Source organism: Papaver somniferum, chromosome 10 (genome assembly GCF_003573695.1).
Source record: "Papaver somniferum cultivar HN1 chromosome 10, ASM357369v1, whole genome shotgun sequence".
Classification (NCBI taxonomy): Eukaryota; Viridiplantae; Streptophyta; class Magnoliopsida; order Ranunculales; family Papaveraceae; genus Papaver; species Papaver somniferum.
This window is the reverse complement of record NC_039367.1, coordinates 11,027,654-11,098,594: the sequence shown is the minus strand read 5'-3', so window position 1 is coordinate 11,098,594 and position 70,941 is coordinate 11,027,654. Positions and strand designations below refer to the sequence as shown.

Below are 70,941 nucleotides of genomic sequence, written 5' to 3'. Positions count from 1 at the left end.
CCTTGACTCTGGCCCTTAGACCAAGAGAAATTAGGATGGTTTCTCCAACCAGGGTTGTAGGTTTCTGAGTATGGGTCAAACTTCTGACGGTTCTCAAACCTAGCATTGTTATAGACAGCATGGGCTTGCTCTTCACTAACCTGACCTTCCCAAAATGAATTATCGGGCTCTATTCCACAACTAGAGACTTGAGAGGCTCTATTAGGTTCAACAAGGGACCTATTTTTAGACTGGCCCATTTCCAAAGCTTCTAACCTCCTAGATAAAGCAGCAAACTTAACATCTGAACCAAAACTTGTATCTACCACATTGGTGCTGCTTCTATTGACTAAGAGTCTTTTAGGGGGTTCAATACAAGATTCCCACTGTTGGGATTTTTCAGCGATAGCTCCTAAGAAGGTAAAAGCATCATCAGCATTTTTACTAGTGAACTCACCAGCGCACATAGACTCAACCATGGCTTTGGTCGAATAGTCTAAACCATCATAAATAATTTGTATGAGTTTCATATTATCAAATCCATGGTGAGGACACTGTGATAGGAGATCATTGAATCGCTCTAAAAACCTATAAAGAGACTCTCCCTCTTGTTGCACACTAGCACTATTTTTCTGCCTAACAGCTGCAGTTTTATGCTTAGGGTAGAATTTCATATAGAAAGCAGCAATAAGTTCCTGCCATGTTTCAATGGATTCAGATGGTAGGTTGTTCAGCCAGGTCTTGGCTTTATCTCTCAAGGAAAAAGGAAACATTTTAAGTTTCAAGACTTCATCAGTAAGGTCTTTTATTCTAATTGTCCCACAAATTTCCTCAAAGTCCCTAATATGAAAATAAGGGTTCTCATCATCCTTTCCTAAGAATATAGGGATCATCTGAAGAATACTAGGTTTTATCTCGAAATTAGCCGTAGTGGCTGGCAATTTAATGCATGAAGCTCGGTTGGTCCTAGTTGGGAACATGTAATCTTTCAAAGTTGCCATCGCTGGCACAACAGAAGTACTAGGGGTACTTTCCTCACGAAGAGACAGATTCTCAAAACTGAAGTTTCCAAAAACAGGGCTCTCCAAAGAAGAGTCTTCGAGCTCCCTGCTTAAATCAGAAGAACTACTAGGTTTTTCGCTAATCAATCGACCTAGAGTATCTCTTTTCCAATCCCTATTAACAAAATCGGGCATACATTAAAAAGTATTCAAAAAGAAATAAAAATCCTAACAATAAGGTTCTAGCAATCACACAGCAGGCTGACTCGACTTTACCACAGCAAACCTAAAGATTTCTAGCAAACAACAAGCATGATGGCTCCACTTAGATTGTTTCTAGACCAGCTTCTAATCCTTCGAAAGGGAATTCGTTACAATTTAAGCAAACCCCTCTGGAATCAATCCGAGTTAAAGCAAGTTGAATCGAGGCGAGGGAAGCTCAGAGGAGCTTTGATACCCAAAACCTCACCGATCCAATGCGGCGCAGTCACGCATTCAACTCGCAGAAACCGTCAAGAACTTCGAGATGTGCTTAAAAGAGTAACCAATATTTTTCGAATGATTGTCCTGTTAAGCTCGATACCCTATAGGTCTCTTTCTAGTCCAAATTTTAGGCTTAGGTTCGCGTTAGGTTTCGTTTTCCTAAGGCGGGCAAGAAGGGAGCGGTGATGAAATCCGAACCCTTATCTTATATGGTCCAGTCCTTGCCCTTTACTAGGAATTTAAAAACAGTCCATATTCAAGTCCTCAGCATATATTCACCTTAAGGAGTCCAGTAACCCGCTTGCAGGAGATTCGCGGGTGTTTAGAATTTTACCTCCCGTACCAGACGGGCGAAGAACCGCTGAAGTCGACTCGGGCCACGACTCCTATGCCGTGTGCGAACCCGAGGGGCCGAGACGATATCGTAATCGTCGTCCTTCCCTGCACACAGTTTATATTTAAGGATACCCTTCCGTAGGGTTTAAAAATAAAAATAAAAATGTCCAAAAATTAATGTCCAAAGTCCATAAAAAAAAAATACAAAAGAAAAGAAAGTCTGGAAAAAAAAATTACAAAAATAAAAATGTCTCTCTTTTTTTTTCTCTCTTTTTATCAAAAAATAAAAAAAAAATTCTTCTTCTTTCGTTCCTAAAGCTTTGCTTTTCGCTCCCAAACTTTAAGTAAATCACCACAAGCTTTGGCAAAATTGTCTTTCGCTCCAATCTTCAAAAATCTGCAAGGAAACAAGAAAAACCCAAAAAACGTAAAGAAGAACAAAAATAATAAAAAAAAATCTAAAAAAAATGCTAACTAAACACAGGTCCGCGTCGGCGGCGCCAAAAATTTGATGGTTTTCAAATAGTGATTGTAGTAGCGGTAAAAACTGGGTCTTTTCAGACTTGTGAAGAAAACAATTTTTATAGATTTAAATTAAACAGACAACTAAATAAAATAATTCAAAGTTTTGGAGAAAAATACCAAGACTAGGATTCCACCATTGACCAAATAAATAGTAAACTCTAAATAATATTCATGCAATTTTATCTTTAAAAATAATTCTAATATTTGCCTCAAGTATATTCTTGAAGTAATAGTTGTAATCAAAGAGTATAAAACATCAAAAGTATTTAAAACCCAGCATGCTTCATCAAATTAATTCACAACTATTCAATAAGAACTAATATTTCAATTCAATCCCATGCAAATAATCAAATAATAATATTGCAAATAAATAATAAAATTAGAATTATACCAATTAATGTGGAACAATGGCTTCCTCCGTCGCCTTGGATAATGGGTTTAGCTCTTCATGGTAAAAACACACACAAAATAATCACTCATGGCTGAATAGGTGTTTTTATTGAAGAAATAAGATGAAACAGAAATTCGCAACGCTGTAGAAGTGTTACAGCGTCGCTGTTACAAAACAGATGATGATGTTTATATACGATAATAATGATATGCTGTAGAGAAACGACAGTTTGATTTCGCTGAAAGCACTGTGGAAAAACGACTGACTCTGCGAGTCCGTTCTTCCTTCTTCGTCTTCCTCCTCGAGCAGCAGCAGCAGCAGGTATGATTTCTGTTCTTCGTCTCGGCTCTGAACTCTCTCCTAATTCTCTCCTAAGGGTTTCTAACCCTTCTATGACAAAAACCCAAATATATATAGCCTTCAGATTCCCTAGAAACTCGATCAAATTCGAGAATAAATCTCTTATTCTTCACGTGCAGTTTTAACAATAATTCCATCTGTCGATCTTTGTATGCGTCTGTTAGCTACTCTATTGCTCCCAAAATCTTCTCTGACTTGAACTCAACTGTTTTGAAGTATATCCCACGCAAGAATCTCTCCCAAATCTTTCAAACCAATTCAAAACCCTAAACAGGGACCGTGTGCACTGTCTTGACTTTGTGTGGATTTTCTGACTTATCCAGCCCAATTAGATGGGTCTAATCGCTTCTAACAGGTCCCTTATGTCTTTTAGAGTCCGTGGGTACCAAATTTGCCCATTGAATCGCCTGCTAGGTCGCTCAAATCCTTGATCCAAAACTGTTGACGCTGCTGCCTTTTTTCCCGCCAAAATCCAGTTTTGAAACTTTGAAGATGACCTCCCCCTATCCAGTTCCGGTCTCCCTTTAGCAGATGCCTGGAAATGGGTCACCCCTTATTAATTAGGTTACCCCTTATCCAAAATGAGAGTCCGTATAGTAATTTTCTCCCACGGGCGCAAAAACCATTTTTTAGCCAATTTCGCCGCAAAAGCTTTATTCTTCCAAAAACACCTACAAATACATAAAATAACCGAATAAGTACAATATCGAGTACTAACAATATATACAAATGAGCTATATTAGACACATAAATGCGTCTATCAAATACCCCCAAACTTATTATTTGCTAGTCCCGAGCAGCAGGCATATTCCATGCATCATCCACAAATTTATCAAGAAATTTACCCTTACACATAGACTCAACCATGGTTCGAGATTTAAAGTCTAGTCCCTCATAGAGGATGACGACAAGTCTCCACTTCTCAAATCCATGGTGCGGACATTCGCTCAACAAATCATTAAAACGTTCAAAATAGTGAAAAACAGTTTCCTCATCCAATTGGACAAAACAATTGATACTTTGACGAATAGAGATGGCCCTATGATGTGGAAAGAATTTTTTGAAAAATAGATCTGTGAGTTGGTCCCAAGTGTTGATTGATTGTGGTCTCAAACCGTAAAACCATGTTTTGGCCCTTTCCTTTAGAGAAAATGTAAACAAACGCAATTTCAGAGAGTCTTCGGACATATGATCAGGTTGCATAGTCCGACAAATTTGTTCAAACTCTCTTACATGAGTATAGGGGTTCTCAGAATCGAACCCTCGAAATATAGGAAGTATTTGTATCATGCTTGCATTTATTTTAAAAGGGTTATTGGTTTGAGGTAAGACAATACATGATAATGGAATTTTTATTGTGGGATACATGTATTCATGGAGAGCACGAGGTTGGCCCATATTGAAAAGACACAAAGCCCACTATTTGGTTTTTTATGGGAAAATTTTGGTTTTGATGGGAATGAAAAACATTTGGTTTTTATGGATTTTGAAAACTCCTTTTGGTTTTAATGGGATGAGGCCCAGCTAACTGGTTCAAATTTTTTGTGGGACAAGCCCAGCGAACGGCCTAGAGATTTGAGTACACGGCCCAACTAACGAGTTCAGCGAACCAAGCCCAGGAATGCACGAGGCCCAGCTGGGTATTTGATTTTTGGGCTCTCAGTTAGCCAAAATACGAAGCCCACTTGGGCTTAAAAACGTTTTTCAAATTTTTGTTGGGTCAAGCCCACAGTTCAGTTCAAATTACAAACCCAATAGAAAATGGAAGCCCACAATTTGGGTTCTCTTAATGGGTTTAGGCTTACTCTTTAAGCACAGCCCAGCTGCTCTGATTTTGGTTGCACAGCCCAGTTGGGCTTGGTTCTCAGCAACAAGCTCAGACCAGCAACTCAACAACAGCAGAAGGAAAACAGCAGCAGCACCAGAGGCTGGCTGTAGCAATGGCCCAAGCACCAGCAGCAGCAGGAAGAAGTAGCAGCAGCAGCAGGGAGAAGAAGAAAGCAGCATCACAGCTGCAGCAACAACAGCAAGAGCACCAGAGGCTCAGCACCAATTAGTAGCTGCACCACAGCACAGGTTCAGAAGTACCTGTCGCTCAACCAAGTTCTTAGTTCCAGAAGTTTCAATAACTTGAGAGCAAGATATGCAACTGCTACAAGATAAACATGGCCAGAGATGCTTGCACTACACAGCAGGTTACAGAGCTACTAAGATGCAAGAAAACAGATGATGCAGGATGAATATGCAAATGCAAGATGAAAATGCTCCTAAGTTATGAAAATTATGCAATGATATGCAAGTATGACATGACAGTATGCAATGCAGCTAAGTTACACTACACAGCAGCTAAGTTACACAAAAAAAAAACAGCAAAGTAAGATAAAAAGAACAACAACCACACAACGCCAAGTCCCCGGAAGCGGCGCCAAAAACTTGGTGACTGGGCAAAGAGTACCTAAAACTACAACCTATGTTTTACCTACAAGTATACAGGGTCTTGATGAAGCTAGTGTGCAAGTAGGGGAAAGTCCACAGGGACAAGGAGGGTGATATGTTGTTTTCTAAGTGATTTCCTAAAGAATTCTAAATGGCAGTGATATGGGAGGTACTAGGATCTTGAATCCACCCTTTTCCTAAGCTAAGTCCTCCTAGTTCTAATAGAGTCTTGTTCCTTATATAGATATTAGTGAAGTTCTAGCCTCATCTAACTATCTAGATGGCAGTTGAGGTTCTATGCCTGCTGCTCATCAAAGGATGGTCTTAGGAGAATGGTTCAGTGTCTCTAAGATGATCCTAATCCTAGTTCTAGCTGCCTTCTCCCAATGCAACTAACTATGGATTAACCTCTTAGATAGCTAAACAATCCTGAAGGATATTCTAATCGCAACTAAGGTGTTCCTACAAAGTACTAACTGTCTGATTAAAGTACAATTAGTCAAAGTTATGAACAACAATCTGTTAAGCATGAGTTGCAACACATTAAACATAGAAATAACCTGACTACAATGGATACAAGGCATACATTGTGAAAGTAAAATGCTGACATGTTTAGATTATATTTATCCACAACATTATATCACAACAAGAATACTGTCTAGAATATGAACAACTTAACATCAGAATTGGGGTTTCATCTAAACCCTAGACATGAAATCAGAACATAACAAACATTGTGCAAAACAATTGAAAATAACACAGTTGAGGAACTGGCTAGTCCAGTCCTCTTGGGTGAAGCTCTGGCTAGCCCAGGCAAGCCCCAACACAACACACAAGCCCTTCTATTTATACCCAATTTTAGTTTCCCCAAAATACCTAATTTCTAAAATTAGGGTTTACAAATTAAATCAAAAATTCTTACCAACTACTTCTGATATCCACTCAATTATCTTGACCCACGCTTCCTCTTACTCTCCTGCTCACTCTTCTGGTACAATTGCCCTAACTCGAGTTATTCCATCATTTTCTCTCCTAGGGTTTCAGGAACTGTGAAGAGGAGAAAGTGATAGAATAGTAGGCTAGAATGATGGGGGATTAGGTGGTAGTGATGGGTTCGAGTGTTTGGGGATTTGACGGCTCGTGGAGAGGAGTGGTGGTGGTTGAGGCGACGGAGAGGGTGGAGTTGGCAGGAGCAGAGCTCGACTGCTCGAAGGAGGAAGATGAGAATTTGGGTAAGGTGCGTTTGGCTGAAGGGTATAGGTGTCAGGTGTTGTAGTGTTGAGCGGAACATCAAAATCTGATGCACATCGAAGCGAAAGCGTTGGATTATCAATTCTAGATTGATTCTAACGGCAAGATGGAAGCAGGTCTTGAGAGACCGTTGGATGCGTGACACAAAAAAACTGACGGCTCAATATGGAGTTAGGTGCTATAGTGTTTGACGGGATTTCAGATTTTGATGCACTATGATGAAGCGACCGTAGGATGCTGAGATGATCCAATCTGACGGCTGAAGATGGAGGCGGGTATGGATATTAGAAATGGGTTTGGGTAAGGGTTTTGGACCTTGGGTATTCCAAGCCCATATCTTCTTTAAGAACAATTCTTCCTTGTTAAGCCCATTTCTAGCCTTTTGGTCTTATGCACAACATTCCTTGCGGCTTCCTTTTCGTAATTCCTCCCAAATTTTCACTACTTTTCTGCTCTTTTCGCTCCGCAATTCATCCAAACTTTATTTACAACCTAAAAATGCAAAATTAATTAATAAAAATATTTATTCTTGAAAACAATGAAAATACAGTATATGGGATAAAATGTCGAATTAATGCACAAAAGATGAGTTAAATGCCAAGAAAAATATATAGAAATATGCACTTTTTAGCACTCATCACTCATCTCCAAAAGCCGCTCCTCTTCAACATTCTCTCCAGAAGCCACTCCGCTTCAACTTTTCGCTCCAGAAGCCGCCCCGCTTCAACGTTTCGCTCCAGGAGCCGCTTCAACGTCTCACCTCCAGAAGCCGCTCCTCTTCAATATTCTCTCGAGAAGCCGCTCCGCTTCAATTTTCCACTTTTGGTCCATCTCTCCAAAGCTCGTGGTCGTGGACAGTTTACTCGCTTAGGCATCCAGCCAACCCCTTTTGCTTCCATGGACGCCCATGCAACTCCTGCCAACCTATTTTGTTTCCACGACAATTTAGTCTCTTCGGATCACGTCTACTGTCAAGAACTGTTGCTGCTCGTTTATTGATACCAGCCAGAGGTTTACCGTAACAACAACCACTACAAAGGTAATCCATACTTCTGCATATTTTAGTTTCACATGAAAGAAGTATTAAAGTCGCCAGTACGGATGCAAGATGATATCTTTATCATGGTCAACTCACCAACCACTACAAAGAAACGCGTAAACCAAACTTGGGGACCGAGGCTCTACATGGAATCCCTTCATTATCAAAGCTCAGGAGACACGGTCAACCCAAAGTTATAACCACGACAAGGTCATCTACTCTTCAAGGGTGTAGCATAAGAATATCATCACCTCTATGTCAAGAAGGCGCCTACAACACTTTACGAGGCCCTCAACGGATCCCAAGCCTGCTCGGAGAAAACAATTTCAGAAACTAAAGAGAAGTGCGATTGGGGACTGCTCATTGCAGTCCATCCTGAAAACCATCAAAGACTTCAACAGCAAGCCACATAGATACATTCACATATCCGGATACAAAAACAATATAATGCTCGCTTTACCACCACTAACAAATGACGAAGAGGAGCCAGATGCTGCAGATGAAAGCACGAGGAACATCAGTCGCTCAACCTACAACTCTCCATGGCTCCAGCACTCTATGGTTAAGTTAGCGCCAATGCTCCAGCATTCCGTGATCCATCCAGCAAGCCTTCCGAGTGCCCTTTCCACCGTTTCACGGACTGAATCCATCAACACCATCATCACCACTTAGTAGCCAAAATTTCAGCGTCGTCATCACTGTTCGGTGGCCAAAGTTCCAGCGCCATATTTTCACCATTCCACGGTCTGAAGCCAGTTTCCACCATTCCGAGCAAGCAGCGCCATTCAAAGGTAAGCAGGGCCATCTCCTCACAGCCAAGATTGAAGCGCCATCTTTGCCAGGGCTGCAACGCATTCTACTGTTCCACGAACCAAAGCCACTGGCGCCCTCTTTTCCATTTCTGTGTTTGGGACGGAAACAACGTTATCATTACCGTTCCATGACTAAGGTAGCAACGTCAGCATCAGCGGTTCATGGAAGAAGTTGCAGCGCCAAGACCGACACTACAGGGCCAAGACAGAAGTATGTCAAGCCACCAGTGCAAAGATTATGAATTCCTCATGCCTCCTGCCAAAGGGGACTGAAGTAAGCTACACTTGGGGACTGAAGCCTCCTTCGGGTTTAGAAGTTTAAACGCAGCCACTGCCTTACCAGCGAATGCAATGGAAGCACATCTTCCACGAGAAAATAAGCTCAGAATAATTACATATGAGGACTTTCTTCACGCTTCTTACTCACGGGAGAGCCTGATACACCTAAAGCCCAATCATGCGCGAAGGGCATGCCTAGCGGAGCCAGAGCTAAGTAACTATCCTTAAACTAAATGTTTTATATCTATTAGGAATATCAGTGTTGAGACGTGAAGATTCCTCAACACTCACCGCTGTGTTACCAGGCAAACTGCCTCAACACATTTTTTCCCTCTTAGTGTTGAGACGTATAAATTCCTCAACACTCACTACTGTGTTTCTAGGCATGCTTCCTCAACACATCATTCCCTCTTAGTGTTGAGACGTGTAAATTCCTCAACGCTCACTATTGTGTTGCTAGGCATACTTCCTCAACACATCATTCTCTCATAGTGTTGAAACGTGTAAATTCCTCAACGCTCACTACTGTGTTGCTAGGAATGCTTCCTCAACACATCATTTCCTCTTAGTGTTGAGACATGTAAATTCCTCAACGCTCACTACTGTGTTGCTAGGAATGCTTCCTCAACACGTCCTTGCTCTTAGTGTTGAGACGTGTAAATTCCTCAACACTCACTATTGTGTTGCTAGGCATGCTTCCTCAACACATCCTTACTCTTAGTGTTGAGACGTGTAAATTCCTCAACACTCACTATTGTGTTATCAGGCATACTGCCTCAACACATTTTTCCTCTTAGTGTTGAGACGTGAAACTTCCTCAACACTCACCGCTGTGTTGACAGGCAAACTGCCTCAACACATTTTTCCTCTTAGTGTTGAGACGTGAAATTTCCTCAACACTCACCACTGTGTTACCGGGCAAACTGCCTCAACACATTTTTTTTCCTCTTGGTGTTGAGGCGTTCAAATTCCTCAACACTCGCTACTGTGTTGTCATGCATACTGTCTCAATACATTATTGTGTTGATGACTCCACCACCTCAACACTCGTATTTGTATTCAAGGCTCGCTGCACCAACACTATGTGGCACCTATACTCCGTGGCCAAGACAGAACGCGCCAGCACACAGATTGCAGACTGCTCATGCCTCTTTGATAGACGCATTTATGTGTCTATTTTCATCTCTTTTGTGTATTTTGTTAGTACTCGTTTTCGTCCTTATTATGGTGTTTTCTGTGTTTGTAGGTATTTTTTTGGAAATAAATAATTTTGGAAAAATCGGCTCGAAAAATTATGCGGAGCATCCCCGGAGGACATTTGTTATTCGGACTCTCTGCTTTGGATAAGGGGCACCCACTTGATAAGGGGTGACCACTTGCTATTCTCACCCCTGAACTGGATAGGGGGAGGTCATCTTCTTTGTTTGAATTTGGTTTTGGCGGGAATACTTAATGCAGACGCTGCAGATTTTGGAGTTGAATTCTCGGGTTGTTTTAACGAGATTCAATCGCTGTAAATGATTGGGCTGGACTTGTATTGATCAAACAAAGTTAGTTTGGGCAGTTTAACTAATCAAAATGGGCTGGATAATCTGTTGGAAGAAGACAGCGTCAACATCAGGAGCGTGAACATATTTCGAAGATATGGTGATTAATCAGCAGAAGATATCATAAGATTTGCTTCTATCCTATCTTAACCAAGTTTGGAAAGTTATTAAAAACCAAATATCTGCTATTAACGAGAAATCAGAGTCCACAGGGAAAGAAATAACGGACGAGGCCGTGAAGAATAATAGAAAATATTCGGGATTAAACCAAGGGATTTTTGGGCCTGTCGAGTATAAAAAGTCCTGTGGGAGTTCATAGAAGCTTTATCAAGAGTTTGGGGAAGGTTTGGGACGCAGAGGAGCGAAGAAGAAGGATTAACAACAATTCCCGCCTGTTGCTGCTGCTGCCATTAGAGGACCTTGAAGATCACGAAAAACAGACTGCACAGAGCAGTCTTATTTTCCGCAGCATCAACAGCAGAAGCGAAGTATCGTTACTTTACTGCAGTTCCCTGGTGTCGTTCTTCTCTGGACGCTTATAGAGGGTCGTAGTTTCACTGTTTTATATTTTTCACTCTTTTAATCATATTTTGAGCATAAAGTATGTATTTTGAGAACATGATTATTATGAGTAGCTAAACCCCAATACTGGGATGATGGAGGAAGCTGTTTTTCAGCCATGTGGTTATTTAATAATTCTTAATTCACTTTTTGGACCGATTTTAATTGATTTATGATTTCAATTAATTACTTGTGATTTTGTTTGATGGAACATGCTTAGTCCTAGGGAATCTTGATGTGCCATGCTTATAATATACAAGTAATATTTTCTGGAATCTAATTTGGCAAAGATAGAGTTAGTATTTGTTTTATTTTGAGCTATAATCGCCTAGGATTATTTTCTGAGCCACTTGAATATGAAACACATTGGAATCCTGAGTCCTGGTTCCTCTTGATCTTGTGACATATTTTCTGTATATATCTTTATTTTTAAATCTTTACAAGTCCGAGCAACGAACTCTTATTTACCGCATTAAAACTACTAAAACACTCTTGCCAAAGGTCAATCGAATTTTCCTGGTAATCTTCTCATGTCTTGCCTTTTCGATTTTTATCCTTGTCTATCACCATCTCAGGCTTACCCCGCAACAATGCCACTGTTACGAGCTAAGCAGGGGACTTAATGTTGATGGTGGTTTTTAGCTCAAGGTTAAATTTGTAAAACCTTGCATCTGATGTGACGTCACTCTGCGAGGAAACGAAGCCATGAGTACCAATCTCTCCGCTGGCACATTTATTGAGTTGTTTAATATATTTACATGAAATTTATCCAGACTGGCGCATGTAGCAACCATCCCAGACGTTCTGTAAATTTCGGCGCTTTGCCTATATTCACTTAACATAAATTCCTTTGAATTCCTTCTATGATATGTTCCCCAGCTGAACTCTTAATGTTGATATGGCATGACGATTTGTGTTCACTCGCACCAGAGTAACACGAATTTCCAAATATCAAGGATAAGGTCTTTTGCATAAGGTATTCAATCAGAAAAGCATGCTGCTCTCTGGCAATGAACCTAAAAGAACTCTATGTCAACACATAGAATTCAATCAATTGACCTGAATAACTTGCAGAAGTTAGGGTTTTGCGCCTCGCGCAGTATATCAGACCTTGCTTGTCAAAATTAAGCCTAGGAAAACTAGGTAATTAATCCGCCCTGGATTAGGAGGTGAAAAACCTTGCCCATAGTCAGAAAATAGGGAGCCGCAACAGCAAAGGGAGGCGTGGCCATGCCTTGGATCCACTTTTCATTGGCCACGCCCCATCCTAAAACCGACCCTATTTCCCTCGACCAATCAGGTCGCTTTAAACTCGCCACACACACATAAGTTGTGGCTGGGCCCATATTTTCTGGCCCCATTTCCCATCGACCAATCAGGTCGCTCTAAAGCCGCCACACTCTCACCACAAGTGTAGCCACGCCCATGCTTGGACGGCCCTCTTTTAATCGACCAATCAGGTCGCTCTAAAGCCACCACACTCTCACCAGAAGTGTAGCCGCGCCTTATGTTTGGCCGGCCCCTTTTCTTGGCCAATCAAGTCGCTTTAAACTTACCACCATATATTAAAGGCCAAACGCACCCTGTCGCGCCACCACAACATATTGATCGGCATGCCAACATGCCACTCTTCCGCGGTAACATGCCACTCTGCCGCGGTAACATGCCAACATGCCACTTCGTGGCAACCTGCCATAAATATCGCCATATGTGCTAACTTACCTCTTGTCCGTGGCCAACGCCATGAAAAGCTTAAGATTAAGGTTTTCGGGTCAAAAGCACGCCTATGCATTAACCAAAGCCCTAATTTTCAGTCGTGACGCAAATCATGTTACTTCGACCCCACAACATGCCACGAGCCGTGTGGGACCCGGGAAGCCCTAGGGTTGGCGCGATATCATAGCCACCCACGACAATCCCTACTCTAGTGGCCATTTCCACACTATGGCCTTGCCATAACTCCTTTGGCATAGCTATGGCGTCATTTTCACAAAAAGTATCGTCATGCCGCGGCCGCATGCCACACATACTAATTAGGATTTCGACATGCCAAATCCTAATTTGGGCAAAGTTTCTATGCCAGCCAAAGCCAAATAACGTTTCCCAATGCGATAGGATTGATGTGGCAACAGGGCCAATGTTTCCACGCGACATGTGGGTCCAACACCATATCACCAAACCTTAGCATTGGTCATGCCGCCAAACCTTAACCTTGGCCATGGAGCCAAACCCTATCCTTGGCCATGCCTCCAAGCCCTAACTTTGGCCACGGAGCCAAATCTTAGCTTTGGCCATGCTACAACGCCACAGGCGTGGCCATGCCACAATGCCACTAGCATGCCGCTATACCACGGCTGCTAGCATGCCACTATGCCACGGCTACTGGCATGTTGTTATACCACGGCTGCTAGCACGCCGCTATGTCACGGCTACTAGCATGCCTCCATACCACGGCTACTAGCATGCCTCCATGCCACGGCTACGCCACTGGCATGCCGCTATGTCATGGCTCCACCAGGCGCCACTTGCACCACCGTGCCACTGGAATGCACGAGCCATGCCAGCCATGCCACATTTCCACTGGCGTATACCAAAACACCACCGCGCCATTATCAGGGGCAAACACAAGGTAGCCATAATAAACGGCTACCCTCCTTCATGAGATGCGATCTCAGCCATCGAAGTTCGCCACCGAATTGACAAACCTGTGGCAAGTTTTAGGCGACCAGCCAAAATGAGCCTAATAGCATTACATGCTATTTTCCTGTGGAAAGTCCATTGACTTTGACTTTCCACACGTAGCGAAGTGCTACATGTTTTCCACGAAAACACTCGAGACATCAAACATGTCACAAACTGGGGGATGCTCATCAGGGTATTGGTCTGGCGGTTTACAGCGTGCGGCGTGCAATGCGCCCGTTACAAAAAAGTGTCATGAAGTTGGACAATTAGTGGTGGTGAAAAGTAACGATGCAAACAAATTCATTTCCTTTATCATGGAAGCATAATGTCTGACGGTTACACGAATTCACTTCCTTCATCATGGAAGCATAACGTCTGACGGTTACACGTTACTCTTTTCTTCCACCGCTCAATTGTTTCCACTTTATACGAGACGAGGGTACGTTTCAATATGACTTGTATAAATATGCTTCACATATTTTCACCAAAGGACATGTTTTGGTCGGCAATGATACAGTATCTAAAAATCACCTGGTAGGTTTCCATTATACTAGCCATTTCTACTTTCAGATACAAAGTCATAAACAACCACACCTTCAGAATCAATTATTCTGGTCTCAACACTCTCTTCACTTCCCTCCCTAAGACCAACCCTTCTCCTTCACTTTGTGCCCGAAGCAAGCCTGGAACGGACATTTCTTGGTTTAGGCCAGGATTGTACAGATTGATCTCTCGAATCAAAAGTAATCTCGTGCAGTACATTGTTTAGGGTTTAGATTCGTTTCTCATCCACGCACCCAAAATTACCAAATTTAGCAGAAACGGTTTTCACCCACAAACAAATACTTACTCAAGCAAATAGAAATCTAGGAGTCTAATTGAATACAAGAGAAACTACTTGAATGGTACCAAATACCAATGTTCAAGGATCAATCAATTTTAATCAACAACCAAAGGTTGGATTTCCCAATTGATCGATTCAACGCATAACCTGTGATATTTCAATTATATAACAAAATATAATGCGGAAAAGAAATAACACAGACACCAGAAGTTTTGTTAACGAGGAAATTGCAAATGCAGAAAAACCCCGAGACCTAGTCCAGATTGAACACACATTATTAAGCCGCTACAGACACTAGACTACTACAAACTAACTTCGTTCTGGACTGTAGTTGAACTCCAATCAATCTCACACTGATCCAAGGTACAGTTGCGCTCCTTACGTCTCTGATCCCAGCAGGATACTACGCACTTGATTCTCTTAGCTGATCTCACCCACAACTAAGAGTTTCTACGACCCAAAGTTAAGACTTTAATAAACAAATATGTATCACACAGAAAAGTCTAGGTAATAGATAAATCTATCTCCCACATAAATACCTACGAGTTTTTGTTCAGTCTTTTGATAAATCAAGGTGAACAGGAACCAATTGATAACCCGGACTTATACTCCCGGAGAACGGCCTAGAATTATCAATCACCTCAAAATAATATTAATCGACTAGCGAAACAAGATATTGCGGAATCACAAACGATGAGACGAAGGTGTTTGTGACTTCTTTTATATCTTGCCTATCGGAGAAATCAATCTCAAGCCAATCTTACGATTGTACTCAAATACGATAGAAACAGCAAGATCAGATCACGCAACTACAGAGAAAATAGTTGGGTCTGGCTTCACAATCCAAATGAAGTCTTCAAGTTGTTAACCTACAGGGTCTCGAGAAGAAACCTAAGGTTAAAGGAGAATCGACTCTAGATAATACAACTAATATCACACGTGAGGTGTGGGGATTAGGTTTCCCAGTTGCTAGAGTTCTTCTTTATATAAACTTTCAAATCAGGGTTTGCAATCTAAGTTACCTTGGTAACAAAGCATTCAATATTCACCGTTAGATGAAAACCTGATTAGATTCAAGCTAATATCTTTCAACCGTTAGATCGAACTTAGCTTGTTATACACAAATGAAATGCACGTTTATTTAGGTTTGTGTAATCGTACCCAAACATGTACACTTAGTTGGTTCAACAATAGTTAACCAAATGGTTAGCCATATGAGCACTTCCATATCAACCATATTCTTCTTTACCACAACTAGTTCAAATGAACTAGTTAAAGAGTTGTTCAATTGCAGAGATCTTATAGAAGTATACATGACACAATCGAAGAAAAAACGATTTGATTCACTCGAATCAATTCATGAACTTGATAGCCACGGTTTGCAGTTATGCATTCCTTAGTTTATATAAGTTTAAGTTCACGAGTAATCGTTTTTAGAAAATAACCAGCCTAAGTACGCGGGCTGGTACGCGGACTTAAGTACCCGAAATAAGTTTGTTTTCAGTTCACAAACTCCAGTAGATTTTCACGGGACGTGAACTTCCGATGGTGTGCATACTGGTACGCGGACTTTAGTTCCGGTTTTCCTGAGCAGCAAAGTACACATACTTTGGTTCAAGGAATAAGGACTTACACACATATGTATTACCACACAATATTTATATCCTTCAAGGTTATATATTCTAAACTCTCATTTCAATCATTGAAACATTCTTAGAGGACGTTATATGATTGTTATTCACAAACCATTTTTCGTCAAAGCAATTTTCAAGTAATTGAAACTTAATACGACTTTCGTCATTAGTAAAGATGAACTTGGCCAAAGCGAAAGCTTACCAGCACATATTTTGGGAAATAGATACGCGAGATAAACTCGGCTCGAAATAGCAAATGTTTATAATCAAAGTCTATATAGCAATACGACTTTTGTCTCATGATAGGAGATAAAGAAGATAGACTTTTGAGTGATAGATAAGTTCAAGTCTCCACATACCTTTTAGTCGATGAAGTTCCACAAGTTCCTTGAGTAGTCCTTCGTCTTTGTATGATGATCGCCATGGAGTCTTAAGCTCAACTACACTTTCTATCTAGTCTGAGACTTAGCTGTAAGTAGACTAGAAATCAAGACTTAAGTTTTGATCACTAACATTGACAAACATGCTTGAGATAGCAACGCATGCGAGTTCGACCGAGCAGTGCTCTAACACACACAACAAGATTTTGTTAACGAGGAAACCGCAAATGCAGAAAAATCTCGGGACCTAATCCACTTTTGAACACTCTCAAAATTAAGCCGTTATACAAATACTAATACCAACTTCGTATAGTTGAGACCGAGTAAACTACCTCTAGTTACCTATTTTTCTCAGTATCCATGTGCCTACAACTAATCTGGCCAAGGCACGTAAATCTTAGGATATAGTCTACTATCTTAAGTTGCTTTAGCCGCTGTGAGTACTTCAGGCACTCAACTCCTTTGGATCGTCTTCTGAGACAGTAAAAGACTAATTTGTTCTGTTGAGTTCAACAAAGGCACCTCCGTTTAATCTAATAAACTTCTTTATTGGGTAAGTCTACCAAGATTCGGATAATGAAGAATACCATCAAATGATAGCTTGTCAATATATTACGACTATTCAATCGATTGTCTTTCAAAAATAAACCAGATCTTGTCGGATCCCAGCCGATCAAGTTTTTGCACGTGACAAAGATACGATATAACAAATCTTTTTGTCTTCAAATATTCAATGTCTTTCGTTGTATCTGCATAACCAAACTTGATTCCAACTTATGATCAATCACATAGCACTGAGTCTGTTAACAATGAATAATCTCAAGTCAACATTAGATCTAAAGATAGATTGAACTATCGATCTAGTTTTAGTGACCTTATGTCGGAAGAGCAGGCTCTCAAGAATAATCAAACTAGGTGTAATTAAGGTTTATCATCCGTTAGTCAGACAAATCAATAATCGAAAACTAAAATAAGAATACAATTCCAGTTTTCTACCAACGGTACTATATAAACGCTTATTGATCGCAAAAGAAGTATTTAAACTAGCGGATGCAAGAGATTCGCCTAATTAGGTTCCTCTCCTCTCCAAGATAGTATTACAAGTAAAACTATCAGTCAACTACAACAGTGACTACAAAATGAAGTGTTTTCCATAATATTAAGAAGAACAAACTTCACTACTTATAGACCAATGTAGTTTGGATACCAAGGTAGTTTGGACACTGAAAATATTATCAAGATATTCAATAAGCACCTAAAGTCGGTTTTGTCTAATTCCAACCAATATCCAACGGTCATATCGAAATCCCTCTTTGATTACAACTCAATACAGCTAGCATACAAGACACTTAACTAATATATTTTCCAGAGATATGTTTTGCTTACTGGAAAAACAAAACATATATATTCGAAAATCTTAATATAAAGATTCTCAAATATTTCTCAATTCGAATAACAAGGAATATTTTGAACAATAAAATATAAAATTTATGCACATGTTCAAGTTACTCACTAGGTTGACATCTTGAATTTTCCTATTTTGCAAACCAAATTCCAAAATCACACAAACCCTAAAGTGTGCATGACAATATAAATCGGTTTTGCTTATGGGGATTGGTTAGTTCCCAATGTAGGTAAGGATCGGTTTCACCTTAGTTCCCCATATAGGAAAATCGGTTCTACCATGGTTCGCAATATAAGTAGGGATCCGTACTATCATGATTCCCAACATAAGTAGGAATCGGTCCTGCCTTAGATCTTCAATAAATACCGGACCATCAATCCATTTGATTTCTTTCCATTACGAAACAAGTTCGTAAATATACTTCCTTAAAATCATGTAATTAACATAATTTCTAGGCATGAAATTAACCATAAGTTCATTACACAATCTAGTAACAAGTTACAAAGATTATATATATGTCGCAATTATGAAGTTCAAAAGATAAAAGTTATACTTCGTAATTCAATATACCAAGGTTGTAAAACACTTGTATATTCTTCCTTGATACTTTGATCATAATAAGATGATCAAGTCTCTAATACTAGAGTTTCATGTATATAACTTCTCATGTTATGTTTTCAATCTAAACAATTTGAAAGTGACGATATAGAAATGAAAACAAGTCAGGTCTTGTATTACTAACCTCAAATTGAAGGATGATGTCTTCGTTGATGTCGATACGTCTTCAGAATCTTTAGGTGTTCATAGTAATACTTGTGTGCCTTAACATTTCTATACTTCCTACTCTAACCTCACGAAGTTGACTAGAGTAATCTAATCAAGCAAATTTTTAGTTTTGATACTAAAATACGACAACTAACCTTGACATACCAACACTTAGCGGGTTCAACCGAGCGATGTTCTAACAAGTTATAAAATTACCATTTTGTGGTCCTTGATTAGAAGCATGATTTCATGAAAAAAATTTAATAGTTGATTCTTAGCTCATATCTCCTTCTATGATTGCTAAAATCCAATATTGAAAATTCTTTTCTTTTAAAAAAAATGTCATTTTTGTTGTTCTCTTGGGAATGACATCAAATGGGAGAGAGTTCAATTTGAACTTGTGCTTAATTAATATATATTTGTGGGGAGTGTAGTTGTACTCCTTGATGAAAACGCTAAGTTTACTTAGTGGAATCGTCTTGGTATATTATCTTTAGTCTCGATAACTCTTTTGTGTAGTTTATTAAGATCCTTTCTCTTTCACCTTTGCCAATTTTGACGACAAAAAGGGGCAGAATTATTTAATAGTATTCTACTATAACATATGGCTTCTTGGAGCATAACGTAAGAGGGAGTGAATTGCAAGCTGTAGGTTTCTACATGCTATTCAAAAGAGACAAGTAGTGACTAAGGGTGAGAACATATCACCATAGTATTGCCTCAAAGTTTCGGCACAATTTGACTTTGAGGAACGTAAAATACAATGAATTGGCATAACAACATGAGTATATTGATTATTCACTCCAAATACTCGTTTTTGAGTATTCTCATAAGTTGTTAATTTGCTACAGATGTTCAACAAGTATATAATGAACATGTTCGAAGACGATGACGATTCAAAGAAATCAAGAAGCATAGTGGAATTAAAGCATATGTAAATTAGTTTTGTCACTAAAATTGATAAAAAGAAATATTTTTAGAGCATTGCTTGGTTGGACTCACTGATGTCGATATATACTAATAGATAATAATCATGCTTGTGAGGCTTTCAGTAATTTTATTATTTTAGATTATCATCCACAATCTTTGTTTGGTAACTGAAAGACTCTATAAGATATAACATGTGAATTATCAGATAATTCCATGCACTATATGGTGAGAGTTGACCTTGAAGATTTAAAATTGGTTTCAATTTTAGGGACCATGAATATGAAGTAATAATATCTTGTTGTATTTGATGATTTAATTTACGTGAATGTATGTGTACCCATAAATTCTAAAATGATCCTAATCATCACATAATTTGTATCATATTGATATTATAATCATATGCTTTGATATTAGTTTTATCTTATATTATTCTATTATTTGTATTTCCTTTGAATTTTCTAGTTTTCAAGTTGACTTGGGAAAGAAAAACGAAATGAGATAATTTCAGCTCGAAGTGGCAATATTAGGAATAAAGAGCACAAATTGAACATCTAGCATTCAAAAACATGATTAGGGCTTAGCATCAAAGCTAACCAATTAAGGGTTATTTTATTTTTGGCACTTAGGTTTTGTCCAAATTTTGAGTTTGGTTTAACATTTGTTCAGCTTGGCATTTGGTACCTGAAATAGACGTTGACTGTAGTAGACTGTCACTGACCCGAATTTAATTAATTTATAGAGTAAATAATATGGTGCTTACAGTTTTACCCTTAGTTAGGACCCAGATCTAATGGTTATACTAAAAAATAATATTCAGTTTACAATCGTATGGCCATGATGTGATCTCTTCACCTTAGTCCTTTCTTCTTCCGCCTCCATCTGCAAATCCAACTAAAAATATCTGCAGAAACTCCATTAATGTAGAGCACGGCATACATTAATAAATTGAAAAATTAATCCTTTACACAATAGTGTTCTTCATTGATTATGTTATTTAACTTGTATCAAATTCGTATTTCTTATCATGCCAGCTCAAAACAACAACTTCGGGAGAGTCCTGAATTTCACAATTTCTAGCAGAAATCACTCCCCTCTTCACCACTACCTGCTTCCGACTCATTCCGACTCAGAGATACCTAATTTGATGAACATGTTACAGGGCCTACGGCCCATGGATGTGCGGTCATGGGTTATCCATTTATATGTATATAATGTAATCTATGTGATAGAACTACTTATCCCCTAATAAGATTCTTCTTCTTCCTCCTCTTATCTCTCCATGTTTCACCTCTAATTCTCCTCAAACACGCTATCAAGCACGAGCTTTTCCCTACCGCTAAACAACGATTTTTTTTTTTTGGTTCTGATCAATCGGTATTTCGGAAGTTTGTAAATGAAAGCTTAGATCGTCTTAGGGATTTGACGATCTAGATTTTTTTTCTTAGGTAGGTCGTTTGGAATCCTACGGGGAAAGAGGAGAAAGCGAATCTGTTTACGTTCTTCAGTGTGAATGCAAATCATCAGGTTTGAGAAGGAAGAGTGTGAACGCAAATTAGGTTTGGGAACGAAGAATTTTCGCGAATGTTCTCCCTCTGTTCGTGTTCCGAGAAGAAAAGAAACTGGGGATGAAAAATTTTCAGTCAGCTCCAAGCCGGTCCAACCAACCCGATCATCTCAAACCCGGTCCAACTCAACCGGGTCCGGTACGATTCGGTCCAACTCAACCAGGTCTGGTCCGGTCCAATAGGTCCACTCAACCCGGTCCGGTCACCCATCCTGAGCCTCCCGGACCAGTCCATTCTGGTTTGTCCTGTTTTGACCTGTTTCGTATTTCAGTTCTGTTTTTATTTTTGGACTGTGTGTTGTTCTGTTTGTTTTTCTTTGGACTGTGCGCAACTAAACTTGTTCTGGTTATGTCTATATATAGCGGGAACCAAAAATAGAGGTATGTAACCAACTAATGTGGGTTTTTTAAATTGAATATTTGTTGGGCTTATATATTTAGTTGTTTTTAGAGCATGTATAGTTATGTTTATTTTATCTTAAGATAAGTCCACATCATATAAACGGTCAATTTAAAATTTTGATTGTTATCTCGATCATTAAGAATTTTGGTTTTATTGTTATTTTATTCTCTTGAACATGATATTGTCTATAATTGAATGGTGTGTTTTGTTCAATTGGTTGTACCAACTCAATACCAATGTATTCATTTGAGGTTTAGAAGTACTTGAGCACCATTATTGTGTACTTGATTTTTTTTCCCAAAAATTTAAATGTTTCGTGGAATGTAATCCACTTGCTTGACTATTAATATGTCAATAGATACGTTCAAATAAAATCACATGTATTCCAATTTTTGTGGATGAACTCACAAAAAACAAAAACGAAAATAATATGAGTCAGAAAATTTCCATTTCTCTACTTCATCCATGATACTAACGAACCAGTACATGTTGAAGTATGACAACAAGAGAACTATTTTTAGTTAGTTATTCAACCTAAAGTAAGTGGTTGACATGTGTAGTGAGATTCTCTTGGCCTATTGAGATAAAGAAATTTCTCAAATTAAGCTAATTGTAGCAAAATTGGAAATAGAAAGAACCCCGAAGTAATAAGGGTTAGACGTAATGACTCATATAAAGCATGAGAAAAGGGACATATATATCATGGGATGAAGCTAAAATGTAATTCTAGCTTCCATCATAAATGAAAGAGTTGGAAATTCACCTGATTATAGGTGTTGGTATATACAATGTAATGTGTGTAACATAGTAGCAACCAATTTTCACATCAACTTTTATGGCAACAAGAACTTTGCCTAACTAATTGACTATTTAATTGAACTAGATCAAATTTTTGCACTTATGGAATGGAAAGTACATCATTCCCACGAGACATAAATTCTTTAAAGCACTTGGGATATATCTGGATGAAATGTAACATATATTCATTCTAAAGTAATTGAGTTAAATCCGACTTTTATTATATAATAAGTCCACACCACTTATTAAATCTCTCAAGACTCAATGTCTAAGCTCTCTATGTACTAAAGGATAATCACGTGCTGTTAAGTGCAAAGGGTGTTCATGCGTGAACTATTACCTACCTTTTTGAAAACTGGGAATGGAGTTGATTGCATCTATAAATTATTTCTATTAGATGTGGAAGGAAGCATATTCTTAGAAAACTAATGTGTCAATCTAGTGAAATGCAAATCACTGGACTTGGATTACTGAATCCATTTTAACCCCAACAATGAATCGATTGGGATTGATTCATCAAGACTTTGACATAAACATAAGGCATATTGGTTGTGACATGATGTTCCATTTTGAAATTACTAACACGGGCATCACTTCATTTGAGTGTACAAGAAAATGAACTAGTAGAATGTGAATTTACGACATCTATCAAAATCAGTGATTTCTAAAGTTACTAGATTTGCTCTGCCTCTCCCCATTATGCTTTAAAGTAAGAAAGCACGTCACTCATCTTACAAAGTCTTTCTTTAGTAAAACATGATTGAGACCATCCTGTTTTACTTATATGCAGATGGAAAATAACTCATTCTTCAAAGAAATAAAGTGTTGATAGTGAACATATATCCATGCAGAAGCGGACCATTCAAGTAATTTATGGCTCTGGTGAATGATTCGACGCTTTGAATCAATTATTACTAACAACAAACGATGTGTTTAATTTTTGTAAAAACTCCTAGCACATATTACACAATGCAAAGTGCAAAGGTTCACCAGCCTTGTTAATGCTAGAGAATTTACATCAAAAGGAATTGATGAATATTGCATATTTAATAGGATCAATATAGATCATCTCATACCCAATGGTCTCGCGGAGGCTACCATTAAAGGTTACAGATGGTGTCTAAGGAATAGGTTATGCGTACAAACCTACCTTTAAATGCTTGGGGAATATGCAATACTAACGCATCTTTACTTAATTCGTTTTAGAACCCAATATTAGTCATCATTTTCTGCGTACCAGTTGGTAACTTGATTTAAGCCTGAGATTCGTGTTCTTACGCATTTTTGGTTGCACTATATATGTGCCATTACGACTCCACATCGTACTATGATGGGTCTTCAAAACTGTTAAGTAGATATGTTGGAAATGAGTTCCCAACAATTATCCGCATTTTTAAAACCTTTAGCAGGAGATCTCTTACCGCTATATTTGCGGGTTGTCGTTTTAATGAGACAGTCTTCCCGTCGTTAGGGGGAGATAAGAAAAACTATTTTCTAAGGGAACGACAGGAATTGTCGTGGTGTGTTTCCACTGTGTCTCGTATTGATTACTGTACTCCACAAATGTAAATGTGAAGTGACAAAGAATAATCGATTCTCAGAATGTACACTGATGTCGCTAAAGTGACAAGATCACACATACCAGCTGCAAATTTTACTGCAAGGTTAGAAATTCTCAGTATGGGGTACACCATAGACTAAGGTATTACAACTACACTTGGTGGAGGTGTAGTTGAGTCCATGGCTCCATAAAAGAAGACGGACAGACCACCAGGTTCGATCAATCCTCACCTAGAAAGGAAATAGGTGAATAAGGCACAACTTATTTATATCATCAGAAATCGTCTCATAAGATTGTCTCTGACTATGTCCATGAATCAAACTGGAGGACGCTACGAAGTTTAATGATTCCAGAAAACAATGACATCCCAAGTGGATTATGAGAATGCGCACGAGTCAATGAAAAGATCATGCGAGCATATTGATGATTAATTTCTTATACACTTGCTTAAGGAAATAATGCAAGATGAGATCGAATCAAGCTCCTTGTTGCTTAATTTCAACGAAGAGCATATTTGGCCTATACAATCCAGGTAGAATTTGGTTCTTTGACAAATATACAGGTATTTGGTGTGGTAGTGCTAACCAACCAAGTGTAAAGCCTATTGAACATACATGATTAATTTGTCACAAAGCATAATGAGAAGAAAGCAGTCTTAAAGTATAAAGACTCGCCTTGTGGCGTGAGGTTTCTCACAAAGCCCTGGAATTGTTCTCTTGTAATGAACGTTATAGAGTTCTGCTACTTAGTTAGCTTGGTAATTTCAAAAGGACTTGAAATGCAGCATATGTATGTGGTTGTTACGTATCTCTGAAAGAATCAAGAGATAGAAGATATTTACAAAAGTACTTGATAGACTTTTGTTGCCCAAATCAAGTAACTCTAAACTACATATTGTGTTTACAATTAGATGGAATGTTCACTTATAGATTGAAGCAATCAGGCGGAAGTGGTATACCCGTCTAAGTGGATATTTGATTTGGAGGGGATATACAAATAAGTTATTTTTTTCTTGCGTATTCACGAGAAAGTTCCTAATTTGGAATTGTAGCTATTTATGTCGACGGTACAGACATAATGGGTACTCTTAATGTAATAAGAGACCTTAAAAGCTATTTAAAAATCCGAATTTGAGATGAAAACTCTAGGGAAAGCTCGACCGAGTACTGAGTTGTGGGATATTATTCCACAAGTTTGCATATGTCTAAAGTTGTCAGGCAATTTAACAAAGACATACATCCTGATAGCACTCCCATGATTAGTCGAGGTTCAAATGTAAGTAAGTGACCATTAATTTCGCCTAAAGGAAGATGACGAATATGTGTTGGGAGATGAAATTCCCGTATCTAAGTACAATAGACGCATTATTTTACGTAGTATAATAATGTACTCGATTAAATTTCACATCCTCAGGGAACGTGTTAGCTAGATATAGCTCAGCGCCAACGCAATGTCATTGGAATGGTACAATGAATGTAATCATGCACTTAAAAGTAACCATTGACATAAATTTGTTTTATCCCTGCAAAGACATTAAAAAGAATGTTAATCAAAGTGCAATCCAAAATTTGTTGATTATAAAGGAACAATAATCTCTTCTCCAACGAAAGTAATCAGGGGGAGATATGGTAGATTATTTTCTAAGTCATTAATGATATTCAGTTTTGAAAAGTACATGACCAAAGGAACTGTCTGGAACAACTCTGGAAGTAATCACGGGGAGATGCCGACATCAGGGGGAAGATCCAAGGATATGATATCGACATATTTTACTTTGAAATTGAAGTTGTTTTGTACTTTTTTTTCCCTTCGTTCGAGAATAGTTTTTCCCAAAGGGTTTTGTTACTCGACGAGGTTTTTAAGGAGACAACACTAAAACATCAAGTATGTTGAACGCTGAAAACATAAAGATCATGTTGATATTACTGAAAATATCTGAATCAAAGAAATGAAACACGATAGTCTGTTAAGCAACGTAACTTCCATAATCAACAACATGGTCTTATAAACATTCAAGTCACCAAAGTAAAGTGTGATAAATTCCTTTTGACTGCATTAGACTAATGAAAATTTTCTGGCATCAGGGGGAGCATCTAATGGCGTGTTGAACTATTTTCCTTCACCGAGGTTGCTTTTTCCCACATGGTTTTGTTACTAGGCAAGGTTTTTAATAAGACAACAACAAACACCGGGGATGTGTTTTCCCAGCTAAGGCTATTGTCTTTCCCACAAGGATTTTCAGCCTTAAGAGTTGTGAAGCAACTAGTCAACTTCAACGGAGCAAAGTGATCATCTGCAAAGGATCACCTTTACTTGCATTTGTCATGTTGTACTCTTTTCCCTTCGTCAAGGTTTTATCCCACTGATTTTTCCTTGTCAAGGTTTTAATGAAGCAACATATCCGAGTCCAATTATATTCTAGGATTGCTTAAGATTGTACTCTTTTTATTTAGTTCAGGTTTTGTTCCTCTGGGTTTTCCTGACGAAGTTTTAACAAGGCAATTAACTTAGATTCGACGATCTTTAAAGATCTTATTGCATGTGACGAACTATATGTAAAATACGAGACAACATGTGAAGTACTACATGTGAAGAGCTGTACCAAGGTTTTATCCCACTGGGTTTTTACTTTTCAAATTTTTAACGAGGCGATTCATTTCGGCACAAGCCATCAAAGAGAGAACGCCATTTGAAGAAATACATTCAAAGCACTATATGTGAAGCACTATGTATAAAGTTTTGTTATTGAACCGCACAAGGGGGAGTGTTACAGGGCCTACGGCCCATGGGTTATCCATTTATATGTATATAATGTAACCTATGTAATAGAGCTACTAATCCCCTGATAAGATTCTTCTTATTCTTCTTCCTCTTATCTCTCCATGTTTCACCTCTAATTCTCCTCAAACAGAACAGAGTAACTGAATACCTAATCCTGAAATTTGGAACAAAGTAGATATCAGCCATTAATTTCGCGTTGTTTTCATATGCAAATTCATAAAACCAATGACTAAATTTTGAGGGAAAAAGAAAATAAAATCCCTAAGATTATATTATTAGATTTCTTTAGTTTGATGAAGAAAATTTGTTACAAAGCTTTGGCCACTGGCAAGCTTAGAAATAAAAGCAACGGGACCGGCGCCACCTCTTATGATTATTTGAAGCAGCGAAGGAAGAAAATGGCGGTCGTTTAGGTGGGGAAGGATGAAGAAGATTAAAATGATTTCATATATTGATACTCCATATATTAATGATTTCATATATTGATACATTCGTGTTTTCTACTAAGTATTTTTATTTTAATTTTTTTAAGTTGTCAATTGGATAAGCCTGAACACATATTTAAAGATATACAATAAAAATTTCATATATTGATACTCCATATATTAATAAACTATATATATTAATAAAAAATCATAGTCCCAACCTGGGCTAGTTATAAATAGTAATAATCTCCACATTTTAATATTAGTAATAGATTTTTCTAGTCCCACCAAAAGAAATTTACCTTCATATATTAATATAATAGTCATTCTTGGAAACTTATAGATCTTGTTACGTGAAAATTCAATATGAAATAAGTACTTACCCATAGTTGTTTGAGAGAATATGTAACTTTTTTCATTATTATCGCATGTTCAGATTTGCGGATGTGTAAGATCTCGTTACTGTGCGCACCTTCTTGCCTGAAGCCAAAATATTTCCAACTTGTCGAGCATTTTAAAAGTTCTTGGCATGAAACATTTGGTATATCCATACTATCATCATCAATATTATCTCCTCCGCTTCTTGTCTAATTCCAACGATGATTTCTTCTTCGGTTAAGGCATATACGACTTGTTTCTCATTTGGATGATTAAAGAAGACATCCATATCATTTACATACTTTGAATTAGCAAAAAAAATCATTTTTTTGATATACGTCCTTAAATTAATAATTTTGTGATATACGTCCCTGAATTAATATATAAAGAGGAATAATAACAAAGCAGCGGACTACGTAGCTAAAGAAGCAAGGATTAAAAGACTACAACACATGTCGGAGAACCTCAATCAAAAAGTTCATATATCTAGCATTGATTTTAATACTTTTGATAAAGATGATTTTGTAAACCTCTTATACTACATTTGCTAGTTTTTTATATATGAACTTTTCCATAAAAAAAATGTCCGAAGGCTATTAATATATGGAGTTTTTACTGTATTAGGGTTTGAGTTATGATGAAATCCTTAGAAAACCCTAATAACAAGTAGCATGTTTTGATTATTGTTTAGTTAGAAGGAAAATTATGCTTATGTAACCCATGACTTATTCCAAATTTGTGTATTGCATTTTACACCTTATTAGGTTTTTACTGAAGGTAAATCAAAATAAAAAAAAAATTGGCACAAGATAAATAAGAAAAAAACTCTACAATTTCAACCTATATGTTGTTGCTACGAAAAGAGGAGATGTACATAAAAAAACACAAATACAATTCTATTTCCACATTTGAGAAATAAAGAATACGGATATAAATTTTCATCCCCTAAGCCAAACAAATTCAACTTTCTACACATTTTTCTAAGAAAAACATCTCCATACGATTGGTTAAATAGATAATGGTTCTCCTCGCTAATATGCGTGCTACAAATCTTGTCCCTTAACTTATAACTCTCGGAATTAAATTAAGGGAAAAAACCAGAATGTTTTACGAACACAACACACGTTACAGAGTGTGCATAAAATCAGACTCACGAACATATCATAAAAACTTAATCTGCCTGGATGGAGTACAATTTACTTTGGGCAGCAATCCAATGGTTAGGGAGATTTGCTTACATGGACTTCGGTACTCCGATGGGCAGTGCATCTCACAATTGGTAACTTGGCACAGCAAAGGACACCCTGTTCACCACTTGAAATGATCCAGTCACGATATTACCTTATTCTAGTATTCTCCTCATACACCCTAAGATACGTATTATACTCTCCGTCTTTATATTATATTTCTGTATAATGAATGAGAAAAAACCCAATTCACATTCCGCCACACTGGTTGTTTTGCCCTCTTCTCTCTTTCTTTCTTCCCCAAAATCTCTTCCCGTTTTCGGAGATTGAAATGGAAGCAGAGAAGAAGAAACCGTTGGACCTAGATTACAACAAGCTCTTTTCTAAGAAAGATAAAGATGATGAACTTGTAGTTGTTCCAGCAATACAAACACCACAACCATCATCATCGTCAACATGTGCTCAGCATTTTAAAGATATGTGTAGAACATTTTCTGAGTATGGACTGACAGAAAAAATCTCTAGAATTAAAAATACTCTCGCAACCGTAGCACATAGCTTGCCTGACAAAGGTGCTAAGCTGAAGGGGAATCTTAAAGCCCTTGAAGCAGAACTGGAGAGTAGACATCACAAAATCGAAATCATCAAGAAGGTTGTTTTGCTTATTGATTTCTCTAGCTTAAATTTCATTATCGTAAGGGTTTCATTTATTTTTTCCAATTAGGTTTTTGTTGATTTTTCTATATGTATGTATCACATTTGGGGTTTGTTTTTTTGAAGGATTACAACTACACTAATCACTGTGATACTTAGTTCCATTAGGGCATTTTACATGATTTTTAAAATGGGGTTTGCTTTTCTTTCATAGTTGTGGGATAACTGCTATCACTTCATCTTGTAACAACTATATAACGTGTATGCTTATTCTCCATGATCTTTAACTTTTATGTTTGTTCTTAGGCTGATGACACTGTGGAGATGACGCCAGTCACGCCATCATCATTTGTCAAGGCATTTTCTAGAAAAATTGATGAAGAGGTAGGGAAGATCTGGATGGTGGATGTATCTTCTGTGTCTTTTTTCCCCATCTTTCTCATTTCTCATTCTCACGAGTATTTGAGCAACAAAGGGTATCTGAGCTTCAATGTCTTATCAACAGTCAGATTTTGTTGCTCGTGATAAAGACAAACCATTTGAAGAGGAACTTAGATATTTGGGCAAGGGTAATCGACAAACTAAACGAATAAATAAGGTCGAGGAAAATGGAGTGGGTTCAAGACAGTTACTTGTTAAATGCAATGCCAGTCTCTCACGCGATAAAGATGTGGATATACCATCTAACGGGGTTCAAAAGCAAAAGACTATTACAGCTGTGAAGTTCTATTCTTCTCAACAAGATGAAGACGTGTCTGATGGTTTTGCAAAGAGGTAACTGTTGTTATGGTTTCTTTTCTTGTATTACAAACTAGCTTGGTTTTCCTCATATGTCGAAACACCAATTCTAAAGTGTAGCCAGTCTAAAGCTGCCACAGAGTACAGTTTTCTAATGGTTTATATTTTTCATGATGTCAATAGTAAAACCTACTTCTATGCTTTGATTTGATAACATCGTCGATTATATATTCACCCAAACTTGATCTTCCATTTGCTGAAAGGATTCTTCTAAACATCAATGTCTCAATATAATAGCTGTACCCAGGGTTTATTATTAATCTTCGAGAAGTTAGAGTTTGCAACTTATGGTGCTTAAATATCACATGTTTTGCTTTTTAGTTCCCTCCCATATCCTCCTATGGCCTCATCCATCTTTGTGAAATGCAATCTGCTACAACATTTTGATTATGAGTAATCTGAATGCTGCTGCACTAGTAGTTTGCATAAGCTTTAAATGCATGGATTCAGTTTGGTTTGTTTTTCTAAAAATTATTTGCGTAAATGTTATACTAGGAGGAGGACTTCTGAACAGCAACCCTCTCCTAGGCCCAGAAGGATCAAGGTAAGTGCCTTGTGTTATTTTCCTCACTCAATTCTTTTAATCTTTCATCCCCAGTGCTTCAAAGAAGGTTATCACACTAGTCTTTAGTTACTTTGTATACCCAAGTATGATGCTGATGTATTATTCTTTAAATTCTTGCACTCTCTCTAGTGTTATTTTCAACTATGTCACTCATTAAGGCTTCTTGATGTCCATGAGTTGGCCATCATGACAAAGTGAAGTGCACCTGTTTTGTATGAAATTAGAGGTCTTGCTCATTTATGCACTCGTTTTCTAACCAAAACTCTATACCATGATAAGTTTATCGAAGAAGATTAATCCTATTATTTATCAGATATTGAGCTTCTTATTTTTTTTCCCCTTTTCTATTCTAAATTTCAGTTATGTAATAGTCGATATATTCTATATAATCTATGTAGTCTGAATTTAGATACCTTGATGTCATTTTAGAGTTTCATGGACTATATGTTTCTGTGAGGGGTAAATTATTCTATTCATTCTGTTACTTAGGTAGCATTGGAAATTCTTACACCGAATTGCTTGATTTATTATTTAATGCCACTTTCTAAACCCTGTCATGATACAATTGTGCTAACTCCGATTATTGAAATGCAGTCTTCGTTATTATTCGGTTTCTTAGGATTGAATTTGTCTTTTTGAATTGTTGGGAATGTTGCGAAACAGGTACAGAACGTGGTTGATCTGGACGATGATGATGATTGTCAGCCTATACAGACAGTACAGCAGCAAGACCAATGTCTTGGACGGTGAATGCCTTTTTTTAGATATCGAAATTAACAACTTTTTGGGTGGTGGCTGTTTCTCATTTTATGAATGCTCTGTTATTGCAGGAGAAAGGATTCTAAAATTTATTATCCGTCAAGGTGCAGTTAGCTCTTTGACCTGAAGAGTTCATGGAATATGACTACTTGACTCTACATTGTGCTACACTTTCTTTTACATGGTGCTTATATAGTTGTTCATTTGGAACAGGTTGGAACCTGCGTCTGTTGAGATTTGTTACTCAGACATTGATTGCCTTGCTCCTGAAGCCTTTTTATCGTCAACTATTATGAACTTTTACATTCGGTAATATCCTCTTTACTTTTTATTTTATTATCTATATAAGCAATATCCTCTTTAAATTGAAGATGCCAAAACCTGAACTGAAGTTCCCATGTAATTCCTGTTTTTGTTAATATCATCCTTTTTAAGTCCACTAGATGCCTATTTTGTTATCATCTGGGAGAGAAGTAACCCAGGAATAGAATGCTTCTTTAACCAAATTGGCCTACTGATTTTGTTCCTTTACATGCTTTTGTAAAGATTTGTTAGTTGCTAAGATGAATTTTTTTCCTGGTCTTTGTGTGTTCGTCACCATTTAAGTTGTTGGAAGTTGCAATTGGCATTGGCACTCATGTCCTAATTAGTTGCAATCCTGTTCTTGAAGATATCTGCAACGACCGGTGTCAGCAACTGGTAAATCAAGAGCTGATTACCATTTTTTCAATACCTATTTTTACGAGAAGCTCAAGGAAGCTGTTGCACCCAAGGTAAATCTATTTTCTTGAGTATGCAATTTCATCCACTGAATTAATCATGCTTTGTGCTATCTCATCCACCGACTTAATCATGCTTCTCGACCGTGACCATGCAGCGATTCAAATGCAATAGGATTTGGTATATAAGTTTGTAAGGGTTATTTATGTAATCACATTTATACCAAAGTATGTCAATCCAGGCACCTATTTGTAGGCTGTAGGCCTAAACTAGCTTTGAAATGTGGATATGTACGTTTCTTTCCATGCAAAAATAGAAACTACAAGCAATAGATACCTTGATTTATTTGTTACAATTTACCACCTTAACATAACATCTCCCTTTGGGGATTCTACCTTTGTTTGGGTCTCTTCATGTAATACCTACTAATTTATCCCAATGTTTTTGTTAGTTTTGTCTATAGCTCATCTTTTTCATGAAATTTTGCAGGGCGAAACACGTGCAACTTTTGCCAAGCTCAGGAGGTGGTGGAAAGGTGTTAATATTTTTCAGAAAGCATACATATTTGTACCTATACATGAAAAGTAAGTTAGCGAAGTTTGATACTGATGTTATAGAAGTCAGAGTAATAAATGAATAGAATTCAGCCTTATGCAGAGCCCTAGAATTTTTTTTAGGGGAGAAAAGAAGTAGAAACATGAGGTTCAGACCCTGCTATTGGGTACTTGGGATTTGCAAATTTAGCCAACTTACTACAAGATTCTTTAAGACCCTCTTTGATTTCCAAGTTATGGGAGGGCTGAAGTTGCTTTTTGATGTTCTTGCAGCTGTTAGCACATTATCAAATTTGGTCATTAATTTTATGTTATCACTCTCTGCTTGTCGCTTCCATCAATAGAAGTTGGTACCAAATATGTACTGCTCTGCCTCTGACTTATGAAGTTCAGAAGTTGTATGGTTCTAAATATGTGGATGAAATCATGAAAGTGTACTTAGCATATGGCTATGTCTATTTCACATTCTCTCATTTTATCTTTTCTCCTCAAGAGACGTAACTTGTTTTGTTTCACGGAATCAGCTCTCATTGGAGCTTGGTGATTATATGTATACCAGACAGAGAAGATGAATCAGGACCAGTTGTACTCCATTTGGATTCATTGGGATGTCACGATGTTGATCAAGTATGTCTGAACATTAAACGGTGAGTCGTTGACTGCATGTTCATTATTACTAATTACTTGTTTGACTTTTTTGCGTAGTATTAAAGTAATTTCTCGAATCATTTTATATCATTGATCTCTATCTCGGGGCTTCTCTAAGGATGTTTTAGCTTTTAAGTAATTTCCGCTAAAGCTGGAAGTAAATTTGATAAACATCAAATACGTTTCAGTGTTCAAAGTTCAAACATAGCCTGAGGAAATTCGGAGTATCCCCAGGAAGTTCGTAGTTTCCTCTTGAGTCAGTGGTTGTTGAATCACGTTCAATTTATATAGGATCATACATCCAGGGAAGCAAAAACTCTTGACAACAATAACTAAGTTGGAACAAATTTATCGTTTTGACATGTTTTGTTTAATCCATGGGTCAGTATAACGACAACAGACAGACACACTCACGCAGAGACTCTCTCTCTCTCTCTCTCATCTCAGTTGCATGCCTTCTTGATAATCTATTATTCTTCTTAACCGTGATATTTCTTAACCGTGATATGATGTCACTTGTGCTTCCTAGCTTTTTAATCGAAGAGTGGAAATATATAGATCAACAGAGCAGTCAAGGAAGTATTCCTCCAGATACTTCTATTGCAGATAAAATATGGAAAAATTTCTCCCGTAGAGTTGAGGATCGAAGCATCAGGGTAAGCTTTTGGAATAAATTCTCAAATTTATGGCAGTAGGTTGCATTTTATGTTGCCCTCTGTGTCCCTTTTTATTTTTTTAACGTCTAGAAATATGCTCTAAAAGTCCAACTTCTAATTTGTGTTTATACATATACATAATATAGCCAAGAATATATACTTGTAATAAATCATTATTGATTCAATTATTTTGGTCATTAAGTTTCCAGTGGAGCTATAAAGCATAGTGTTTTCCCTGAATACTCCCGTATGATCTTGTTGCTAGGTGCCCCATCTCCACCTCACCACCTTTGGCCGTTTAGGGATTTACATTTTTGCTAATTGTGCGAGTTTGCGGAGCCTCATACATGATCCCAGGATACATGTAACCTGTATTCAGAGATGAACCCTTGGAGTTATATTCTGTAGTGAGTAAAAGTAAGCTCATATGTCTATGTACTGTATCAAGTACAATTACTTCAGAAGTTCTCTGGTAGTAGTTTTACACTTTCTTTACTAAACTAAGTCAGTTTTGTGGTTTCTTTTCCTGTTTTCCTTGGGAACAATTTAGTGGATCTAATATTCAACACTTTGTAGTAATCTAAAAGCTAATCAGGTGTTCTAAAATTCATGTAGTATTTTCTGAATCATTTCAGTTGGATCATGTTTGTATGATGACCTTTTGTTTTCCCATCAGGTCCCGCAACAGAAAAATGAGTATGATTGTGGCATTTTTGTACTTTATTTCATGGAGAGGTTCATTGAAGAGGCCCCTGATAGGCTCAAGAAGAAGGATTTGATTATGGTATATGGTTATTCTAGCTTTTGTCGGTTAGTTCTCTATATTCTCTATATATCTGAATTAACCTTTGTAGTTCAGTTTGGCAGGAAATGGTTCGAACCAGAGGAAGCCTCTGGGTTAAGAAAGAGAATCCGTAATTTACTTCTGGAGGAATTTCAAAATGCTGAAATTGAGAGCGATAGTGGAAAGTCTTCTACTGCATCTTCAGATGCCGATGATTCTGCAGACTGCACCCTGCAACCTACTGAAGATGGTGGTGATTCATCAGTATGTGACGTGCAAACTATTAATTCTTGAAAGAACTCAGCATCTGGAGAAAGTTCTGTTGGCATCACCTCTTGCCAATCGTCTAACATAAGTGTAACTATGTGGATTTTGTGAATATAACGCTCTCTGCAGAGAATTGGGTGTGAAAGAAATAATTGATCTAGCTTCAATGATATGGGAAGAAAATGTTGCGGAGTAGTTGAAGGATGTTTACCTTTCCAAGAAGAGGACTAGTAGATTCGGGACTTACTAGTGTTTAGTGGATTTCAAATTGTTCTGTATTCAGGTTGCATTGTGTTCTACGTAACAGTTGCAAACCGGAACAATTGAAAACAACAAAATGATGTCTTTTGGGTTCAAAAATTGTGATCTCTGTATTTTTTGCTGAATCAGTTTAGGTTCAGGGGCTGAAATTTTACCCTTGTATACTTTGTAAAGAACACTTGAACAGAAATGAAGAGTATTCTGAACTGAAGTTAGGCTGCTCAGCATGTAGAGAGCTTTTTGGGTTGATTAGTAGTTGCTTATTTGCTAAACACCCGCTACGAGTTATCCTTGATACTGGGTAATCCTTTGGGTGTTCTTATCATTGTTGTTTGCATTATTATGTTTGCGCAGCATGCCTAACATGAATTTTCAACAGGAAGTACATGTGAACACTATCAAGTACTAGATATAAACCGTTCATTTCCCATGATATCACGTGTTAACATTATCTCAGTCCAAACTGGGGTCATTATCTTTGGCATCATTATGTGGCTTCTTTTCTTTGATCTTCGTACTCTCTCTACCATTTCCCTAGAAACATCGAAACCTCAATTTTGTTTTTTCAGTATATAAATAAAATCTAAGAAACAATTTTTTTTGGAAATGATCGTCAGTTCACGAAATCAATTCCAGTTTTTCTGCCATGGTTTCTCTACAACTCTCTTCTTGTTGTAGTGCTTCTAATGGATCTTCATTCTTTCTTTACAATTTCTCTCGTAATTCTTCTATCGATAATAATGGGTTTTCTTCAAATCTTAAAAAATCAAAATTGGGGTTTGATGGAGCAGAGAAAAAGCTCTGTTTCATCAGTAAGAAAAACAAGACTAGCGTTTTTGCAATGGCATCAAATGTACCTTCTCCTTCTAAAATGAATCTTAATGAGTATATGGTTATACTGGATAAACCACTTGGTATTCGTTTTGCTATTTCTGTTGATGGAAAGATCTTCGTACATGCTCTTAAAAAAGGGGTAATTCTCTCTCACACGCATACTCTAGTTTGATATTTAGTAATTGCAGTACATAGTTTCATAAAATTTGATCAGTGAAATGTTTTTTCTTTTGGATTTCCATGGAAATGATCTTGTTTTTACTATTTATTTTTGGAAAGGTCTCGAACTACTGACCTCAAGTAACAGAGTCAGCTCAGCTCAGTAGGTTGAAATCTGGAAATGATCTTGTTTTGTAGTCTATATAGTTCATATATGAGAATTTAATGTTGCCCAAGGAGAATTTTGACTCACAATTTGTTAATATTCGACCAATATGGTGTTTGCGTAGGGAAATGCGGAGAAAACTAGAATAGTCTTGGTAGGGGATACATTGAAGAAGGCAAGTAATGGGTCTGCTGATGGATTTGTTCAGATCAAGAACTACTCGGACATACAGTACGAATTTTCATCTTTTGAGTCCTAACACAAATATAGAAGATAACATTGTATTCAACTTTTGATTCCCTATTGAATTCTTGGGTATTTCTGCAGGAAATTTCTTAAGGAAGAGAAAGGATCTTGCAGTTTAGTTCTGGAAAGACCCTTTGCTCCTTTTCCTGTTCAACAATTGCTTAATGCGAGTGTCGACGATATGTCATTCAATAAAGGTCGGGTTTCACTTGTTTCTTGGAATCAAACGGTATTGGCGTCATACTTAGAGCCATCGTCTGGGAGCAAAGGGAATTCAGGGTTTGCAGTATTCTCTCCGAAGCTGCTGGCAGCACCAGGGTGGAAGTATCTTAATAATCAGGATGCACAAGTTTCTTCGCGAAGGCAGAGTAACTTTTTTGCTCCTCCAATAAGCCAACTTGTTTGTGTAGTCTCCGAGGAAGAACTCGAAGAAGCAGAATGGGCTCATGGGAGTTTTCCTTTGGAGGAATATATTAAAGCGCTCGATCGCTCTAAAGGCGAGTTATACTACAATCACTCACTTGGTATGCGTTACAGTAAGGTATGAGTATTTGCTTTATATGCATACTATAGACGTACTGGTTAAGATGTGCCAATAAACTTGTAAAAAACTGCTAAGAAATAACTCTTGACTGTAGAATCTTTCTTGTATTACAGATTACGGAACAGTTATATGTCGGATCATGTATACAAACAGAAGCTGATGTAGAAACATTGGCTAATGATTTGGTATGCTTAATTCTTTCAACTTTTCTACGCTATTTCATTCTATGCTAAAACTGGAAATTTCTTGAATATTGTGAATTTCTCCTGCGGTAGTATTGTTCTACATTTTCTGTTAATACAATGCTACATATCTTTGCATCAGGGAGTTACTGCTGTATTAAATTTCCAGAGTCCAAATGAATGTGCCAATTGGGGAATTAATTCTGAATCAATCAATGACGCTTGCCGTCGTTCGAATATCCTCATGATCAACTATCCTGTAAGGTAATAATTGACTCGCATAGATGACAATACTGATTTCCATGCATTGGTTTGTACAAGTACATAGTACATTCCTTAATTTTCTATGTAATTTCTTTTGCAGGGATGTAGACTCATTTGATTTGAGGAAAAAGCTTCCATTTTGTGCAGGACTGTTACTGAGGTTGTTGAAAAAGAACCTTCGAATTTTTGTAACGTGTACTACTGGGTTTGATAGATCCCCAGCTTGTATTGTCGCATATTTGCACTGGATGCAGGATACTGCCCTTCAAGACGCATACAATTTTGTCGCTGGCTTACACCCATGCAGGCCCAACAGGTATCTTCATACAAACTTTTAGTCAACTGTTGTACTGATCTGGTAAACTTTTTGCAATGTTTATAGAAAATTAACATGGTTTCGGAACTGTCATAGCAACTAGTTGTTTAGAGACAAAGACTCATGATACAATCTGATGCAGACCAGCAATTGTCTGGGCAACATGGGACCTTATTGCTATGGTTGAAAAAGATAGACATGATGGGCCTCCGACTCATGCCGTGACTTTTGTCTGGAGTGGGAGAGAGGTAAGTGCATACTTCAACTTTTTCCTCGGCATATTTTTCTAGTTTGATTTTAGGCCTCTGAGATTGATTTAAAGACGGACTTGAGATTAAATGAGGACAAAATCTTGTACTGTTTTCTCTTATCAAATGTTTTTCTTTAATGTTCTCTTGTGTCAATAGGGGGAGGATGTATCCTTGGTTGGAGATTTCACTGGTAATTGGAAAGAACCCGTTAAAGCTGTTCACATGGGAGGTCCAAAATATGAGGCTGAAATCAAACTTAACCAGGGAAAGTAAGTTTTGAACCCTGTATCATTTGTCCGAGCATATCCATATAGCATATAACCATACAATTTTCCACTAGGTATTGCTACAAGTTCATAGTCAATGGGAACTGGAGGCACTCAACAGGGTCACCAACAGTGTCCGATGAACATGGGAATCTGAACAATGTTATTGTGGTAGGAGATACTGCTAGCATACGGCCTGCTACTGTGCAGCAACAAACTAAGGTACTGATATCGTGAGAGGAAAACTATCTTTTACTGAATCCATCATATATATATATATAGATCATTGTTTTTATGGTGTGATTTTGTAGGATTCCTCGGTTGTGAAGGTGATTGAACGGCCGCTGACAGAATACGAGCGCGTAATGTTGGCAAAAGCTGCTCGATGTCTTGCATTCTCTATCTGTCCTATCAGACTAGCTCCTAAATAGATTATTCTGTGTCCAACTGCATGCTTCTACCCTAACATTGAACCAGAGTATATGGGTGGACTTCCATTTCGTGTAATCTGCTCCTGCACAATGCAGCCTTGATTTGAAGCACAAGTGAGCCAAAGTTTCACTTCAGGATCCCCTGGCTCTGTAATTCCCAAGTTGCCTTTCCATATATTCCTCAATATGTAGGTCACCTTCAAAAGCATAGGTGTTCTGTATGTGGTAGCTTTCACTTCAGGACCCCTGGCTCTTCAAATCCCCAGTTGTCTTTCCGAATATTCCTTGATATGTAGGTCACCTTAGAAAGCAAAGGTGCTCTATATGTTGTAAATTTTGCTACGCGGGTCTGAGTTTTGTTGTACTTATTATACTGAAGAATTGAACTCTTATTAATATAAAAATGTTCAGAGAATTGCATTCCCATTTACAAGTTTTGAGATGCCCGACTGTTTGAACACATGTTTGAAGAAACAATTCCATTGACGTTGTATTATTACTAGGGCTTAACCAGTGCCGTAATGGCACAGGCGTTCCTTTGGGATGTGTTATCTTTAAAAGATATGAAATGGGTGTACTCCAAAATTTATCTGAACATTATGTTTGCTATTAGCACACTTACATAGTTGCATTCAGAAGCCTGATTCTCATTCGTATAGAATCTTGAGTAGTCATGTTACCCATCTACAAGTCGAAATGCAATTTGAGAACTGTCTGGTCTTTACCATTTATTACATCGACAAATAACAATTATGTCATCTTACAATTTGTTAGGCAGTTAGGCAAAGAGGCAACTGAGAAGTCGCATGTACACAAGCAAACATAATTATGATAGCGAAAAAACAGGTGAATATCCTTGCTTGGCCTTCTTTGTTGGTTCTTATGGAGCTCCTGACTCACCGAGCAACACACTTTCTTTCATATTTAAGTTTTCCTGGAATCAGCGTAGATCAAAAATTTCCAACCTGAGATTTGGGTTGATATAGACATTGGAGCACTCCTCATAAATGGGACTCCCATCTGATGGTTCTTGATGAGAATGAAAACCTCTCTCATCGCACTCCCTGATGACATTAATGCCCCCTGGGTTGGATAGTCGAAATATACCATAGTTCCTGTGGGGGAACATGATATGTTTAGTTTCAGAGTATGCAGCTCATTATTATATAACATCATGGATCACTAATAGAACAGATTTTGGACCAGGCACAGCATGAACACATCTTAGCAACCTTATATAGCTGATAGATACATTAAGGAGTAACACAAGCCCACCTTGAGGGATCTGTTGGAGCCATGACTACAGCAATTGCTTCAGGGAGCATGACCTGGCCACAACCAATACAGCGTGTAAATAGCTCCCTATGCACAATGACAGCATACAAGCAACTGTAAAACACCAATATGTCAGTTACCTGATAGGAGAACTGAGTGTGTAGGTCGATGGATGACATAAAACAGGTTTGAGAAGGATGTGTCTGAAAATTGAAATAAGATTCGATAAGGATGAAATATAACCGACCACGAATTGACTAAGCTAAAGGTACCTACATGGATCCATCCGAGAGAAAAGAGGGAATGCTCATCTTGAATGGCAAAGATCTCTTCCTCATTCCTAGCCTGGCACTGCCATTAGTTATACCCAATGGATTGATTAGTCGATAAAAATTTCCGCCACTTTGGAGAATGGTGTTATATTGCAGAGACAGACACCACAACAGGGAACTTCAAGGGAGCTTACCGAACTGGAAGTTGCCTCCTGCTTTGGTATTATCAACGTGGTCACGTAAAATATACTGTCCTTCTGTACATAGGAAATACAAAGCAGATAATCACTCGAGTACTTCTGAAACCCAACCATCCTAGCTCTTACAATCAGTGGAGATGTATAAAATTAAATCTTGGGATCCATGTGAAAGTGTCGAGATCTTACAAGAAAAGCACCAAGAATACCACAGGTCTCCACATCCTGTTTTGTGTTGTCACTAGCAAGTTCCATAAAATCATCCATCAATCTTGCCGACTGGGGGAGTTAAAAAGTATTCACCCATCATTCACTAAAGAGGACATCCATTAGGCAAGAATTCTAGGAAGGAACTTGGAAATTTATTGAACTACATAGAGTTTTTGTTCTTACAATGTGTATGTCTTGGTAAGAATGTCCGGAATGCTCGCGGGTCGAATCAGCAATATCAATGTGAGACACACCGGAACCACAGGGCATATCGTGTACGAATGAAAGAGTGGGAGAGGGGAAAGATTGAGTAACAAGATGAATATTGACGATGCAGACAGTCTCTGTGTTTGAGAAGGTTGAAGAAGGTGATGTGCAACTTCTGCAAGACTCCCCTGTAGTAGCAGATGTTAACCCAATATTTCCCTTACTGACATTGCTGAAACCGGAATATGGCGTAGAAAATAAGCACTATTCATAGTGATACCGGTTCTTTTTAGTTTCAAACATTCAGTACCCCGAAGAGCACATCATACAGAAAAAAAGTTAAGTTAAAACCTCTCATCACTGTTTGGCGAGGAGTGATCACGTTCACTCAAAGAGATACAGCCCAGTTGAGGTTTCAGAAGTTCCAATTCTTTGGTGAACTCCTCACGTATCTGACCCAATTATTATCCAAGAAATTTCACATTTCAGGTGAAAAAGAGAATCAACAATGGAACAATCTCAAACCGCACAATCAAAGCAAAAAATATACCAATTTTCCTATTACAGTGGTAATATAATAACTTTGATGAGGTAATTTTATACCTTACTATGATGAAGCTTTTCTTCAGAAGAGTAGGTCGAATAACTTTGGTGTCGAGCTATAATAGAAACCAAACTGCACACAGAGAACAAACCCACTCTCATTCGACCGCGATGAAGATACTATTTTACCCAAAACGATTCAAAATGTGCTAGAAAGGTTTGACACCTTAGGGTTTCAAATAACAGGAATTCTACTATGTTTGCACTTTGCACCCAACAATAACTGTTTTACATAAAACTGGACACAAACAGTGCAGAAAATGAACAGCATATACTGTCAATAAACACTGCAATAATGATCAAATTTCCGTTCAAATATTGTAGTCTTCATTATTCGATAAAGAAAAAAAAATGAATAAAGAGACGCATGTACCTGCAGTATCTGTTGATAGTCCAGTAAAGATCAGTTATCTTCTTTTCATTTCTACACTGATTTGCCTGAAAAAAAAGAAAAAGAAACACAAAATTATATCAACGGAATGAAAATTTTCAGGCAAAACTAAGATATGAAGAAAACAAAACCTGGGTAATAAGCTGATCAGCAATTCTATAGTAGAAAGATAGCTTGATGGGATTGGGAACTGAGACTTCCATAGTTCGCTTGTGCTTGTGCGAAAACCTATGGTTACAGACGTCTCGTGATATCGAAGAGGCATTAAAGGAGTGGGAGAAAAGGATGAGCTATGGAAAATGATTGTGAGCGCAACAAAGAGACGTGACGTTTTGGGAATCTGGCTATTCTGTAATACTACTATTATTTTATTTTTCCTGGCCAAATCATCGCCGTTCAGGTGTGCCACCGGACAGGATCATCCATTAAAATTTAAAACCCGTCTTTGCGCCGACGGAGTCGAAGCACAGGGATGGTTTTTAGTAGTAACAACAAAAACATGATTCCCACGACTCCATCGAAAAAGCCAAGTGAACACTTAAACTTGCCGAGGGAACTGCTTTTTTTTGATGGAAACATCCTGGAGAACAGCCGCACAGCATAGTAGGTGTTTTTGCCACCTAAAAATGGCTGAAGCTACGGGTTTTCAAAGACAGCAATCTCCAAGTCGGATGACAGCCGTTCAATCACCCTCGTAAAGTACAAGATTTCAGAATTTGGTGGTGAAGTCTGGTGTTCAGATCTGCAATGAAGTGTTTATTCTCTTCCCTTCAACCACCTTTTCTAGTAAACCTCTAATCATGGACGCACATCGACGCAAACCAGTAAAATGAGCATCAGATAACAACAATCCGACACATTTACTAGTAATTACTACATGACATCAATATTCTGAAACTGATCAGACCATGAGAAAGTATGATCTATTTCCCTATCCCTATTATTACTGTTAATACATTAAGGATTGTATTTCTCACATCAAAATCAGCTGAGATTTCACAATTGCATCCTATTATCACATAGTCTCAATACCATCAACCTCTTGGTCTCCTCGAACTACGGATAGAGATTCATCTCCATTAACCTCATTGATCTCAACTTGTCCCCCGGATTCAGCTAATTTTGTGATCCTCTGCAACTCATTGACCTCAACCGAAGGGTACGCAATCAGCTTTTCCTCGTCTGATCGCTCTGGTTGAATTATTTGTTTTGGCTGTCTAATTGCTGTTGCTGCTTCAGCCATGGCAATAGGTGGGGGTTGTGGAGGAACCCATGCACGCCTAACCACCTGCTCAGTGGCCGGTGCACGGTAGGATGATTTTGATTCGTCTTCAGCTTCGTATTCTGAGATCCTGACATTTTTCCGCTGCCATGAAGGCTCCATACCATCACCATTTAACTGAGATGTGGGCAAGTTAGCTTGTGACCTCATGTTTGAACCCTCAGTATAGTATGATCCATTTTGGGCTTGAGCTGTTTCCCATGGCTGTAGATAAGAAAGACGCAGCAAGGAAAAAACCCTAGTTAGCAATTAAATTGACCCGTCGTCGTGGGCTGAAGAAAAGTCAGGTAATCCATTTCAAATTTTAAATTTTTTGAATGTAATGATTAAATTGATAATCAGGAAAGAGAATACGATACAACTCAGACGACAAACCTTGACTCTAGGAGCTAACCGAGGATTAGATGGGGGCTGATTAGGGTTTGGAGGTAAATCATTGATCTCCTACAATTCCCAGCCGGGGAAAAAAAGGATTATGTTTACTTGAACTTATAGAAATTTTGGTCAATTACGAATATGGAAAACCGAAGGGCACATGGTGTTCACCTTGATTCCAGGAGGTTTCTCCCCTCGTTGTATCATTTCCATGATCTGCAACATAAATTTTTTGTAATTCATATTCATTGTAGACAACATTTAAAATCGAGAAAGTAACTCTTTATTTATCTGATCAAATATTATGATTAATTTCCAGGACTTTGTAGACGGATTTCTTGGTTCACAAACCATATGTTGGATGTGTTTCTACTTTTTAGATATGCAAGACATGAATCAATCACTTTCAAAGGATGTGTAGCCAAGCAGTTAAGTAATTGGTGTCTATTATGGTAAATGATTGCCTATTATCCTCAGTGGCTACCTTATTTCCATACTGAGACGACAGTCATATAGATCGAGAAGTTATCAGTTACCACAGAATAAAAGCGGAGAAAATGTATAAATACCTCCATGTAAGATTTAGGATGTGGTGCAACAGAGGGCTCTGTAGAGGCAGGTGCTGATGGAGGTCTACCTGCAGATAGGCCATAACATATAAGAGTAAGGACCTAAACAGGTGGGAAATTTGGGAACAGATGATTAGTTCTATATCAGACGAAAATCAAGTTTTTCGCCAGAAAAAACAACCTGAGCCTAAGTCGATGTTTGCTGTGCCGTTTGCTGTTGCTTGCTGAAAAAGAACATTGTTATAGAATTAAAATAACTAATTCTGAAAAGGAAATAGACATAGATAAGCGCAGATCCATACTTAAAAAATAAGAATTAGTTTGCTATTTTCTTTAAAAAGATTTAGGGAAAATTACCTTTAAACCTGAGTAAGAGACTGTTTCATAGTCTTGGTCAAACAGAGAATTCATCAACTGGGTATTGCTTGGTCCTGCACATTAGCAGCAAAAAGAAATGGTGTATAGATTATCAGGAAATGAGAGCATAAGGAACTGAGCCCTACAATACAGAGTGACAACTTTGCTGCTATTCCTTCGTCGTTATTTCACAAATTCAAACTACAAGACCTGTTTTCCTTGTGTCTTTAAATATATTTTTATTTTATTTGTTTAACCCAAGGGAATTACCAAATGCTCCAAATTCTTTAAATGATAAAATTACTTACCAGTCCTTGATGTAGATCTAACTGCTTCTATATGGTTGTTTGATGAGATAATTGCTTCCCTTGAACTTTCCAATTTGCGGATAGCATTACTCATGTTTTTCATTTCCCCCAATTGGACATCCATCATATTCATAAAGGCCTCTTGGTACTTTCTTTCTGAGAAATACATGCAAAGGTCACAAATTCAAGTAACTGGCGAGAAAATATATACATAGGCAATACTGAAGCCTGAAATCATTCATTAGATAAACCCACCTTCAAGTTTTGAGTTCAACATTTCCTGACTCGCCTTAGCTACATCTGAAGCTGCAGCTGCAGCAGCTTTTGCGGCTGCTGCTGCCTCTTCAGCTGGGTTTGGCTTTAAGGTATTTTTCTCTAGTGAGTCATCACCGTCTTCTTCCAATACGACCTTGCGGATCCAAGACTTCAATCTAGGGACAACAGCATTCTACAGAAGAAATGTCGAATCAGATAGAAGAAGAGTGAAGAGTTTTATCTAATCATTTTGCCGTTTATAAGTCCAGTAACTGAAATCTTACAACTCATACCCATATCCTGAATTCATATCCATGCATGGGTTATATTATCTTGTGCAAGAGGGCTAAAGTAAGTTATACTAAGGAGAAGCTTGAATGATACCTTAAAAACAAGTGCAGTACCAGCTCCTGAAGCAGCAAGAAAGCCTATGGCAAGAATAGCATGAGACCAGTGAAATCGGGCTCGCATTTTGGAAACCACGCCACTTGGGGGAGGAACTGCAGGCTGTGGAGCTTGTGCTTGTACCTGAGGCTGCGAATTGATAGGTAAAGTTGACTGGCCATCTGAAACCAATAATCAAATTAGTAGACACATTAGAGAGTCACACCAGGCAACCAAGAAGGATTCTGCTCAAAAGACTTTTTCTTGTAGCATATTAGAAGGTCCATACCAGCTTTCATAGCTCAATTATTTGTAATGAGAAATTATTAACAGCTTCATACCTTTATTTGGGATAGCTGCCGGCATAGTTGTAGCTGGTGGGGGTGGATCCTGTAATACAAAGAATATCATGAAATTGCTCACGGCTTGAGTAAAGAATTCTGGACTAGAAGTTCCTTTTGTCAAGATCATTGGTGCAAGCAAGGAATAAAGTTTAAAGGCTAAATATTCTGAATGGCAGAAAAAAGCGGGAAACAAATTTAGCTTACAGGCACTCTACGGAAAGCTTCATCTATCTCCTCGCGTGAGAGTCCCTTCTTCTCCAAAAAAGACCGCCTGTACATGACAGGGGAACCTCGAACTTTTGGGTGTGACAGAAATTTAACAGCATTTTGCACTTGATCCTCTCTTATTGGTTCTGAATTGACAAAAACAGAAGGAGGTGAAGTAATTCTTGTGGTCTCCCCTGGTGCACCTTGCTCAGCTCCATCCAATGGTTTTAGAGGGTCTGATCCTGTAGTTAAGGTAATATTAATAAAGATTCTGGAATCCAGGAAAAAAAAATGAATATCTAAAAGAACATATGTTGGGGACAAGTTATGTGTTTCTCATAGAGTAATCTAATTATGCAACAAACTCCATGCCATTCTCCATCATTTGACTTGGGCAAAAGCAAATCCCACCTAAAACTACTATAATTCAGTGACAACTAAAGAGATCTCTGTATGCACTAATACTCATTCTAAACAATAAACTGTAAACTAAAATCTCCGGAAACCATCCAGTTTGTGTTGGATGGTTCTCCCAAGAAGGTGGGAATTCAAAGAAGTGATGAAGGTGGAATTCAAAGAAGTTTGTCTAAGCCTCTAATTAGCCCCCTTCTAGAGGTGGTGGAGAAAACTGAAGACATAACCAAATAGATCTACCCAACCATGCAAAAACATTAAATACTAAATAGACATAGAAATTAAGAGTCTTAATATCAGATGGTTTGTTTTTTTAAATTCTAAACCAAATATTCTAGAACAAACAATCAACTACAACCCATGATATTTTACAGAAGTAAATACTTTGGTTTGCTCTTATAATACATCCTAAAACAACAAAGCAGGAACAATTTCTCAACAATTATAGATTACAAACTTAAACTACAGCTAACAATGTCTGAACATACTCTAAAACTGACCTAGAAACTCGACAAATTTAAAACACAAATTGAAAAGATAGATGAACCAAACAAAGAAAATTAATACCTGGATTTTGTGAATTATCATCAGTAAGAGTAGTTGGAGTAGAATTTGATTCACTCCCCATCAGTTAACCACCAATCTCCTTGGATGAATCCCACTTCCAAATTAATCTGATAGATGGATCTATTGGGGAATTTTAAATCAGAGAAAAATAACAGTAGCAGTACTAGTGAATGGTAGATTTTGGATTTCAGAGGGACAGAGGAAAAAATTGAAGATAAAGAGTACTACGCGTCAGATATTGCTCATCTCGAAAATGTCTGAAAGGAGCCAAAAAAGAGTTAAACAACTTTCAGCCTCAACAGAACTCAGGAAAAGGATAATCAATTCTCCGCCATTAAGTAATTTACAGTGTACACATCGAAAATCCTAGGGTTAGTACGTAATTAACACGTCACTCTGGCTGGCTGTCAATATGTCGTGGGATTCTATTGAGATGTGTGCTGGAATGTGATAAGATGGATGATTCTAACTGACTATGCAAAAAGAAGAACCTGACACTCCACCAAACCTGTAGGTGGCTCGGCTAGTCATCCTTGTTGCTCAAAGTAAAGGTTCATGTTTTCGGGAGGTTCGAGTTTTTGATGATGTAATATTGACGAATTTGATATGGAAGGTAGAGTTTAACTTGCTCGTTATCCAAATTTTTGATAACGAAGATAGAGTTAGCTTACTCGTTATCCAATAATAATATGTAAAACTTAAGATTTTGAATTTGATTTTTTTTTTTCCTTTTAAACTGTTAGTTATATAGAAGAAGGAGGATTTCCAGGGATTTAAGGAAAATGAGAGATTACAGTGAGAAATTTAGTATTGGGGATTTTCACTTCACTAAGAAGAAGGTGTTTACGTTGATTTGATTCTGATTCTCAATTGAAGAGCCAAACAAGCAAAATGAAGAAACTAATGATGGAATTGTACTCCGAATAAACCTCTAGATACTCAGTAATAGGTCCAGATGAGGTTAAATATAAAAACAAATTGTTTGATTTGAATGGTTAATGACGTGGACAGACCTGGAGTCTGATGAATACCATGTTGACTTCAAGGAATCTGTTCATCATACAACCATGCTAACAGTAGGTAATTCGTCGATTTATCAGGCAACAAGCGACATAATCAAAGAAATCCAACAACACCTACTGTGTGGAATAAAATTGTTATCATCATCTACATAAGTGTCGATGGTTGATTTTCAACAGAGGCTAATATCGTAAAATCATAATTTTGTGTATTTCTGACGTAGCTTCATACGAATGCACGAAATTCATGTTTCAAAGTCTCGACATGAAAGCTCATTTCCCCATGATCTCTGACTGAGTATCTAACCTCTTCAGAGCATGCATGAATATGCAATTATTAAAGCCTCTCAGCTGAGCTTTTAATATTCTGCATATTTCATCATTTATGCTGAGCAATTCCAGTATGCATTTTTGTGTAGAAGCGGCGGGTCTTACATGGATTGACCGCTAGTATAGAGCAACAACGTCTTCAGGATGTCGCAAATGTTCCCTGACTATGCAGAATAAATATTTCGAACGAGTATGATGTTTCTACTATCTCATACCTCGACTCTCGAGTAAATATAATGCTCCTAGACAGATTGTCTGCTAGTATACAACCATCAATTAATTAATTCTAGTGAAATATTCATATATTGAATTCCTAAAAAATATTCTATTTTCATTATAATATTTCATTACTTCAATTCATGGCTTTTTTCAGCTGAATTCCATGGATTAGTAATAGATATTCAACTTTCGGGCATATGGGCCCCCACCAAGTAAGCCCCGAGAAAATGGTGCGGGTGTACTTAGCAATAATGCATGAACGAGCATCCAAAAATATGAATGAATATGGAAATATGAAGAGCTATGCAAAATAGGAAGGAAAAAAAGGCGCGCATGAGACGGGCCGGCCACGCCACGGCCCGTCCCACACTCATGCAAACTATTATTTTTCGATATTTCTCTAAATATTGCTCAATTCTCCAAAAATTCTAGTCCCGCAACTATTAGGTTTTTCTTACCAATAGTATTATTTTAATATTCTAAAATATTAGACGTGTGAACAGAAAACCCTAATTGATCATTCATGCAAAAATCAAGAGTTTCGGTCAACATCAAACTCTTCTGAAAATATAAAATATTGCACTAGTGTCCAACAAATTACCTGAAACTCTCAGGAATGGACGCTCGTGGGACATGGTGGACCGTGCACCACCATGGCCGGACTAGACGGTCCTTTGGCCATCATGGTCATCCGGTCCCACGCTTCTTCATTATTTTTGGAGAATTTTCCAACTTTGGATAATTCTCCATATCTTGGATATTTCTTCATATTTTGGTGAAACCCTTTCCACCAGTTGGAAAATTCTCACGCTCAGCCGTCAATCCACCACCAACGGCCAAGGCTCTCATGCCCATTGATTGGTTGATATTTCTCCACCTACATTGGACAACTCTCCATCTTCAGGATCCAGAGTTCTCCAAAATTAGGGTTTTAGATTTATGATAATTCTGATAAACATCAATAATATTCATATTGATCCAGCTATCAATATTTTAATTAATATTAATGTTCGGTCTTGCTACCAACATTTTTGTTGCTCGACTGTCCGAGAACAACATGATTTGGACGACCATCACTCGGACGATCATCCAATTTTTAATTGGACAACCATTGATCATTCAATATTTATTAATACTCTAATTCCTACTTTGTCATTTGACAATGCATGACATATCAGAAAATGATCGAGTAATATCATTAGACCAACCTCGCCAATCCAAATTATTAGAACATCATTATTGCCTCAACTGGTAGAATGATACATCATAATTCATCAGACTCGATGTTTGTGCATTATTGATATCCCAGCAGACACCTTATGCTCAATATTTTCACGCTCAGTCGTCTATCCATCATATGGACAATTCTCACACTCAGCCGTCTATCCACCACCAACGGCCAAGGCTCTCATGACCATTGATTGGTCGATATTTCTCCACCTACATTGCACAAATCTCCATCTTCAGGATCCAGAGTTCTCCAAAATTAGGGTTTTAGATTTATGATAATTCTGATAAACATCAATAATATTCATATTGATCCATCTGTCAATATTTTAATTAATATTTAATGTTCGGTCTTGCTACCAATATTTTTGTTGCTCGACTGTCCGAGAACAAAATGATTTGGACGATCATCACTCGGACGATCATTCAATTTTTAATTGGACAATCATTGATCATTCAATATTTATTAATACTCTAATTCCTACTTTGTCATTTGACAATGCATGACATATCAGAAAATGATCGAGTAATATTATTGAACCAACCTCTCCAATCCAAATTATCAGAACATCATTATTGCCTCAACTGGTAAAATGATACATCATAATTCATCAGACTCGATGTTTATCCATTATTACTATCCCAGCAGACAACTTATGCTCAATCCATGAGTCTCAGAGCATATCACATTCGTCCATTATGCTTGACTCATCATGTATGCCTTGCAGACTCGACATGCATGGGACATCAATCATGTCACATGGGGGATATTCACTAGGGTTTTAGTATGACGGCCTACATCACGTGCGATGTAACAGTACATCCACTATAAAAAATGTGAGCAAGTCGTGCTATCAGTTGAAGGAGTTAGCAAAGTAGTGGATGAACAATCAACCAAGTCTCCCACACATGTGGAACTGGTTTAACCAAGATTTCCCACTCCCACACTCTTCCACTCATATGCAATCGTCACACTTACTGGAGATCAATGTATTAATTACTTCGCAATATAAATAAGTTTATCAACCTATGATAACTTAACTGATCTTATCTGAACACAACTTTCTTAGTCAAATCTTATATGAACAGAACTTAATCAATCTGATCAGAATTCACTGACATTCATCAAACTTGCAGAAGTCACCAACACATCCACAATCCTTCATTCATCATTAATCTCACACAATTCTCAGCTTCTCTCCTACAGATCGACCCACATCCTTTTTTGTGACCAAATTGACCCTGGAATGGCCATTATCTTGGTTTAGGACGAAGTCTTAAAGATTTATCTCTCGAACTCAAAGCACTCCCGTGCAGTGCATCTGTTAAAGGTTTAGGCAATTTTCTCAATTGAGGATCTTCCTGTTCCGCATCCCTTCACTTTTCCTCAAAAACCATTAAATAGTTTTTACCCGTCAATAGGGGTGTGCAACGGACGGACGGTTGCGGATTAGGGGTCACTCGCAACCAAACCGTCCAAGTTGCGGATTTGAAAAATCAAACCGTGACCGGCCCAATCATCCGCGGATTTTACATCCGCGGATTGTACGGGCCGGTTGCGGATTAACCGCGGATTTGGTAAAAAAAAAAAACTGTCAAGCAAGAAAAGAAGAAAACTCAAATTCCCAACTCATCATCACATCTCTGCTCATTGAGCAGCGGAGTCTCGGCTCTTTGGTTCGATCCAATTCCCATGTTGGGCCTGCTTGCTTAGTGACATCAAGCTAAAGAAGCAAATAAGCAATCCATTTTTTATATGGGCTTAGTGACATCACATTCAATTAGCTGGGCTTAGTGGCTTATAGCTAATGGAGCAGAGTCAGATGCGGTGCGGGTGAATCCACGGTTTTCAATATTCAACCGCACCCAAACCGCTAAAACGTGCGGATTTGAGAATCCCATCCGTGTCCGGCCCATACGTTTTGCGGTTCGGGTGAAATCCACAATTTTGCGGACGGATACGGGTCAAATCCGCGGTTCCAGTTTTTATGCTCACCCCTACCCGGTCAACAATAAGGCATTCAACATTGATGCTAGAAGATGTAACTAACTTATATTGGGGCATACCTCAGTACCTTCATTAAGTTCAAATAAACTTCAAAGAGGATATGTTTGATTTAGATATCTACATTGTAATCAGGAACATCCAAATTTTGAACACATATAAACTGACTAAAAACAAACTGAACTGCACTAAATCCATTTACATAAATACATAGGCAACTTACCGGCTTACAAGATCATTTTAACCTAGGGATTACACACATTATAAATCTAATTAATCCTGGGGATGTAGGAATATTCTAAGTGCCAACAAACATAACTTACAACATCGACTTGTATAATTTAAACGATGACTCTAACATAATCAGGCAAAAACAAGAAAAAATGAGGACCTCTTTGGATTGGTACAATAAGTGTGATACAATGAAGAATTTGTCTTGGTCACACTTTCTAAGTTTTTAGGAATATATTAAATTATCATAAATTTTTTCCCACCACATCTACACTTGATGATGTTTAGAACCACATGGTTGATGGAATTGTGGATATTCACGGACACAAGGTATTTGGGTGATAAAACTTAAGTCGAGTAATTTTGGCAACATTGCACGAGAATACCACTAGTATTAAATAAAGGACCGGCATGAAATAAATATATTTATAGAAATAAAACAAATCTAACTAGTATAAATGAAATAACTATTTTCACCCGACAAGAGTTTACTTAAATACCCATCTATGTTTTTATTTATTACTTCATAAAACGTGTAAATCTAAAAATAATGAAACTGTAGGATCATAACCAAGACTCCATATTTTCTTTTAAATCTTTTCAATTTACTTTTTCGTCCCAAAATAGATTCTTTACAGCATCGCTCAGTCGAACTCACAAGTTATTTTTGTTTTTTTTTTATCTCAAGCTTGTTGTTAATGTTAGTTGCATAAAACAATATCTTGATTTCTAGTCTACTGAAGTCAAGTCTCGAACTAGGATTATAATATTGGAATTGAGTATCAGATATCATTGAATACCCTCGAAGATTGAATACTGAAGTACAAACGAAAATATTGCGAGAACTTCATCAACAAAGAGGTATGTGAAGACTGACCTATCATATTTACTCATTGTATCTGCCATTCTATATATCTTATGTGAAGACTGGCCTATCATATTTCCTAGTTCAAGTTTGTTTATGGTTAAACTTTTGAAATATGATTCAATCAATCGATGTTCATAGATCCTTAGCAATTTTAATTAGAAAAATTTATTGTTCATAAATTATTTTTGTTTATGTTGATCATTGGAAATTGCCCAAGCAAACAGTGCAAGTTTTTTATGGTTATTGATAATGTTTCAAATTTTTGGTGAAATAATTGCAAACCGTTTTCATCTGAGTTCGGGAATGGGGGAAGGTATGCATACCTAGTTTTATACCCTTTGATCCCGACTTCGTGAACTTCCAAGAGGTATGCATACCTAGTTTTCATCCCTACCCAGTTCCACATGCACAAAAGGAAAAAACTCATGACTGCCCAAGGCTAAGCAAACTTGTTTTTGCATACCTTCTCGTGGCTAGTTCACTTTTTCTATATCTCTTATATAGACTGTTAAGATAACTTTATTCACAAAATTTCTTTGGGCTTGTGGACTATTGTTTGATTCTTGAGTGTTGTTGAACACTATTATTGCTTGTAAGTTCACAGGCTTACTTAACCTCTATAGGCTATCATTGTGCACGGTTCCAACTATACGGACCATAGTGCATATTTGTAATTATGAGTAATTTCAAGGCATACTTCTCACATGCTTACATGAATTCCTAACTAGCAATTTCATCTAAATTGGGAAGTGTTTGCTTAAATCTCAAACAACCCTAGCTTGAATCAAATAGGAAGACACTGAAACGTGATTTCTTAATCCATGGAAATCTTGTCTCCTAGATGCATAGATAGAGTCGTCCTATATAACCTAGGTTTCTTAACTGTATTAATTTATGACTTTAAAGACTTCACTTAGGGATTCATGAAGCCCAGTCAAACTAGCTTTTTACCTGATAGTTTTTGTATCCAGATAGTGTTCTACTGGTTATTTAAGTTCACTGACTTTGTATCAGGAACATATTAATATAAATCACAAAGTTCTCTTCATTTTTGACTTTGTGATTCCTCAAGATAGATACCAAAACTCTTTCTTGATTTATTTGAATTGTTCTTGAGAGGTGGTTAGTGATCTAGGTTTTTCTTTGATAAGAATGTAAGTGTTCTTGATCCATGAGGTTTTCTAGACTTGTCTACTTCAAAAATATTTCCAAACCTATATTGCAATATATCAAAAGGGAACCAAATAGTCTTGCATGTTAGAGGAAGACTGGTAACAGAAGTCGTGAGGTTGAAGCAACTCTTAGGCTGTAAAGAACTTCTACCAAGGGAATCAAGTGTGTAGGATATTTCGAGATTCATGAGAGGTAAAGATAATAACTGTCGCTGAACTGCTTGGAGGATGAATTCAGTCTCCACTATAGTCTAGCCCGAAGTCTGATAGTACGCTAATGTATGTAGCAGTTTAATATAGTGTGGTGTTCAAAGCTAAACGAGATCCCAGGATTTTTCTTCCGGTGCATTTTCCTCGTTAACAAATTTTTGGTGTCTTTTGTTATTTTCTTTTCCGCATTATATTGTTTATCTTTATAATAAGAATATAATAAGTAGTATGTAATCAATCTAGATAATTTAAGTCGTTATTGTTTTAGATCAAAGCAAGACTAGTTCTTGTTGAATTCGTATCTTGAAAGACAAATTAAATTTTCATACTTGTTAGAATTAAAAAATTTATAGTTCGAATATAACTAGATTGATCTTGGATATCGATTTTTGAGATCATCCAATAACTCTGCTACACAATCAGGTACACAAACCTATATACAATCTAATTAAAGGGTATTTTCTTTGATATGCTTATGATTATATTAGGTTTGTCCATGCAGGTTTCCGAACAAAAAATTTGGTGGTGTACTTGGTATCCTTTCCTTTTCAAGATTCAATGATAAACCTAGCGAAACAAATTCTTCATCCCAAGTATAATTGAAATCGACGCAATACAATAAAAATCAACATATTCCGAATCCAATTTCAACACATCAGAATCACAATTTTGACTAACAAATTACTTATTAGCGTATTCACAATATTGATTTGAATACAAGAAACCTCTTATTACTAATTTTCAGTTTGGGATTAAATGTTTAATTTTTTGACATACATCTACCTGATAGTTGAAACTCATAATACAAAATAATGTTCAGTTTTAATAAAAAGAGGTGTGACATATATAAATATGGAACTAGTTTATTTGAGTATAGAGTAAAAATGTATGCAAGTGTGTCATCTCTGATGTTAAATAGATCCAAAATTTATCATGTATTGACCAGTCATGTTTGATCGAGACATGCTATAGTTGTATTTAGATTGCTCCAAAACAACATAGGATGTGTGGTCATGTTCCTATCACAGGCTTGTTTCTAATACAGTTTTGCTTACCCCTTAATCTCTTAACTTAAAACTCCAAAGACCAAAGTGAAGGCCTAATATACATGCTACACCAGGCATGGACACATTACTCTGCCTTATAAGTTATTTTTTAAAATTTGATTACAGTTTCTTTAACCATGCAGTGAGGTCCTCGAGGGAGAGATCTCATCAAAGTTCGACACTTAGTGATGCTTCATTAGAGTGTAATTATTCCTTTAGCTCCAGATCCTACAAAACTAAATATTTACAAGCAAGGAAAGAAGTAGGATGATTTGGATGCTGCATTCATTGACCTTGATACAATTGAAATCATGTGATTGTGTAATCGTTAGATATATGAATGGATTGGAGTTACCATTAATACCAAGAGAGATTATTATCCTCCAAGAATGAATCATGAACCTGGAGATGAGCACAAACTTTACTAATTGACGGACCTACAGAGTCATCTATACATAAAGAAACAAATGAATTGGGATGATTTCAGTATATGATTTCAAACAATAGATAATTTACTTTCGGTGCATCTTTTCAAGGGAAGTAATCTGTTCTGCCAAAGTTTTGAGTACTGACTTTTGGTTTGTCTTGATATATCAGTCTTTAACGTCTGTGTTAACTGTTCTTTTATTTTAATGTTTTTCCTTTATAAAATTTAACTGAATATCGTTTTGAAATAACATCGCGTAACTAATTTCTTACTTTTTAATTTCTAGAAGTTAAATACTACTTCTCGGTGTATATCCAAACACCCTGCAAAGATAATAAGATACCAACACGTGTATATTTAAATAATATTACATTGTATGGTATGAGCGGTCCCAACAGTGAAGTCCAAAGATTGCGCAATACTGAAGTCAGTAGCCTGACTGAGGGAGCGCATAGTCCGACGATGTAGCGCCAACATGGCTGAGACAAGAAAGGCTACTTAGCACATGCATTACTATGTGATAGTGTTGCATATCCTTATTCAGAGTTATCCCAACTCAAGGAAGGAAGGAATAATGAAACGAAAGTCAAAGAATGATTTACGCATTGTTCCAGGCATTAGCCAAGGCTTGGACAATGCATATGCGACACTGGCGTTGAAAAATGCAACGTTGTTGTCTATTGCCCGGAAAAAAGAATACAAGTGATGCACCTAAAGTATAAAGCTGAACCAAGCAGAAAGGTGAGAGTCGATTGGTATGGCTTTACTCGGATGTTGGCATCCAAATGAACGAAGTACACAGACGAGATGAACGTAGCGCTAAGTTGGCCGCATACTGTAATAAGCCAAGTTGTATGCATCGCGATATTGGATGTGCATTGGCCTAGGCCAAGTTGTGTATAGCGCGATATTGGTTAGATGTTAGCTAAAGCTTTCAGTTATGAAGTGTGACTGCATCACATGCATGCCAGAGAAAAGAGGGAGTTAGAGACGGTTATAAAGTGGATTTATAACCGAGTTTGACATATCCTAGATGTTCAAGACATGTTTGGCCTATTTTTGCAATCCAGCACAAAAGCTAGCAGTTAAAAAGGCATTATGGCAGTTACGAAAATTCCTATGGACAGATGTTTGTTCATAGGCCGTGGAAATCAGTTTTGCGCAGATTGGCCTGGTTCTTGGCAATAGAAATAGGCCAAAGAACCTTTGCAAGTGCAAGTCTTCATGTGTAGAGGAACCCTATTGCAGTAAAAAGTGTTTGTTTAGGCTTATAGAGAGAATAAGCTTGTAAGTCCATTGGTTTGACAAAATCTTGTAATCTTCCCCTGAAGCTAGTAAAAGTGAGTTTGTTGGTTTGGATGTTTTCCTTAGTATTTTATTGATTTGAAACGATAAAAAAAAAGTATTTTGTGATTCGAAAGTACTTCCCAAGTTCTGTGAAGCATAAACATCGCATAACCCTTCTTTGTAATACGAGATGCAATTAGAGGAAAATAGAAAATCTAAATAAGCCTTTCGTTACATTCTTAGAGTAGTGTGGCTGTTTGCAAAGGTGCAAACTTATACGGCTGAAATACGAATAGGTGATGAAAAATCACTGACCACTATATTGTCGAGTCATAGTTGTGCAAAAATTTACTTTGAGGCATGGTGTAACACATGTCTACTAGGTGCATTTTCATTTTGACTATCTCATCTGCCCAACAACACTATATTTTTTTTTTCATTTTTCTCTTGAATACGATCACACATAAATTACCTAGCGAGATTGGGGTATACCCAGATTAATTGGGGTATACCCAGATTTATATGGACATAGTGCCCTTACTAAGGGGAGGTCAAATATGGGTATAGTTACAATACTACCCTTGCCCTATATAATTCTAATTACCCTAAATCAGTTTTATTATTTTCATTCCATCTCCCTTCTTCTTTTCTTCTTATCCTCCACAACCATACCGGCTATCCATCCTCCCACCATCAAAACTCGTCGATTAATTTGTCGTAATTGTCGATTCAAAAATTTCGATTAATCTTCAAACATGGATCCGCCACGACCGAAACCTAGTCGTATGAAAGACGCTAATCGAAAACCCAATGAGTATAACCCTGGAATTGCAAGTTTGGTTCAAAAGAAAGTGAAGAAAAAAACGGTTGAAGAAAGAGAAATTGAAGTCGCTCAAACGGAAGAAATGGTGCGATTAAGAAAGTAAGGGCCTGCTTAAACTCACTCCAGTACTTCAATTTCATGTTTGCATGTCAAATTAGGTCAGAAAAATCGAATCTTTGAATTTGCAGTTATTTAGCCGACAAGGTGTTTGTTTTACGACCTTGCGTTAGGGTTGGCCGACATGCTATTAGGTTGAAGATATTGCCGGTTGTTTAGTAACTGTAACTGCTACTTGCAGGGTCGGCAAGGTATTCAACCTAGGACCCTGTCGGCGACAGTTTTTTTGTTAGCCGGGTTGGTTATACATTTTGACCTTGCTGGCTATATTTCAAGCTTTTTGTGTCTCCTGATGCCTTGAATTTTAAAAGTCGGAATGGTATTTGGATAAAACCATGCCGGTTGTTTGTTAGCCAGCAATGTGTGGGTAATGGACCTTACCGACTGGTTTTGTGGAAAATCCTTGTATCTACTGTGTTCATATTTGTTATAAACCGGCAGGTTATGTGAATAATACCCTGTCGGCTGCTCTTTAGCTGGCATGCATTATTTAGTAGACCCTTCCGACTTTTGTGTAGCCGGCAAGGTTATATTTGTCGACCCTGCCTGCTTATAATTTTTTTTCTTAATTGTTCTTGTTCAGGTTGCAAAAGGAAAAGAAGAAAGCTCTGAAAGCTCTTAGTCCTCCTTCAAGACCTCATCGTGTTGGTGAAAAACTCTTGACTTCAACACATCGAGGGGCATACGTTGTGCCGGGAACGCTCAAGATCCGTGTACTGAATGATTCTGAACCACCATCGGAACCCAGTGATTCATACGAGACTCCAGATGAAGACCAATCAATTCCATCTGGTAGAAGAGGTGATGATGATGATGTTGATGAAAGAACTCCGGATGCTGGAGGAGATAACAATGATGATGATGATGGTGATCAGGACATGCCTAATGTTGGAGGAGGTAATGATGATGATGATGGTGATGGTAATGGAGATAAATATAGGGATATCGAAGAAGAAATTGTTGAAGAGGCAGTGGAACAAGAAGAAGAAGAAGATGAATAAGAAGGAGATAGAGAACAAACTCTAGCTATTGTTCAACAAACCCAAGCTTCAACTTCCACTGAAACCGGAAGACCTAAGAGGGTTATCATTAAACAAGATGATTCTCACATGCCTCCCCGTCACTTGATGGTTAAACTGAAACCAGGTGAGCCTCCAAAGGGGACCCCAAAAGATGGTGGAAAAGTTCTTTTTGGATGCAAAGACTCGTGGGCATGTGCGATCCATAATATTATTGTAAGTAATCTCAATCCGTCTTTGTTTTTAATCAAGTGTGTATCTATCTTAAATTTGCGTCAAGTGTTTGTATTTCTTTTCATTTTGTTTTTTTGGTATTTAGGATCACAAGCATGCCATCCGTATCATGGGGCGCCAAGCTTCATGTTCAGTGACTAATAATTGGGATCTTGAGGATGAATGTGAGGAGGTGAAAGTGATTGTGAAGAACTTCGGGTTGTGGACTGCGGTGGAGAGTTCGAATATTGAGCATGGTAGAGTTAATGTATCTGCATTCTGTGAGAGGTTCTACAAAGAGACTGATACAATGTTATTCCCATTCGGTGAGATGGCGATAAATTCAAATGATGCTCATCAAATTCTAGGCCTTGAGATTGAGGGAAAAGCAGTTAGTGACGGGTTCGATAGTAAAATTTCTTGGGAGAAGATTTACAAATTGGCCAAAAATTTGTTCGGTTGGAATCAGGTTGAGACGGAGTCTATGCTTGTGATGAAGGATGGTCGTCTAAGCAAGAAGTTTAATCTGAGGAAGTTGAGGGACAATTACATGAGACCAAGAAAATCTTTGATAAGGAAGGAAGGGTGAAATCGGTGCGAATCAATGCTAACGTGTCAGCTTATTTTCCATACGCCTTGGGAAAATTTATCTTCCACGACAGTTCCGGAAGCTTGGTCGACGCCAGTTATATGCAACTATTGGATCCCTTAGATAAGATGCGTGAGTATTCTTGGGGTACTGCGGTGGTCGCCTAAATCATTTATATTTGCAAAATTCTCGTAAGATAAGATTCTTACTAAACGTTGTGTTTGCATAGGTTTGGATATATGAGCACTTCCCTAACTTGTTCATAGGAAACTCCTACATCAAAGTGGATGAGAATGTTGCGATTGATAAGGCAAGAGCGCAAATATACAGTTCTAAGGGTGGTCAAGATAAGGAAATGCGGCAACAACTTACTAATCTCCGAATCGCCATTGACAATTTGACTGTGGATGAGGTAACATTTGATCCGTATCGATATGCTATAAATCAAGGTTTGATCCAAAGGAGAGATGATGTTGCATTATACTGCGGTCCCTTGATGATCACCCATGGATATTCTATGTACGATCCACATCGGGTAATGCAACAGTTGGGTTACGTCCAAGAATAACCTCATTTCGATGAAGATCGGCCGTTCTTTAATGTGTTAAGGAAGGACTGCAGCACGTCCCAAAAAATTATTGTCGTCGCTTACGTTCCAGCGCCAGATCTAGAACATTGGGACAATAGACGTGGCCGTAACATCGATGTGAGTCTTTTGGACGAGGAAACTAGTGACGGATACATGTCGTGGTACTTGGGTTGGGCTCGTCCTACCGTGATTAGGGAAATGACTGCTGATGATTTGGCTCGTAAGAGGAAGTTGGAAGCAAAAGACCCGGAAACAAGTCTTAAGTTCTTTGTAAGTATTTTAGAGTTGCTCTTTACTGTTTTAAGATTATATTATCGAATCATTCTATTAATTGTTTGTTGTTTAATTGGAAATAGAAGGAGCATTTGAAGATCTTTGTGAAGGTGTTGTGTTGCGCCGAAAGACGGATGAGAGCCTTTGTCGATTGAGGAGCAAAGAAAGCACATTGACTATGCTTGCAATATTGACAATGAGGATGCCCATGAATTGTTCAAGCAAGTTGATGCTGAAGTAAAGAGCGAAGAAAAGCCAGGAGGGAAGCACAAGCCAAGATGAATGCTGACAAAAAGAGGGCTCGAAGTGGTTGTGGTGGTGAAGGTAGTAGTAGTGTTGGTGTTCCTAAACGGGGTCGTGGTGGTGAATGAATGCAGTCTCTAGTTTATTTCTCTATGTTGTGTTGGAAAAATGTTAAGGTTAACGGTTGAACAAATGTTTTCTTTGTAAGGTTTATGGGACATGTTTTCGTATTTTGCAAATAATTTCTAGTTGTTGAATGAATGGTTTTTTTAGCTATGTAAAGTTTCAATACTTATGCCGGCATGATTTTTTTAAGTTACAGTGCCGACCACACCAGGGCCGGCAAGGTTTTTAACTGTCAGACTTCCGGCCCTGACACCAGAAATTATTTGCACACCAGGGTCGGCAGGGTAATCAGATCAATACCTAGCCGGCTGTTACGAAGCCGACAGGGTATTATATTATAGACCTTGCCGGCTATATGTTGCAGCAAATACCTTCTCCTGATGCCTAAAATCATCATAAGGTCGGCATGGTTATAAATTATGTTCCTTGCCGACCAAATCACAGCCGGCACGCTAGTGACCAAATACCATTCCGACGGATACACAGAAGAAAATGTTCTCCTGATGCCTAAAATCATCATAAGGTCAGCATGGTAACAAATTTTTTACCTTTCCGGCTATATCATAGCCGGCATGCTAATGACCAAATACATTTCCGGCGGTTACACAGAAGAAAATGTTCTCCTGATGCCTAAAATCATCATAAGGTCGGCATGGTAACAAATTTTTTACCTTGCCGGCATGCTAATGACCAAAAACATTTCCGACGGTTATACATAAGAAAATGTTCTCCTGATGCCTAAAATCATCATAAGGTCGGCATGGTAACGAATTTCGACCCTGCCGGCCAGACTTAGTCGGCGTACTGGGAAAAAAAAAACTCGCCGGCGAATTCAAAATTCAAATTTTTGCAAGTACAATTGCATTGATTGACTTGTACTTAGGCACTATAACGGCCAAATTTGGGCACCATCCTATAAATGCACTACTTTTCTCTACAAAACAACGCAAATATTTGCATATACTCTCCTAAGCTCATATCATTATACACTCCATCTAACTCACCAAATAGCTCTCTACATACAACAATGGCATCATTTGATTCAAATGAAGATTTTGCAATCACCAAGGCGTGGTACGCGGAAACGCGGGTTAGACATGAGTCCTTCACAAGGGTGGATGTCGTAACCTTTTGGGATAGGGTTCACAACAAATTTAGGAAAAAGTTTGGGAATCCTAATGGAAGAAGTGTTCAACAAGTCCATGATAGGCACCTAGTCATCGAAAATGCGATACTCGTTTTTTAGCTCTCTAACCCCGGATTTTCAACGCTACCAACTTCAACTTGTCCATTGAACAACTTGTAAGTATGTTTATGGTTTATTTTACATGATCCATGTTGTTTGGTCTTCCTACTAAACACCACTAACAAAGTAAGTTTGTGTTTTGTTTTTGTAGCATGAAGCCGTGAAAGCGCGCTACTTGGAGGTAAAGGGGGAGCATTCGCATTCGATGCAAGCTATGTATTAATGGTCTCCAAAATCCCGGAGTATGCCCCGGACTTCATGCAGGCCGGAAATGAATGGGATTCCTCCAACGAAGATTGATGGTTTTAGTGTAGGTTTTGTGGGTAGATCTCTATGTAAACCCTCACGAGACTATAACTCGTCCACTAGAGTCGCCTAGGGGTTCAAAGGCTTGATACACATACTAAGTGCATTCGTTTTTCCGTCGACAAGGAGTTGTATTTCATGTTTCAATCAATATAGTAACCAAAATTGCATGAATAAAGTGAATTGCATCTATTAGAATTTAATTTTTTTTTTGGGATAACCAAAGTCGGCAAGGTTGTAAGATTACTACAGTGCCGACTAAATGCTAGCCGGCAAGGTAAGAAAGTTAATAAATACCGACTACATAAAGCCGACAAGGTAATCAATCAATACCATGCCGACTACATACGCATTTTATAACAGTCTCCCGTGTGTCAAAAAATAATAAAGCCGGCATGTTCTTCATTCGTATACCTTGCCGGCGATATTAAGTTGGCACTTACTTCATTCGTAGACCTTGCCGGCCTAAAATGGTCGGCATGATCTTCGTTAGTCAACCTTGCCGACCTTTCAGACTTTAAGAACTGAAAGTGTTGATTTCTTCTTTAATTTTGAGTATGATTTAATACAACAGATTTGCAATCCCCTTTTTAGAAGTGTTTCGGTTGTGTGCTTCATTTTCGTTGCAAGAGATATTCTCAAAAAAAGAATCTTATCAAAAATCATCCCACAAAAGTTCAATCAAAGACAAAATTTCATAACTTACATTACTAAGTTTTAATCTATTCAATCAATCTAAACTCAATTAATTAACCTAATCAGAATTTTTAGTGTTAATTAAACAAGGGCATATTAGTAATTTAGAAAATATAAGGTTAAGGGATGGTTTCTTTTACTTCAAAATGTCTTGGGTTTTTCTCATTAAGTATACCCCAATTAATCTAGGTATACCCCAATCAAGCCAGGATAAATTACGAGTCAGCGACAACCCAATTCATAGGATTTTAGATCAAACTTATTATAGGGGCGACAAGGTTTATTAGAGGGGCGGCATTCTAATAGGACAGAAAGTATCATTACATGATCATTCAAGGTATCCCTTATCAAAAAATTGGAAATGACAAATTAACCCTCATTATTGATAACCTGGTTTAGTGATGATAATCAAGTTTAGTGTTAATGATTAATTTCACTTATACTAACTCAAAATCAAAACAAAATCAAATTTTAGAGTTAAAAAAAAAGTTCAGAGGAGAAGAAAAAGAAAAACTTTTGTGATATTTGTGAAACCCTAGATTTTGATTCACTCAACCAAAATGAGTGATTCCAATGACACGGTATACTTCTAAATTAGTTCTCATTAGCTTTTTCTCGCTCAAAATTATCTAAAGTACGTAACAAAATCAAAACTTTTAAATTTTCAGAAGAATTTACGGTTGCAATTTTGCTCGTGACCAACCGTAACTTGATAGACACATTTTTGTATCCGATTTGTCTCGATTCTATATATTGTTAGGGCTCATTTTTGTACTTATTATGGTGTTTTATTTATTTGTAGGTATTTTTGGTTAATAAACATTTTTGGAAAAAATTGGCTCGAAAAGTTGTCGGAAAGCACCCGGAGGACATTTGCTATTCGGACTCTCACTTTGGATAAGTGGCAACATAATTACTAAGGGGCATCCCATTTACAGGCAGTTGCTAATCGCACCCCTACTCTGGATAAGGGGAAACCATCTTCAACATTCAAAAATCAGGTTTTTGGCGGGAAAAAAATGTAGTTAAAGAGCAGTTTTGGCAATCGTGATTTGAAGGAGTTTAAGGTCGATTAAACCTCTGATTTTAATAGGATAGACTCCTTATGGGTCTAGGAATCTGATATGGGTGTTTAAATCGATTAGGATGGGCTCAATCGACGGATTTTTCTCACAACAAGAAAATATGGAAAGTCACGTGTGTGACCTGTTTTAGGGAATTTTAGAGAGATTGAAGCGCTGTAAACCTTCCCAAAGATTTGTATATATCTAAGGAAGAGCTTAGAATAAAAAGGAAAGCTCAGAAACGCGTACAAATCCTAAAACAAGAAATCATCACAACTTGGTCGTGAAGAGAAGGAAAGATATTTTGGAAGATTTGGTAGAGATTTAATCGGTATTTTTGATATAAATAGATGTCTTGGTTCATATAGAAGAGGTGTCGAGAGTTTGGGAACCTAAGGAGAGCCAGAGAAGAAGAAATCAGAGCTTTACCAAACTCTGTTTCTGCTGCTGCTGCTGTTGAAGAAGAAGAACGCGAAGAACATTGACCCCCGGTAGACAGTCGCAGAAAAGTGTCACTGTTCTTCAGCTGTTCAGGGAAGTCTTATTCTAGGGTCTTAAAATCAGCGACAAAGCAACAGATTTTTTGTAACAGTTCCATTGTAACAGCTGTTTTGCAACACCAATACACTGTTGCAAACAGTCTGTGTTATTACTTTTCACTCTTTTAATCATCTTTTGAGCAACAAACACATATTTTGAGATCATGATTAATATGAGGAGCTAAACCCCATTGGTGAGGTGATAGAGGAAGCTATTTTTCCAACAAAATGTGGTATATTCTATTTTATCTTTTTATTTGCAATAATTATATGATTATTTGCCTTGAAATATTATTGAATATGATTTTTATTTGAGTGATTGTGATCTATTTTGATGGAGTATGCTTAGTTTTAAGACTTTTGATGCTTCATGCTTGGTATTTACAATTATTACTTTTGAAAATCTACTTGTTGCAATATTTTAGAATCAAATTAAACAAGAAAATTGCATAAATATAAGTATTGGTTTAATCACTTTGAACTTGGAAAATAGTGGAATCTTAGCCTCAGTGTTTCTTTTAGTATTGATATCATCTTTGATTGAGTTTGCTATAATTTTTAGTGAGTTTTCTATTTTAATATTAGGATTTAAGTCTAATTAATATCCTTCACAAGTCTGAGAATCAAACCACTTTTACCACTATCTACAAATCACATCATAACTCTTAGTTACGGTTCGTAAGTTATCGAATACCAACTGTAACTGGTTAAATTTGGGGAAGATCCAACCGTAAAACCAGTTACGGTTGGTAATTAAATTTGGAAAACAACCGTAACTAAATTACGGTTGGTAACTAATGAATCGAGACCAATCGTAACTACCCTACGATTGGTGTGTCAACTTAACTTTTGAACCGTACATCATTATTTGATAAATTCTTAAGACACAAGATTATGTACGGTTGGTATGGTTGTTTGAGTAACAAACCGTAACTCAATTACGGTTGATAAATATGATGCAAATACAAACCGTAACTGAACATATTTCTCAAAACTAAGAACTTACGGTTGGTATTTGAGTTAAAACCAACCGTAACATCAACCCAATCTACAGTTACGGTTCGTATTTGAGTTATTACCAACCGTAACTCACATGCAACCAGAAATTTCAATTTCAATTTTCATACAAAACCCTAATTTTTGATACAAAATTAACTTAAATCCAACACGATAAACTAAACCCTAACTAGATTTTTTCAAATCGCCGATTAATCGAAACGATGAAACTTTCAGTTTTAATGGAGGTTACGGTTGATGGAGGAGAACAGAAGATGAAGAAGAAGATGAAAAAAAACTGATTTGATTTTTTCTGATTTATTAGGTTTAAAAAAATTGATCTGATTTTGGTTGATTTAAGGTGAAAAGGGTAATCTAGTCAATTTACATCCTCTTTAAGACATTCCCTAACCAACTAAAGGGACATTATTATCACAATGCCGCCACTCTAATAAACCATGTCGCCCTTGTACAGCAATAAGTAGGGCTGTTCATGGTCGGTTTTGGTTCGGTTTCTAGCCAAACCAAAACCGAAACCAATACTATTGGTTTCTAAAAATCTAAACCAAACCAATCCATTAACCATTGGTTTGGTTTCCAAATGGTTCCAGTTGGTTTCGGTTTGTCCCAGTGGTTTTTGGTTAACCAATAATTATGTCAAACCAAAAAAAAAACACAAATTTACAGATAAAAAAATCGTAATTGCCGATAGTATTGGTTTACACAAATTTACAGACAAAAAAAATACAAAAAACATTAAGAATAGTTAAAGCTTGCTCTAATTCTAGAAATCAAAAGAAGATATATAATATATCTTAATTTAGTTATTGACAAATAAAAAAGAAGGAAGACGGGAAGAAAAAAGTCGAGTAGCAGCGGCTGTAGTTGGGGGTGGAGAAGGGAGGCGACTGAGAGAAGGAGAAAGAGAAAGAGGGAGAGTATCATAATGAAATATTAGATTTATGGTTTTATTTATCATCTAAATCAATGGGTAGATCTACTACTTGTAAATTAACGGTAGAAACTAAGTTTAAAAATTAATCGGTTTTCTAATGGTTTTTGGTTCGATTTTAGAAGTCAAACCAAACCAAAACCAACATTGCCGGTTTTTCACTTTCTACACCGTAACCAATCCATTAGTAAATGGTTCGGTTTAGTTTCTTCCTAATTGGTTTGGTTTGGTCCGGTTCCAGCGAAAAATCCAAACCATGTACAACCCTAGCAATAAGCTTGTTTTAGATTTAGAAATTAAAGTACCCGAAAAAATGATTACAAAAGTAGAAAGTAAAATATTAGTAAAAAAAAGAAGAGAACGAAACGAAAAGCAGGAAAGAGCGTGGGCCACGGATTTGATCGCCAAATTGCACGTAGTTCAAGGAGGATGTTTCTTGACAAAACAAAGCTCTGCCGCCGAGAAAGAAGACGAAAAAGAAACAAAGGAAAAAGTCGGATTGTGGCGTTTCGGAAATGAAGGATATTCTTATTTTCTTCTCCAGAATTTTAAATCCTAATACTAGAATTTTCATTTTCAATAAAATATAAAATTGAAGCTTGAGAATCTCTGCGGTTTTGTTTCTTTGTTTTTTAGATTCATTGTTTTCGAATATCATAAAAACCAAGGAGTTGGAATTCACACTTGGGCTAAATTCAACAGAGAAGAACAGTAAGTGTATTGATGATATTCACTATCTATTTGATTCATTCATTGTTGTAAAAAATATAACTGTTTTTACAGGTTTTGCAATTTGGGTTTGTTCTATGAGTTGTTTTATTTGATTCAACATCTTTGATTTTCATTTAGGATAGACTTCAAATATTTTTAAGACATGGGTAGTCACCATATATTCGGTTTTTCAACAAGTTTATTATGGAGGCGTTATGTTTGAGGAGATGCTTCAGTTTTTGTTTTGATTATGGAGGCGTTATGTTTGGTTTTTCAACAAGTTTATTATAGTGAAGCTGCCTTCTGAGGAAAATTGAATCTGTTAAAGGATCCAGTGTTTACCTAAAGTTCGATTTTCTTTTGTGCATTCATTATGGTATAGTATGAATGATTTGCAAAGACTTATGTTAGTGCATACTTCTTCATGTTTTTTCTGACTACACTCAGTTTGTGAAGCACACTTAAAGAATCTGCTAGTGAGGAGGAATCTTGTGTAGTTGGAAGCATCTGTTTGTTCGAAGAATAATCAGCAAGTTTGGAGTTTGTGTCTTTAAAAGAGCAGCTTGGTCGTGTACTGGTATGTTTCCATTTCGGCTAAAAAATATTTCTTCTGTTTTGTTTTGACTAACTATAACACTTACCGAAGAAAACAAATGTAAGTTCCGAAAGACTTCCATCATTTTGACACCTAAACTTGATTGCTTTTTCCTAGCAGAATTATCGCAATGGCGACAGGCCTTGTATCTGGAAGTTCCGTTTTGTACTGTAAACTTAAGTTGTATAAGGAACGTGGTTACAAAGAAGCTTCTTGGGCATCTGGCGTGACTTTCAAAAGGTGCTCAAAAAGAGAGATTTCGTGGTATGAATTCAATATTATAAATTTCCGTCTTTAATTTCAATACCATCGAATTGAATGGTTGGCTATTGCATCTTACCATGGAGTTATGTAAATTCAACTATATAGATTGAATTTCTTTTTCTAGGCTGTCATATTAGAAGATACTATTTGTTGTCACTTAGATAGCATTTATGTCATGGTTATTGTTTAATGTGAAGGCTAAAATCTTGCTGGCGATGTTATAGGTCATGTGGAGTTTCCAAGTGCTTGCAGGTTCGAGAACATGAATTCTTCAGAACTACCTTTACTAATAACAGAGCCCCATTCAGACCTCTTACTACTGTATCATGCCTCGGAAATGATGCCACCAAGTATTTTGACTTTGCTATCATTGGCAGTGGAGTCGCTGGCCTACGATATGCTCTCGAAGTTTCAAAACATGGATCTGTTGCGGTGATTACAAAAGCTGAGCCTCATGAGAGTAACACAAATTATGCGCAAGGTGGTGTCAGTGCTGTTTTGGGCCCTTTAGATTCTGTAGAGAATCACATGCGGGATACCATTGTGGCAGGGGCATACCTATGTGATGAGGAAACTGTCAGAGTAAGTTCCACTACAGAGTAATCATAAATGGCAAATAGTTTGAGCCTCCAGGTCTCTCTCAATTTTATTTTTTAGCTCAATACAGGTGGTGTGTACAGAAGGTCCTGATAGAGTCAGAGAACTAATTGATCTTGGTGCATCATTTGATCATGGAGAAGATGGGAACTTGCATCTAGCGAGGGAAGGAGGGCACTCTCATCACAGAATTGTTCATGCCGCTGACATGACAGGAAGGGAGATAGAGAGGGCCTTACTGAAAGCAGTTCATGACAATCCAAACATATTTATGTTTGAACACCATTTTGCTATAGATTTGCTGACTTCTCAGGTTTCCTATTCCTCGTCTTCAGACAATTTCTCTATTCATGTGAAGTATTACAATGAAATAACTTCAAAGTAGCAGATCGTTCACTTTTAAGGGGAATTTTACTTCTTTTTGTTTTCGGTTTATAAAAGCTTTAATATGTTGATCATTTTCGTCAAAAACATGTTTGTATGAACTGCAGGATTGCTCAGAAATTTATTGTCATGGGGTGGACACCCTGAATTCCGAAACACAAGAGGTGAAATAACTGAATTCTCAACAGTAACTCCTCATTTTCAGAACTTCATTTGTAGAAAGCAATCCTTGTCTTGAATTTTTTCTATTTACCATCAAGAACAGTTCAATGGTGGCTGATCACAAACCATCTATAGTTTTACTCTTTTAACTTCTTAAAGGTGTGAAATTTCAGGTGGTTAGATTTATCTCAAAGGTAACTTTACTTGCATCTGGTGGAGCAGGGCATATTTACCCCTCAACTACTAATCCGCCGGTATTTCTTAATCTCTGGATTTGTTTCTGCTTTTTTTTTAGAAGCATTTACTAGTGTGGCTTAGAGGAAATGGGATTCTCCATTACAATTTCGCCAGTTTCAGTCCACATACTAGTGTGTTTTCTTAAGTTCATTTTGTAACCCTCTTTCTAGTATCTAAGTCAAGTTATCAATTGCAAGTGCAATTAACATTTCTACCAATTCAGAAAAAATTGACGATTATATATAAAAAACACCTACTGTCATATACAAACCAACCACCTGGGTTATTAGATCCGGCAACCTTATTATAATATAATAACATAATAGTCTTTTCCCGGATGAGACAGTAACAAGATACAAGTTTTATTTTTCTATGAAGTATATCATCCCTTGCTCAGGTTTTGCACATTCTGTTACCATCTGATTCATCTGTGGTATTTCACAGGTAGCCACTGGTGACGGGGTGGCCATGGCTCATCGAGCACAAGCTGTGATCTCCAACATGGAGTAAGTAATAACCATTAATTTTTTTTTGATGTTATGTGTGCTGGTGCCAAAACATATGAAGTGTAATGGATCTTCAATAGGTGATGATTTAGTTTGATGATTGAGAAAATTTTAAGTTCCTCATTTGTTTCTCAGGTTTGTGCAGTTCCATCCAACTGCATTGGCAGATGAAGGTCTTCCAACCAAACCAACAAAAATCCGGGACAACTGTTTTCTCATTACAGAAGCTGTCAGAGGAGACGGAGGCGTCCTATATAATCTAGGTATGGAAAGGTTCATGCTTCAATATGATGAAAGAGCTGAACTTGCTCCAAGAGATATAGTGGCTAGAAGTATAGATGACCAACTAAAGAAACGTAATGAGAAGTATGTCC

The 70,941-nt window shown here is 37.5% G+C and overlaps 5 protein-coding genes across 10 annotated transcripts in view; 3 read left to right on the top strand and 2 right to left on the bottom strand.

Moving 5' to 3' along the window:
- The first annotated feature begins 28,965 nt into the window (after nt 1-28,965).
- LOC113318886 (ubiquitin-like-specific protease 1D) lies at nt 28,966-35,614 on the top strand. 2 transcript variants are annotated; one of them, XR_003344941.1, is made up of 14 exons: nt 28,966-29,389; nt 29,698-29,775; nt 29,897-30,165; nt 30,685-30,733; nt 31,418-31,500; nt 31,585-31,617; nt 31,727-31,822; nt 32,184-32,286; nt 32,723-32,817; nt 33,312-33,434; nt 33,965-34,091; nt 34,357-34,508; nt 34,768-34,875; nt 34,951-34,969. XR_003344941.1 is itself a non-coding variant. In XM_026567167.1 (13 exons), the coding sequence occupies exons 1-13, from the start codon at nt 28,970-28,972 to the stop codon at nt 35,167-35,169; spliced, it is 1,803 nt and encodes a 600-aa protein (XP_026422952.1). In that variant the 5' UTR covers nt 28,966-28,969; the 3' UTR covers nt 35,170-35,614. The 2 variants fall into 2 exon arrangements, 1 of the variants encoding a protein (XP_026422952.1); XM_026567167.1 differs by lacking the exon at nt 34,357-34,508 and having other exon boundaries at nt 34,951-35,614.
- Nucleotides 35,615-35,900: 286 nt separating this feature from the next.
- LOC113317732 (phosphoglucan phosphatase LSF1, chloroplastic-like) lies at nt 35,901-39,477 on the top strand. 2 transcript variants are annotated; one of them, XM_026565871.1, is made up of 10 exons: nt 35,901-36,376; nt 36,687-36,793; nt 36,890-37,349; nt 37,466-37,537; nt 37,704-37,798; nt 37,899-38,114; nt 38,257-38,362; nt 38,522-38,634; nt 38,706-38,853; nt 38,943-39,477. In XM_026565871.1, exons 1-10 carry the CDS (start codon nt 36,050-36,052, stop codon nt 39,060-39,062), a joined length of 1,764 nt encoding a protein of 587 aa, XP_026421656.1. In that variant the 5' UTR covers nt 35,901-36,049; the 3' UTR covers nt 39,063-39,477. The 2 variants fall into 2 exon arrangements, with proteins under 2 accessions (XP_026421656.1, XP_026421655.1); XM_026565870.1 differs by having other exon boundaries at nt 35,903-36,376; nt 37,677-37,798.
- Nucleotides 39,478-39,680: 203 nt separating this feature from the next.
- Nucleotides 39,681-42,826, bottom strand: LOC113317734 (AMSH-like ubiquitin thioesterase 2). The gene is made up of 11 exons (XM_026565874.1): nt 42,349-42,826; nt 42,200-42,264; nt 41,827-41,899; nt 41,575-41,675; nt 41,200-41,455; nt 40,996-41,085; nt 40,804-40,866; nt 40,614-40,688; nt 40,478-40,540; nt 40,338-40,390; nt 39,681-40,177 (listed from the first exon to the last, which is right to left on the bottom strand). The coding sequence occupies exons 1-11, from the start codon at nt 42,418-42,420 to the stop codon at nt 40,003-40,005; spliced, it is 1,086 nt and encodes a 361-aa protein (XP_026421659.1). The 5' UTR covers nt 42,421-42,826; the 3' UTR covers nt 39,681-40,002.
- Nucleotides 42,827-42,956: 130 nt separating this feature from the next.
- LOC113317733 (peroxisomal membrane protein PEX14-like) lies at nt 42,957-47,617 on the bottom strand. Of its 2 annotated transcripts, XM_026565872.1 has the most exons (12): nt 47,280-47,613; nt 46,296-46,540; nt 46,089-46,137; nt 45,748-45,929; nt 45,364-45,556; nt 45,109-45,264; nt 44,801-44,874; nt 44,625-44,667; nt 44,444-44,511; nt 44,046-44,090; nt 43,875-43,943; nt 42,957-43,703 (listed from the first exon to the last, which is right to left on the bottom strand). In XM_026565872.1, the coding sequence occupies exons 1-12, from the start codon at nt 47,338-47,340 to the stop codon at nt 43,233-43,235; spliced, it is 1,656 nt and encodes a 551-aa protein (XP_026421657.1). In that variant the 5' UTR covers nt 47,341-47,613; the 3' UTR covers nt 42,957-43,232. The 2 variants fall into 2 exon arrangements, with proteins under 2 accessions (XP_026421657.1, XP_026421658.1); XM_026565873.1 differs by lacking the exon at nt 43,875-43,943 and having other exon boundaries at nt 47,280-47,617.
- Nucleotides 47,618-67,517: 19,900 nt separating this feature from the next.
- The window catches only part of LOC113318236 (L-aspartate oxidase, chloroplastic-like), a 4,405-nt gene continuing 981 nt past the window's right edge, over nt 67,518-70,941 (top strand). The window contains exons 1-9 of one of the 3 annotated variants that reach the window (XM_026566372.1): nt 67,518-67,822; nt 68,290-68,399; nt 68,538-68,681; nt 68,906-69,263; nt 69,349-69,591; nt 69,770-69,826; nt 69,998-70,078; nt 70,506-70,567; nt 70,703-70,941. The exon at nt 70,703-70,941 is cut by the window's right edge and continues 981 nt beyond it. In XM_026566372.1, the coding sequence (XP_026422157.1) occupies nt 68,548-68,681; nt 68,906-69,263; nt 69,349-69,591; nt 69,770-69,826; nt 69,998-70,078; nt 70,506-70,567; nt 70,703-70,941 (1,174 nt within the window). In that variant the 5' untranslated portion in view covers nt 67,518-67,822; nt 68,290-68,399; nt 68,538-68,547. Of the gene's footprint in view, nt 67,823-68,269; nt 68,400-68,537; nt 68,682-68,905; nt 69,264-69,348; nt 69,592-69,769; nt 69,827-69,997; nt 70,079-70,505; nt 70,568-70,702 lie in introns of all 3 variants that reach the window. The other 2 variants (XM_026566371.1, XM_026566370.1) reach the window with 2 other exon arrangements.

What these genes read in the sequence shown, in the direction of transcription:
- LOC113318886 (XM_026567167.1), top strand. Translation starts at nt 28,970, where the DNA reads ATGAGAAAAAACCCAATTCACATTCCGCCACACTGGTTGTTTTGCCCT. An exon ending in AAATCGAAATCATCAAGAAG is followed by an intron (nt 29,390 to 29,697) that starts GTTGTTTTGCTT and finishes GTTTGTTCTTAG; the next exon opens with GCTGATGACACTGTGGAGAT. An exon ending in CTAGAAAAATTGATGAAGAG is followed by an intron (nt 29,776 to 29,896) that starts GTAGGGAAGATC and finishes TCTTATCAACAG; the next exon opens with TCAGATTTTGTTGCTCGTGA.
- LOC113317732 (XM_026565870.1), top strand. Translation starts at nt 36,050, where the DNA reads ATGGTTTCTCTACAACTCTCTTCTTGTTGTAGTGCTTCTAATGGATCT. An exon ending in AAGAACTACTCGGACATACA is followed by an intron (nt 36,794 to 36,889) that starts GTACGAATTTTC and finishes GTATTTCTGCAG; the next exon opens with GAAATTTCTTAAGGAAGAGA. An exon ending in TTGGTATGCGTTACAGTAAG is followed by an intron (nt 37,350 to 37,465) that starts GTATGAGTATTT and finishes CTTGTATTACAG; the next exon opens with ATTACGGAACAGTTATATGT.
- LOC113317734 (XM_026565874.1), bottom strand. Translation starts at nt 42,420, where the DNA reads ATGGAAGTCTCAGTTCCCAATCCCATCAAGCTATCTTTCTACTATAGA. An exon ending in AAAAGCTTCATCATAGTAAG is followed by an intron (nt 41,676 to 41,826) that starts GTATAAAATTAC and finishes TAATTGGGTCAG; the next exon opens with ATACGTGAGGAGTTCACCAA. An exon ending in TTTCTCTCGGATGGATCCAT is followed by an intron (nt 40,541 to 40,613) that starts GTAGGTACCTTT and finishes TTCAATTTTCAG; the next exon opens with ACACATCCTTCTCAAACCTG.
- LOC113317733 (XM_026565872.1), bottom strand. Translation starts at nt 47,340, where the DNA reads ATGGGGAGTGAATCAAATTCTACTCCAACTACTCTTACTGATGATAAT. An exon ending in GGCAGCTATCCCAAATAAAG is followed by an intron (nt 45,930 to 46,088) that starts GTATGAAGCTGT and finishes TATTGGTTTCAG; the next exon opens with ATGGCCAGTCAACTTTACCT. An exon ending in GTACTGCACTTGTTTTTAAG is followed by an intron (nt 45,557 to 45,747) that starts GTATCATTCAAG and finishes TTTCTTCTGTAG; the next exon opens with AATGCTGTTGTCCCTAGATT.